The sequence below is a fragment of the Notamacropus eugenii genome, chromosome 1 (genome assembly GCF_028372415.1).
Source record: "Notamacropus eugenii isolate mMacEug1 chromosome 1, mMacEug1.pri_v2, whole genome shotgun sequence".
Lineage (NCBI taxonomy): Eukaryota > Metazoa > Chordata > Mammalia > Diprotodontia > Macropodidae > Notamacropus > Notamacropus eugenii.
Window position 1 is genome coordinate 255,305,430 of NC_092872.1, and position 72,089 is coordinate 255,377,518.

At 43.6% G+C, this 72,089-nt stretch overlaps 1 protein-coding gene across 1 annotated transcript; it reads left to right on the forward strand.

The window, feature by feature from the left end:
* The first annotated feature begins 17,243 nt into the window (after positions 1–17,243).
* Positions 17,244–26,045, forward strand: CRABP1 (cellular retinoic acid binding protein 1). The gene is made up of 5 exons (XM_072628612.1): positions 17,244–17,520; positions 18,542–18,653; positions 18,889–19,067; positions 21,707–21,820; positions 25,683–26,045. The coding sequence occupies exons 2-5, from the start codon at positions 18,584–18,586 to the stop codon at positions 25,731–25,733; spliced, it is 414 nt and encodes a 137-aa protein (XP_072484713.1). The 5' UTR covers positions 17,244–17,520; positions 18,542–18,583; the 3' UTR covers positions 25,734–26,045.
* Positions 26,046–72,089: the final 46,044 nt, after the last annotated feature.

The window sequence follows — 72,089 nt, forward strand, 5'->3', positions numbered from 1 at the left end:
ATTAGTGCTGGAGGGTGAATCTATCAGCTCTTTTCTAAAGAGGATAGCCGAATAAGAGCAGGTTTTGATGGGGACATTCCGGAAAGACAGTCAGCGCAAATGGAACAGAGAAAATGAGGGGACTTCAGCGCGGGTCTCTACTAGGGGACCCTGGAGATTCACAGAGTAGCTTGATAGGGAGTCAGGGTAGAGAGGAAGAGAAAAGTAGAAGAAAAATAAATCATCTCTGAGGGCTCTTTCAACTCAGAATTCCTGTAAACAATGTCTCATCATGGCATAGGAAATGACCCTAGGTTCCCCAAGGTTTTACTAACGTGGAACCCAAGATTTCACAGGTTCAACCAGGCTAGGAAGGCTTCAAGTCTGCCTGTCATCTTTGGACCAACCTAGCTAAGGGCAAAGAGCCAGGTCACCAGAATCTCTGCCACCTACTAATAATTGCTTTCATGGAAATTGCCCACTGAGGCAGGTATTGCAATCTACTTCAGTGAAGAGACAGTCCACTCTAGCCAAATCATAGGTCCCTAAGCAACATCATTGCTGTGATTACCACTTGACCAGACTGATGATTTCATGGATTTAGGGAACTCCAAGGTGAGAAAACTCCCTATACAAATGCAGGTTGACACCTCCTCTCTTATCTCAAAATCTTAGAGTCCCCCAGGGCACCAAAGGGTTAAATAACTCACCCAGGTTAAAAAGCCTAGCTTGTGATTCAGGATCCAAACTCAGGTCTACATGACTCCAAACCTACTACTCTATCCACTATACCCCCTTACTGTTGAAGATGTGTCATAGAGGAGACTCTTGCCTTAAGTAGTAGGGTTTCCTGGAATCCAGGTCTTCCTGACTTTGAGGTTGGCTTGCTATCATATCATCAAAGCATATCCATCAAAGCAGGATAATTCAACTCACACAAAGACTGAAATGGCAAAGCTCACTGCTGATCACCCTTCCATACCCTGCCATCCAAGTTCCTTCTTCTCCTTCCTGGTTTATCCCTTCCATTCCATCGCCAGGCACAAAGTGGGCCTGTGTTTCAATTCAGCAGGGCTTTTGATTGAGTTCAAGGTATTTTTGGAAAGATAGCAGCATGATGAAGTGGGAATGGAATCCTGGAGTGGGAGACTCAACCCGACTGAAGACCCAGCTTTGCCATTAACTCACTGTGTGACCTTGGGAAAGTCACATCCTCTGTCTGTTCTTGGGACAACAGAAAGAACACTGGGTTTTGTTCCATTCAACGGACCTGGGTTTCAAATCCCTGCTCTATCACTTACCACTTGTGTGCCTTAGACTAGGTAAGCCTCTTGGGTCTCAGCTTCTTGATCTGTTAAATGAAGGGGCTAGCTAGATAATCTTGAGGGTCTACAGCACATTCTGACAACTGAAAAAGCTCATAAGACTTGGAGTAGAACCTAAAGTTCAAGTTTCAAGCCAATTAGTTGTTCAGTGAGGCCCAGTAGGGGCTTTCTGGTGCCCCTGACGTCACAGAATGTAAGCCTCTATGCGTAGGGCTGACAAGACCCGCTACCTTGGGCATTACATGATTTTTATTCGTTCAAAACTTCCAGTTCCCACACACAATTCTATCCACATCCCCGCTTTTCTGGGAGCCAAAATGCTTTGTCTTTTGGAATGATACTCATACCCAGCTTCCCGAGGCCTACATTCAAATGTTCGGAGGGTTCCCTACTCTCCCTGCTCTCCAAAGTCCGGTTTAACTGGAGACTCATCAGAATTCACACAAAGACTACACTGCCTGCCTCTTACAAAGGCTAGCTCACTCCTGGGGGAGACAAAGGCCGACATCTAAGCTGCCTCTTCAGCTGTTTCTATCCCAAACAATCTCTAGGCAAGCCTCCTTCTGCTTCACTCCCCCTGCCCCCATTCCTACTGGCAGACTCTTTCCTCAAGCCCAATTGATCGGGACCATGCTGCCCCCTTCTGCCCCCCAGCCCCATGTCCACAGAGGCCCTTAGGCCCTCAGGTCTTTCCAATCCCTATTCTCTTCCCCAGTCACCTTCAACCCCTGCAGCTTGGGCAAGACCATAGGTCAGCCTGCTGTCCTCCCCTGCACAAAGCAGGCTTGGTGGACACAGGCAGGTAGGAGCATCAAGTCCTATTTCCAGCTCCATGCCTGGCTCCGCAGGGTCACCCTCCATCTCAGCCCCTCTCTGAACCCAAGCTTTTTCACCTGTAAAATGAGGTGGTTTATGTCCTCAAAAGTTTCTGATTAATTTAACAAATATTTGTTAATATCTACTGGGCAGTGGAGGCGGAGTTATAGAGACTAGAATCCCTGCATGAATGTAGTTTCCAGTCTAGTTAGGGGATGTGACTCACACAAGGTTAGCTCTATGCAATGAGTGACAATGGAAGAGTTCATACCAAAGTGCCATGGGTAGAACCAGGGGAAGTAGGGAAGGCTTCCTGCACAAGAGGACATTTGAGCTGGACTTTAAAGGATGGGTATGACTTTCATAAGAACTGGAATATGGGGAGTAGAAGGGCATTCTAGGAATAAGGAATGGATGAAGGAATAAATAAAGCATTTATTAAATACTACATACAAAGCACTGTGCATATAGGTATCCCTGCTCTTGAGGAGCCCACATTCCAATGGGGGAGACAACACATAGAAGCTTTCATCTTCAAGTCAGGTGGAAAGGCCCCCTGCTCGGTAGTAAAGCAGATAGCCAGTCCTCTTCATTAAGGTCATTTCTGCTAAAAAAATCATATCAGTTTTTGATGTTGAACCTCTGGACCATACCAAGGACTTTGGTGGCAATAACTTGCTTTTGTGGATGGTGGCTGGTCAACACTCTTTGCTGGTGGTGATGAGGAAGACAAATCCCTTCTCCACAATGATTTCTCCTAACAATGATGGTTATAGGGGCTAGGCTGAAATGGAAAAGGAGAGGGAGAAAGAAGAGAGAGTAGGAGAGGGGGGCATGGGGGCAGGGGAGTATTTGTTAAATGCTTACTATGTTCTGGAGTCAGGAAGACTACTCTTTATGAGTTCAAATCCAGCTTCAGACACTTACTAACTATGTGACCCTGGGCAAGTCACCTAACCCTACTGGCCTCAGTTTCCTCATCTGTAAAATGTGCTGGAGAAGGAAATGACAAACCATTCTGGTGTCTTTGCCAAGAAAACCCCAGATGGAGCCACAAAGGGCTGGACGCAACTGAGAAACAACACAACGACCAATGTGCTGAGATCCAGATACAAGCCAGGCCACAACCTCTGACCTCATTCTAATGTGAGAAGTGGGGGTAGAAAGAGACACACACATGGGCACAAATGCCTGAGAGGCCTGAATGCCAGTAAGATGAGGCAAAAGTTTACCTATCCAGCCTGGGAAATGGTGGGCTGGGAACATCCCCAGATTCCAGTGGAGAAGAGATGGAGAGGAAAGCCCAGATGTCTAGAGCCCAGAGGTGAAATAACATGAGGTAAAGCTACAGAGAGAAGGTAGAGGCAAATTGGGATGGTCCTTTGCTATTGTTGAGTAGTTTCAGACTCTTCGTGACCCCATTTGGGGCTTGCTTGGCAAAGATACTGGAGTGGTTTACCATTCATTTCCTTCTCCAGCTCATTTTACAGATGAGGAAACTGAGGCAAACAGGATGAAGTGATTTGCTCAGGGTCACACAGCTAGTAAGTGTCTATGGCTGGATTTGAACTTAGGTCCTCTTCACTCCAGGGCTAGTGCTCTATCCACTGTGCCATTTGGCTACCCAGCAGGGTCCCAGAAGGTCCTTAATATCAGAGTAAGTAGTCTGAAATGTTCTCATCAGGTCAGAAGAATCCAAGGTAGGATTTTAACCAGGGTGCATGACCAGATCTGTGCATGAAGAAGACAGAGCTGTGATGAATTAATTAAAGGGGGAAAGGAGAGAGGGAAACCCTGTCTGGAGGCTACTGTTATAGTCTTGGCAAGTGGGAACAGGTGCCTGTGCTGGATAGGTAACGCTGGGATGAGGAGAAGGGCCTCTGGAGCCATCAAACTGTCAAGACTCAGTAGCTGATTGTCTATAAGAGGTAAGGGAAATGGGAGAGTCAAAGATGGTGCTGATGTCTGGAATATGGAAGACTGAGAAAAGGGTAGTATCACTGCCAGAAACAGAGGGAACAGGAGGAGGAACAGCCCATGATGGGAAAGGTAATCCATTCCCCACAATGCTTGGAGCCAAGAGAACATGTGGAAACCAACAGCATGGTGACTAGGAAAGGCCTCTGATTAGCAAAGAGACTCTGTAATATGGTGGGCAGGAGGGTTAATAAACGGTGTTGCAAGAGCCAGTGGTATTCAGGAACAGGAGCAAAGCTGGGGCTGAAGTAGGGAGAAAGACAACCAAATAGAGTGGAAGTCATGGCGACCTAAGCCCTTGGCATCTCATGTATCCATGAAAATGATTGCAGAGCAGAGGTGAGAGCTTTCAGGCCTTCTACAGCCTGCCCCGAGTGACTACCAGGAAAGTCTCCAAGAGACAAATGGCACCATGTTCCCTACTCTTATGGCAGGCTGCAGAGTCACTATGCTATGCTATTAGACTGAAGGGGAATTGGATTGCTACCTCTTCTGGAGGTGAGAGAGATTTATGCCCCTTTGTGTATGGGTGCAAAAAAGGTTTGTTATTTGATTTCCTTCCTTGTTGTTTTATGGTTTAATCAAATGCTTTTAGATTAGATTTATGTGTCTCTGGTGAGCCTAGCAGGAGAGAAACACATCAGGTGGGGGCTCATATTATGAATTCATTTCTTTTTTTGGTGGGTATTTTTTTTTACTTATTGCTTTTTTGTTTGTTTTTAGTCTGGCCCTATAATTTCGTTGTTGAAGGAAACACTCATGAGGAACCTCCACCTCCCAATGAAGATCAGCAGCTGGTCTTCAACTTATAATAATCTTGGAGAGATGTGTGGGGACACTGAAAGATTAAATGACTTTCCCAGGGCTACACATTTGTTATGTGCCCAACATGGGACTTGAACCCAGGTCAGCCTAGCTCAGAAGTCAGTTCTCTCCCTGAATAATTATCATTCCTAAAATGGAATCTGAGAGTATGTTCCATTAAGAAAGACTATATTGTCCAAAGCTCTTTCATATCCATTCTTTTATTTTTTACCTCGGTAACATCCTGTACAATGTGGAAAACAAGCATTGCTATTTTCCAGATGAGGAGACTGATAGGAAGAGATAATGGATTTTCTTTTTATGGGGAACAGCTTGGGTAAAGAAGCTTTATCTGCTAAAGCAGTCATCATCTTCTCTGCCAATGTATAATCTTAAGGAGCCACTCAAGCACCCCAAGAAGTTCATGGTCAGATGGCCACGATGTGTCAGGGATTGGTGTTAAGCCTGGGTCTTCCTGGCTTCCAGGACAATTCTACCCACTAGGCCACAACGCCACTCACAGAAACTGAGGCAACAGAAATCTAGTTTCCCTCTAGCAATATCCCTTCCACAGTCAAATTGGGCTTGGAACCTACAGTCTTTGTGATTTTATCTTAAGTGTTAGCTTGTCGCAGTCAAGATGGTTGGGTAGGTACTGATCAGACATTGGCTATCTCCTGCAAGAGATAAAAGTAATCTACTAGACACCTGTCAAAAAAGGAGAAGGGGAATCTCCTTCCTAAAACATATCCCCAAAGTTTCAGGTCATGAAGTAGATCAGTGAAACACTAAGAAATTTGGTGCAGAAGTCTATACTCTCTGTCTTTATAGTCTGGCAACAGGCAATGTCAGAGCGGGGAAGACTGTGCCCTTGGGTGGGAGAAGCAGCAGCTGCTGACCACTTTCCCATCCTCTCTGCCCAGCTGCCCTCCTTTCACTCATTTGAAGGGGCAGGGAAAGCATGCTAACGGTAGTGACTGAATAATGGGAGGGGAAACCAGCTGTGCCCAGGGCTGGCCCCTCGCCTCTCTGAGGATCACCACAAATGGATGTCAATGGAGTGTCCTTGCTAAGTTCTGAATTGATACAGTGAACCCGTTAAAGCATAGGACAAAAGGATGCCCAAGGAGGAGGGAACTGGCCTAAGGCAGAGGACAAAGCCCCGGGCTGATGAACATTCCAACCACCCCATCAAAGTCAGACAACTCATGTTGCACAGGGCAGGTGTTGGGCTGGTCACTAAAGCAGGAGATGGAATAAAGAGCTTTGGACTTGGACACAGAAGCCCCAAGTTTGAGCCCCAGCACTGATCCTCAATCCTAATGAAAGTTTACATTTATATGGAACAAACACATTGACTCACTTGATCCTCACAATAGCCCTAAGGAGTATGTGCCTATATTATCATATAATATAAGAAATATATATATACATACATGCATATATATACATATATATAACATATAATATAGGAAATAGAGTCTCAGAGAGGTTAAGAGACTTGACCAGAACCAGCTGGCAAACATCTGAGGTAGGATTTGAACCCAGGTCTGGCTGGCTCCAAATCCAATGTGCCATCCCCTTTTCTCTTCCTTTCCAGGTGTGGGACCACAGGCAAGCAATTTTACTTTTTTAGTTTTAAAGATTTAGAACGGGAAGGGACAACAGAGGTCATTTAGTCTACCTATCATCTAGTACAATTTACCAGCCATGAAGAATACAGAGAAATACGGGCAAGTTTCTACAGATGAGATGCCTGAGCCTGAAGAAGTGATTTGATGTAGGTCATACAGGTAATAAGTGGTACTCCTCTGACCTCCATGATCCTGTCTTGCTCTCTGAATCTGCTTTTTCACCTGTAAAATGGGAATGGGAATGGGAATGTTCTCAGGGCCCACTCCAACAAGGTTGCTGTGAAAAATAAAATTCTCAGTAAAGTGCTAAAGGAGTGTGTGCTGTAAATCACTGTGGGCCCAGCCTGCAAACACCAGTTTGTACAGGAGTGTGAGACAGGGGTTTGGGTGGAGGAGGAAGGGGGGAAGCGCAGTGTTTTATGGGGCCAGTGGGGATGGGAGGCTGAGGACGAGGGCATCAGAACAACAGAAGCCATGAATCATGTTTATAAGCACATGTGCTTATGGCAAGAGAGAGGGCCCGTCCTAATTCATAGCCTGCCTCACCTCAGGGAGCAGTGAAGCCTGATAAATAATCGAGAAGCAAGCAGTAAAGAAGGCGGCGTGGGAATGCTGGGAGGCTGTCATTCTGATTCTCCCAGCGCCGATATTATTTTATGAAGGAGAATAACGACGCCATCATTCTCAACGATCTTACAAGAATTGTCCCTGTCAACCTGAAGAGCTCAGACCTGAGGGAGAGGAGTGCTTCATCATTTCTGAATGAGTGGGAGCAGCTTGTCTGGAAAAACACACATGGAACCCCACCACCACCACCACCACACACACACACACATGTGCACCCTATCCCAGCCTAGTTCAGGCCCATCCAGCTAGGCCCCCTTCTTTCCTCCGTTGTCCATTCCAATCCAATGTCACTCAGCTAAAAGAATCAACCAAGATGAAAAATGGATGCCACCCAGAAAACACTGGGCCTCCCTGAATTTCCAGGGCTTGGTTGACACCTTTTCTCTCATTTAATCGATATTTTGGAGCCCTCAGAAAAGAGAAAGACTGGGGGTAGGGGGGACACACTGAGAACTCCTGGGTGGTGGGGGATGGAACCCTTCTCTCTCATTTGTATATGAATGGAATTCCCTGGAAATTTGGGGGAAAGTGTCAGCTGTCCCACCAATCCCCCAAGGAGAAGACAGGCTCATTCATTCCTCCTTCAGGAGGAATACATTGGCTTCTATAGTAACCACACGTCCCTTATCGGTCAATCTTTATTAAGAAGGGATTTGGAGAGCGGGTGCTTCCATGTTCATCGGATCATTAATTAGAAAGAGGAGAGAGAGAGGCTGGGGTGGAAAAGGGAAAGAAAGAAGGAAAGAAAGAAAGAAAAAAGAAAGAAAAAGAAAGAAAGAAAAAAGAGAAAGAAAGAAATGAAGAAAGGAAGGAAGGAAGAAAGAAAGGGAGAGAGGAAGGATGAAAAGAGGGGGGAGCAAAAGAGAGAGGGAGGGATAGAAGGAGAAGGAAGGTACAGAGAAAAAGAAAAGAGAGGGAAAGAGAGAAAGAAGGAGGGAGAAAGAAGGAAGGGACAGAAAGGAAGGAAGGAAGGAAGAAAGGAAGGAAGAAAGAGAAAGAAGGATACATGTTCACATTTCACTTCAGAAGATTAATTCATTCATTTGATAAATTCAATCACATATGGAGCAACAACATGGAAACTACTGATATGCTCCAATGGATCAATGGATGTCTCCTCAATGTAATGGAATATTGTTTTACCGTGTGTGTGTGGTTACTTTTTAAATGCCAGTTTGGAGAATGCAGAGAAACACAGGACAACATATCCCAAGTGAGGCAGAGCAAAGGAAAGGAAATCAAAACAACAGAAAGGCCAGTTCCATCACCACAATTAATAAAGTCCATCTCTCCGATCTGATAAGAGCACAGAACACACCAAGCTCAGGAAGGGGAGACCACTGAAGCAAATGAGATGCTACGGCAACTAGTCCGTTACAGCTTACAGCAACGTTTTCTTTTAAGCAGTTTTCAATAGCTGAGAGCTTATAGTTTTGGGAATTGATTTATTCCTCGTTTTGCTGTTGTTTTGGTTGACAGTTATGAGTCTTATAATGAAAGCAATTTTAAAACTGTTTATGTGCAAGGCCATGCATGTCAGGTGCTGAAAATGCCACGAGGAAGGCATTAGGGCTGATTGATGAGGACAGGCAGGATGTACTCTGAAAGGTCTCTCATTTGAAGAACTTTCCAAGGCTGCTGTTCAGCATCCAGGGCTCACTGGGGAATCGATTAGGAATAAAGGCAGAGGGCCGACGGTGTCTTTGTGCTCAACCCTGCGCTTGACAGGTAGACAGCATGACATATCTGGCAGGAAGTGGGAAAGAAAAGACAAGGCTGCCGAGGCTGAAGCTTTCTCATTGTATTATCAGATAGACAAGTCCCTAACAGAGAAGAGATGTGTCCCAATGACCCATAAAATCCTTCACAGCTCAGACATTCTATGGTCTATATTCTAAGGGTCCTTCCAGCTTGGACTTTCCCTTTCCCCTCTTCTGAGATCTTTCCAGACTAACATTCTAGGTATTTTTATCTCTGATGTTCTCAGTTCCAAGATGCTTCCAACACTGACATTCTATCCTGTTTTCTACATGTTTTTCCAGTTTTGAGACTGTTTTGTTTTGCCTATCTGCCTGGGAACCAAGCCTCCACAGGCTCTCCCAGCAGTCTCCTTGAGGCACCCTCCTCAGGCTGTTTTCAGCACTCTTTTTTACCTTGTCTCCTCAAATGTAAGCTCCTTGAGGTCAGGGACTGTTTTGTTTGTATTTGTATCTCAGAACCTTAGTACAGAGCCTGGCAGGGAGTACTGCTTAATGATGCTCTAACCATCCCTCTTTATTCCTCTCCCCTCTCAATCTGTCCTTCTCTCTCCTCCTCCTTCTCTTCTCTTCTCTTCTCTTCTCTTCTCTTCTCTTCTCTTCTCTTCTCTTCTCTTCTCTTCTCTTCTCTTCTCTCTCTCTCTCTCTCTCTCTCTCTCTCTCTCTCTCTCTCTCTCTCTCTCTCTCTCTCTCTCCCTCTCTTTCCCTCACTCCTGTTTTAACATTCTATTTCCCCAGGCTCCTTCCAGGTCTAACATCTTCTATTCCATATACTAAGGTCTTTTTCAGCTCTAATATTCTGTCATTCTATCACTGGAAGTAATTCTGTGTATCTGAAGGATTTCTCTAATATCTAGTGACCTCATACAGAGAGACTGAGGAGTTTTACTCAATGATCAGGCTTAGAGGCTGCATTTTAACTAACAAAAATCCTCAGTGTTCCCCACTCCCAGGACTTGTTTTATCTATTAGTTTCTCTCTCTCGAAGAAAAGTCAGAAACAATTATATAAATATTTATGTACGCACACACACTCACACACACTTATGCAGAGATTATTCTAGTATCTGGCACTGTCTCTCAGCCCTGAGAATCCCAGGCCCTTTCTCCACTCCCTGAACAAAAGCGTGGTTTATCACTTGGCAAAGGGAAATAAACCCTAAGCTCTGGGGCCACAGCATCAAACCAGGTACACAAATGGCTGAAGGAGTAAAGCCGAGAAAGAGCAGCCCCAGTGGCCACACACACACACACACACACACACACACACGCACAGTAGAGATACCAAAGAGAAAGGCTGGGATGACTGACACCAGGAGCACTAGGGAAGACCGCATGAAGAATGTCATAGCTGAATGGGGATTTAAAGAATGGGAAGGAATTCAAGTAATAGACAAGGTTCCCATTTACAATTGCTATTTCATTTGATCCTCACAACAACCCTGGTATGGAGGTGATGTTATTATCCCCATTTTACAGCTGGGGAAATTGAGGCAGACAGAAGTCAAGGGATTTGACCAGGGTCACACAGGTAGTAAGTGAATGAGGTGGGATTTGAACTCAGGAGACTTCAGGCCCATAGCTGCCACCTAGGTGTCTCAGAAGGGACCTCAGAGACCATCTAGATCAGTTCTTTTATTTTAGGGATGAGCAAACTGAGGCTTCAGGAATGGAGGGGATAAGTGATTTCCTTAAAGTCACATAGGCACTAAACATTGGAGTCAGAATTCAAACCTAAGTCCTCAGGCTCCAGAGCTATAACTCTATCCACGAGAATACAGAGACTAGCAAAGGCATGGAGACAGAAAAGTATAGTGTGAGTTTGGAGGACACAAAAATAAGCTGTCCAGGCTGGAGCATAGAACAAGTGAGAGGGAAGAAAATGATGTCAGGCTAGAAAACCCAAGTGGTATCAGAGCATGAAGGGCCTTGAATACCCGGGGAAGAAGTCTACTGACTTTGTAGGCAACAGGAAGCCACTGAATGGTTTTGAACAGAAATATGACATGAGCAGGTCTGTGCATGAAATTCTACAGGAGAGAACTTGAAAGTGATTGACTTCTAGGATCTCCATCAGTCTTTATAGATACCACATCCCCACACAGCAAGTTCACTAAAAAATAATAGCTGCTTTCAGACTGGAGCCAGATTTGTCACGTAAAGAGGTGACAGAGAAGGGGACCATCCACTGGGTGAAGTCAGGCTGAACTGACAGAAAAAATCTCCTCAGGTCCCTCCTGGGGGAGTGAGTTCTCATGATGGCCTCTCCTATCAAATCATATCAGAGGCTTACAACACATATTGCTGTTAAGTCATTTCAGTTCTGTCCAACAGTCGTGACCCCATTTGGTGTTTTCTTGGCAAAGATACTAATGAACCTACTCAAAAGAACTAATTAGAGCAGATGAGATGGACCAGAAAGTGCACAGAGTAAGTAAAGATTTTTCTGTGTCCTGGACCCCAGGGGCAATGTGTGATGAAGTCCATGGCTCCCTTCTCAGAATAAGGCTTTTAAATGCATAAAACATCTAGGATTATAAAGGAAACCAGTTACACTCAATTAAAATTATCAAAATATTAAAAAAAACAATAACTACAAATCCAGGTTAAGAATCCCTTATATCAAGACTAAAGGAAAGGGAATGAGGCTGGAGGACAACCACGAAGTCAAAAATGGTAGTATGAGGGAAACGAAGCAAAAGGGGTCAGATATACCATAAGGGTCTGCAAGAGATGTTATAGGATTAAGTTGTTTATAAAGAACCATTCTGAGAGTATTAAAAGATCACTGGGTTTGGACTATGGTTTTGTATCCTGGCCTTGTCACTTACTGCACACCTGGGTAACTTTGGGACACCTTGTGGATGTCAGTTTCCTTAGGTGAAAAGGGAAGGACTTGGGCTGGGAGGATTTCTCTGGTCTCATGGCACTAAAGCTATGATTCTGTGAGGGCTTCTCCACTGTAAAGAAACTAGAGCTCAAATTTTCCAGATTTCTCTCTAAGAAGCAGGGTGGGGTGAGGTGGGGTGGGGTGGGGTGAGGTGAGGTGGACATCTCCATGTTTCAAAGTTTCTCCCAGGTCTGGTACAGGACCTCGATGTCTCAGAAGTTGTGTTCAGGGTGGCAAGTAGCTCCAGGCAAGCTTTGACTATAGATAATAATAATATCTGGCATTTACACAGAGCTTTGAGGTCTAACAAAACACTTTACACACATTAATAAGTGTTGACATTTACCCAGGGATTTTAAGTTGGCAAAAGCTTTACATACATTTTCTCATTTTAACATCACGCTAATCCTAGGAGATAAGCCCCATTTTACAGATGTAGGATATACATATATATATATATATACACACAAACATATACACATTTATATATGTATGTATACATATAAATATACACAGAGATTATATGCATGTGTGTACACACATGTGTGTGCTAACTATATATGTATGCGCACATGTGTATTATATATACCTATGTGTGTACATATACACATATATGTACATATATCCCTATGTGTACCTGCATGTGTTTATGTGTACCTACAGATGTATTTGTGCACATACATTTGTGTATACGTACAAATATACATACGTTATTGCATATATATTTATTTTCTAATTCACATAGACACTGTTATCATGAATAAAATGCAAATCTATTTCTAAATACCCCAGAACGCCGAGTTACTTTTTGTAATCTTGCATTTTCTCAATTAATGAATACTGAGAAAGATTTCTACCATGTGGAAAAATTCTCTGAGGTTACAAAAGGAGTCTTTGCCCTCCAAAGAAAGCATTGTGGCACAGAAACTCTGAAAGGGTGGGGGTCTCTGAATCCTGGCCAATGGTGGAGGCCTAACAGACCTCTGCTAGGTGGTTCCTTACAGTTCCCAAGCCTTGGGGGGGCCTGAACTCTGACCCCCTCATTATTCTCAGCATGAATGATGTTGCCAGAAGAAAACTCGTGGCTGGACAGTAGGCCTGAGGCTCTGATAGGCGTCTCTGGGCAAAGTTGCAGAGCACAGCAGAAATTCAACGGAATCCTCACAATGAGGGCGGGAGAGGGTCAGCACTCTGTGGGAGAATTAGGGGCCAGTGCCTAACAATGTCAAGAAGGTAGTGCCCAGCTGGACAGCCAGTGGACAAAGGGGTCCACAGAGATGGCGGGCATTTGTTTTCAGAAGCCCTGGACCACTAGCCTCATGTTCCTTTGTGGGCTGGGATCAGCAGGGGCCCCTGAGCACTTTGCCTAATGGACTGCTATCTGCCCAGCCTGGGGGTAGACCCAGCTGGCCACTCCAAGGATAGCAGCTTAAAACATCACCATATTTTTGAGCTGGATGAGACCTTAGAGCTCACCTAATCCAATACCTTCTTACAACCAAGAAAGACCAAGAAAGACCCAGAAAGGCATTTGGAGTGGGAAGGCTGGATGCCTTTAGTTTGCAGATGAGGAAACTGAGACTCAGAGAAGTAACTTGCCCAGAGTGACAGAGAACCAGGACTCAAACCTCTGATTTCAAATGTAGTATCTTTCTATGGATCTGTACCTCCCACCATCACATGGCAAATCCAGTTCACAGAGTACATAAAAACACAAGCCTCCTCTGGTCCAGGGCCCCTCATCCATGTCAAGATGTCTCTAAATAACTCATCCAGCCAATGCCCACTCAAAACTCTGCCCTGATAGCAACTGTAGGGTATGGGATTTCATCAATAGGGCCTTCCTTCCATCCTACAGATTCCTAAATCCCTTATGCTTTATTAGATGGTCTTCATGAGTCACTCCTACTAGGGAAATGTACTGCCCAGTGGACAAACTCTGGTGCTACAAATTTAACAAGACTTGTCCTTCTTGAAGCAAGTATCTCCAAATTAACGTTTGGTCTGTAGTTTCATCTCACTTTAATTTGTACTGCTTTCTTTTGTTTTTACATCATCTTCATTTTCCTAGAATGTCTTCCCCTGTCCCCTACCCAAAGAGCTGTTGCTTATAACAAAAAATAAAATGAGAAGACTTACATAAACTGATGAAAGGTGAAGGAAGCAGAGCTGGGCAAACATAATACACAATGACTACATCCCTATAAATATAAAAAGAGAAGAAAGGCAGGAAGGCAGGAAGAAGAAATGAAGGAAAAAAGAAAAAGAAGAGAAAGAGAGGGAGAGAGGAAAAAAGGGAGGAAGAAAAAAGTAAAAGAAAGAGAAAGGAAGGAAGGAAGGAAAGAATAACGCATACACTATTAGGCTCACTTGGCATGTTGCTTAATTTTGCTGAAACGTTCTTTTTTTCTCCTCTTTCTGTTATAAAATCCTAACTCACTGAAGTTCCTTCTTGGGGATCTACCATATAGTACAAGGCAAAGAATTTTTGTTCTAGAGTGAGAAGTCCTGGATTCAGATCTCTATGCTCTTAATCTCTCTGAGTCTCAGTTTCCCATCTGTAAAATGGGGAGGTTAGAGTAGCTGGTCCCCAAGGGCCCTCTTCCAACTTGGAGTCCAGAATTCTGATTCTGGGATTCTTTGTTCTGAAGGCATTCAAATTTTTTGGCACCATCAAATTTCCAAGTTTATTTTTCCCCAGGGCACTGACCCTCCTACCTCTTCACTGGTGAGGATTTGGCCCAATTTCTTCTTTTCTTTAATACTCAGAGAAACACATCAGAGAGTCAGTTCTGATTTCCCTGAACCAGACACAAAGTCAGCTCATTGCTGGGCCCACGGTCCAAGCTTTTGCTACTTGGTGGTGTCTGCACTGAGGATCACCAGGCTAGGAGGAGGCTTCAGTGAGAGAAGCAGCCAAATGGGTCTTTTTTATAAGGTGGTTTCACTCTCTCCTCTACAGATGCCAAGAACACACTTCAGTGTTTTTTGACTTTAAAAAATGTCATCAATTTGGAGATTTTCACTTTAAGACGGCTTCCCAGGGCAAACTTGACTGCTTAGCCAGACCATCTTCTAGTCAAATGGTGGAGAAGAGGCCACATGTGACCTTCTAGGTCCTTGGGTGTGGCTTTTTGACTGAGTCCAAGTTTTACAGAACAAATCCTTGTATTTAAGGGGATTAGTTCAGTGAAGTTTGGAGAGCTGCACTTGAGGACCTAGAGGGCCACATGTAGCCTCAAGGCTGCAGGTTCCCCACCCCTGTCTAGTCTCTCCTAACAATAAAAATTAAAATGCCACCCACTTATCCTCAGGTAACTCCAGTCCCCAAGCCCACTGGTATGGGAGACTTAGGACTGAAATTCTTTTAAGACAAAGCCTTACCATAATGTAATGATAACAGAGGGGAGGCTGCAAGATGCAGAGGACAGCCTAGGAGTCAGGAAGACCTGGGTCCACATCCGGCCACTGGGTGACCTTATTGGGTGACCTCGTTTCATCAGCTCAGAGGTCCTTAATCTCTTTTTGTGTCATGGATCTCTCTCTAGCGATCTGGAGTCCCCCTTCTCAGAAGAATGCTTCTAAATGCATATAATAAAAAGCATAAGATTAACAAAGAAAGCCAATTAGGCAAGCTCCCTTACATATTGGAAAACAATTAGTAAAATATTCCAATTTTTAAAAATCAATTTCACAGATACCCCTCTTAAAAATTCGGGCAAAAGCTAAACCTCTTCATCAGTGGGGCGAGGGTTCTCCCCACCTCTCATTTATATTGTTGTAAGTGTCTTCCTTTCTCCAATCTTTCCCTCTCGCTAATTCATCCTTCATTCTTTTGCTAAAATAACATCCCTATTCAAATGACCAATATTCAAATGTTTGTTCACCCAGTCTTTATAGGAAGAGTACTACAGAAGGCAAACCTTTCTATTCCACTTATGGATAACTGGTGCTTAGGAAGTCCTACCTAACATTGAACTAAAAACGGTTTCTCTGTTATTATCACTCAGAGTTCCTCCTTCTGGCCTCTGGGACAAAGTGCAGAAAGCCAATTCTTCTTCTACAGGACAGGGCATACTGGTCTGACAGGTATACTCTCCCCCTCAAAAATTAGTGCTTAAAAATGGTGGCTCCCTATTGCTTTTAGGATAGAACAAACATTCCTTAGTCTGGCATTTAGAGCCCCTAACAAACTGACTCCAGCCTTCTGTCATGGTCTCTCTCCACCAAGAACCAGATATTTCAGCCAAACAGACCTCAGAACTTGAGTTTCCATTTTCTGCTGCCCTCTCTGCCTTCACGCCTTGGACACTCCCCCCACCCCCTTCCCCATCAGGAAGCCCTCCGTCCTTATCAGTCAGACTCTTCGTGTTAGTTTTATTTTCCTGTAAAAATTTTCTTAGAACATTTCATCTGGATCTCTCCTTTCCCCCCCTTATTATCAACCTTGTAACCTACTTATATGCCACGTGTTGTACATTCCCCAATCCCCCTCCCACCCCACCCCCAGCTGTGTAGAAGCAGCTAGGTGGACAGACCAGCGGTCTTGAGTCACCAAGAACTGAGTTCAAAAGAGACCGCAAACCCTTACTAGTTGTGTGACCCTGGGCAAGTCACTTGACCTCAATTTCCCCAACTGTAAAAAGGGGCATAACAAACTCCGCGGGTTATTGTTAGTATCAAATGAGACTGTGCTTAGTTAGCACTTAGTAGGCGTTCTAGAAATGCTCATTCCCTTCCCTCCCCCACCTCCGTGAATTGTTAAACCAACGAAGTCTATTTCTTTTTTTTTATTCTTTGTATCCCTAGAACCTAGCACTCGGGCTGCACCTGCTGAGTGCTTGCTACATGTTTGCAGAAACTAATTCTAAACCTTAAATGCTTAACATCAAGGAGTCATTTTTTCAAGATTTAAAAAAATTTAATGCAAATACCCTTGGAGGAAGAAAGGAATGATTTGCATTCCCACAAAAGTGTAAGTGAATGAGGGAAGATCCTTTCCTCAAAGAGGGATTTGGGGAGTAAGCTTGGAGCAGGCCTGCACGGAGGGTAAATAAAGCGAATTGCATTTGCCCACCTTTCAAAAGCAATCAGTTTGGTGCCGCTCACCCGAAACGCTAAGACTTTTTGCGATGACATGAGAAAAAGAAAAATGCAAACATCGATGCATCCCGATCTAGTAATGGCCCTCCTCCCAGTGTTTCCCGTCCAGGCAGTTGCAATGGTATAGCTTTGCAATGGTGAGGTTTTGCTGCTCCGTGGCTACTTTGTGGCCAGTGAGATTGGCGGGCCCCCGGGTGAAACACAGTGCAATAGGTTCAGGGGAGAAGGAATGGATGCTATCCTAACCCATCCTGGGCAGGTCTTGGGTCAAATAGAATAGCAGGAGACATTGCCTCCACGTGCCCTGCAGAGTTTCGGGGGCATCCCTGGCCAGAGCTCCAGGGGCAGAACGAACCAGACAGGGCGGGTTCTGCTGGGCTATGGGTGGGTGCTGGCGCCACCCCTTCAAGGCCCGGGTGCAGGAGAGAGTGGCCGCCCCAGTGAGCCCGCCCTTGGGGGAGGGGGAATCCCAGGGGGCGAATCTGGGGCTGCGGAAGTGCCTGCGCGCCATCTCTCCCTCCCTGGACAGTAAGCAGCAGCGGCAGCAGCTGGGGCGCAAGGCGGCGCAGCGCAGGGCGCAATCTTCCCCGCTTCCTTGGAGACACCTCGGTGAGAACCCGCTCATAATCCTGCGAGCCAAGAGCTCTTTGCCCCGGGAGGGTTCAGGCCATGCGTGGGCACCCATGGGCCGGACGCCAAGGCCCGCTGGCAGGTCCCACCCATTGAATCGGGCTCCGGGTTGCTGAGGTGCCCCAAGCTCAGCTTCTTTGCAAGGACCCCACTACGCTTTGGTTATTTTTCGGGGATGGGGCGGGTTTGAGGGCGGGGGAGAATTCTTCCAAAGGGCCCCCGCATTATCTCTAAGATCCGCTCCTCCTATCCGGGACCCCTTTTCTGGCTCCTCTTCTTGCTGTCTTCCACTAGGGTACTCGGAGACTGGGGGCCTTGCAGTATTTCGAGAGCTGGTCAATTTTCCATGAAAGCCTCCCCACTCCCGCCGCGGACTCCCGGGGCCCGAGTGGGAGGGAGAGTCACGTACACACGTACACGCGGGGCTCTCCCCCCCCCCACACACAGTGGGTCTACTTCTTGGAGGGCAATCCCTTTCACCAGGGATGATTAAAGTGGTCCGTCCAGCGTTTTATGACGGGGGATGCTCTGGTGCCTGCTACTCCCTCCCCCTCCCCCCACGCCCAGTTAGAGCTTGAGGGAGAGGGCCCGCAGAGCTGCAGGGCACTAAGGTGCCCCCTCCTCTTATTTGTGAGCAAAGAGGGTAGGGGCGGCAAGCAGCGGAGCATCCTAGCTGAATGTGATCTTAGAGGGAGTCGAATCCAAGTCTTTCCTCTTGCAGACTAGGAAACTGAGGCACCGAGAGGTTAAGGGACTTGCCCAGGTTTACCCAGATAGCGAGTGTCCCAGCGCCATCTACATAGGACTTGCTCCACGCCCCGCGTGGAGGGCGCGGCCGATGGAGAGTGGGGGGCGGAGCGGGGCGGGCCGCAGCCTAGTCCCGGGGGAGCAGTGGGCGGGGGTGGGGGTGGGGGCTCTCTGCTAGTGACTCCCGCTCTGGGCAAGGCCGGGCGCAGTCCTGCAGTCGGCTCACAGCGAGCGCTTCGCTCTGATCGCGCAGCCAGCACCGCCAGTGCACCAGTCTCTCGCCCAGCCCCACGCCATGCCCAACTTCGCTGGCACCTGGAAAATGCGGAGCAGTGAGAATTTCGACGAGCTTCTCAAGGCTCTAGGTAAGACTGACCCAGCCGGGCTGCAGGGATTCGGGATGAGGCGAGTCCTCTATGCCCAACTTAGTGGCCACCCTCTGTAGCCTGGACGGCCTCTTTCCTCCAGGGCTGGGCGCTAAGCGATAACGGGGAAGTCTTCCACCTGGAGATCCCCGCTGCCGGCCCTAGTCCCCATTCTCCCTTTGCCTCCTCTTTTCTCTGATCCGATCTCTGCCCTCCTTCCCCTTCCCGGGGCCAGGTGTGAATGCCATGCTGAGGAAGGTGGCCGTGGCCGCAGCCTCCAAGCCGCACGTGGAGATCCGCCAGGACGGGGACCAGTTCTACATCAAGACCGCCACCACCGTGCGTACCACTGAGATCAACTTCAAGGTTGGCGAAGGCTTCGATGAAGAGACGGTGGATGGACGCAAGTGCAGGGTAAGGCGACCCTGGTGGGTGTGGGCCAAGGGCAACCGGACCCCAGGACCATCCACTGGCAGTGCGGGAAAGGCGCTTTGTGGATGGCCCAGCGCACTCTCATTTTACGAATTAGAATACCGAAACTCAGAAAGGGGTTCGCCTGAGACACACACAGGGTTAGTGGCACAGCCAGGGTCCGTACCCTAAAGTCCCTCAGCCCCCTAGTCTCTGGCCTCAGTTGGGAGTGACTGGTGCCCCGGGTCACACCCCTCCTTCCCCTTTAGCCAACCTTGGCAGCCCCGGACCAAGACATGTCGCCTCCAGTTTGAGCCAGCCCACCTTGCCCTCTCCTCTCCGTAATCTTCACAGTCTTTTGGTTTAGGGAACTACAGCTACAAAAAATCAACCCGTTGGACACGGCCTTCTGTCCTCCTTGGTCCAAGCTGGAGTTGCTCTCTGAGGTTTTTAAAGGGTTTGTGTATATCGATCATTTTTTGTCAGTCACCTGTAAGAGGGACAGACTGGCCGTGTCCTTAGCTTTCTTAGCCCAAAGCCTAGAATGGGGGAGGGGAGGAGAGAAATATCTTTAAAGCCGGAGGGAGGACTGCCCACTTTTACCTGTAATGAATTTTTGCCTTGAAATATAGGCTCTTGGGGTGGCATAAATTTTTTTCCACCGAAGTTCAACTTTGCAGCGTCTTTCTCTAGCAGACTCCCAGGTGATTAAGCTTAAACAGCTTTATTAGGTTGTTTCTGCTCACAGGTGTAAATGATGGCTCTGCCTAGCATCCTTTCCCTCCCCATCCCCCCCGTTTGGCTAGGAATGTGTTGGAGGAATGCTTTTGGATCTAGTTACAGTCATCGAGGGGTGGACCACTGAGTAAATTTCCCCTGTGCAAAAAAAAAAAAAAAAAACTGCTTTATGTTATGCATTCCAAATGCCAAGAAACTAGGAATCTGGCAAAAAAAAAAAAAAGCCTGGCTGCTCATCCTTGAGATAGAAAGAATGAAAGGGGCGGGGGGAAGAAACCTGTGTAAGTATTTCTTATTTTCTCCCCCTCTAAAGCATGTAATGCAGTTTTAGATTTAAACCACAAATACAGGAAATAAAAAACCCTCAGCCACCTTCATTTCTGTCTTTGTAAAGGTGAAATTGCATTTGGCTCTGCCTCCCTCTGAAAGAGTAAGGGAGCTCTGCTTCTGCTTAATAATGAAAGCCTTCTAGGGCAGATGGAAAAGCAATTGGACTAACTCCCCATTATTTGAAGATTGATAGAACAGACCCCCTACCTTTAAAAAAAAAAAGTATTTCATAGTGCAATTTTAAAAGAAAACAGAAACAAATTTCCAAAGAGTGTGAAATGATTTATTTTTCCTCCAACTGAGTTATGATCCTTGGCATCCAAAGCCCTGGGATGCCTCTAAACAGCCTTACTCAGTTTTAAGTATTTGCATCCCACCCCCAAAACGTGTTACAGGCGGTTAGTGACATCGGTTTTGAGTCTGAGTCCTAGTTAAATGATTGTTCACACGAAGAGCAGTCTGGGTTAGAACAAAAGCCATAAAATTGGATAGAGAATCTGCCTAATAAGAGAAAAAGACTTCATTTGGACACATGGATAGGGAGTCTGTAGGTGGGGAGGCCAGTTTTGATAGATAAAAGTTTCCCAGGGCACACAGTCTGGAGAGCGGGCCTTTATTTATTCCAACTCTGCTCCCTCCCCTGATGCTGCCTAATGAATGTTTCCCATGTGTTAGTTATAAAGAGATTATGTGTACATTCATTACTGCTCTCTCATATCCACCCCCCCCCCCACTCCATCCCCAAAGCCCAGCTGTTCCCCTGCTTTGTAGAATAATAATACAACACTGGGGGAGCAAAGCAGAGGGGGTCGTCCTTTGCACCTCGTCCTCCTGCAGCACAGGAGAAATCATCTCTCTCAGCCGTCCCTGCCAGTACTGTTCTCCCTTTCAATTGGTTTCATCCCATTCTTTAGCACACTCCTGGCAAGTAGCGATCTGTTTCTCCTCAGGGCATATCTGGTACCCAGGAAGCAATCCCTCAGCTTTTCCAGGGCTCTCAGATGGCCAGGTTCACTGGATAAGGCTTTGCTCAGCCCAGAATGAGTGCAGAGCAGCAAAAATAACTAAAACCAAGTTCCAGCAAAATAAAATACTTCAGGTGTCACAGAAGGAAACCACCAAACAGTTTAACTGATGGTTCGGGCAGGGTAAGACTAAGTGTGTCAGCTCTTGGATTATTAGCCCATAAAACACTCTTAAGTTTCTTCCAGTTTGGGCAGTCTTTGATTCTCGTATGCATTGACATTAATTAAGCCTCTAAGTGTCTTAAAGGAAAGCTGTGTCTTAATGTATTTACAAAAGAAAAACTGCGTTGTCTAATTTGGAATTCAAGACATAAACTGTGCCTGAGGACTCTTGACCCATCCATCTCCTGCTCTAAGTGGGTTTGTACTCAAACAAGCCACTTAACCAGCCGGGGAAGTTGGTTTTGTACCGTTCTGACAACGTATCTTTTCAGCCTCGTTATCGTTGATCCTGCGCTGTTGCTTCCCAGCAGCCATTACTCTCTCTTGCCTTGATCTGGTCTGCTCCGCCAAGTAGAATTCATGGTGCTAATGTTTTCTGGCCTGCAGAGTTTGCCCACTTGGGAGAATGAAAATAAAATCTACTGCACACAAACTCTGGTGGAGGGCGATGGCCCAAAGACATATTGGACCCGGGAGCTGGCCAATGATGAGCTGATTCTGGTGAGGCCCTTCTTACCCTGCTAAGTGAACGTTTCCCCAACCACTTTCATTGCTAACTGGTGTCTTTTTCTTAACTGCTTATACATTCCTCTTTTCTCTGTCTCTTGTCTTTCCCACTCTTCTTGCCCTCTCCACTTTCCTCTGACTTTGTCTCTGCCTGACCCTTGCCTCTCTTACTATCTGCCCTATTTGTCTCCCTCTTTTTCTTTTTCTCCTTTTCTGTCTCTCCCCAACTTCTGTATGCCTCCTTCTCCTTCCTCCTTTCTCTGTCTCTGTCTCTCCCTCCTTTTCTCTCTCCCTCTCTTTCTTCCTCTTTTAGTCTCCCTCCTCCTCCCCTCTTTTCTCTGTCTCTTTCTGTGTTCCACTTTTCTTTGTCACTTTCTTCATCTCACTCCCTCTGCTTTCTCCCTCCTTCTCAGCTTCTACATATCTTCCCCACCTCCCAAAAAGGATAAGATAGAGGTTTCAGAAACTGCCCCTTGAGAAGCAACTCCATTGGATCCTGTCTAATACATCTCATCATTTGCTTAGAGGATTCAGTAGACTTTTCAGCAGATGGGGAATGGGAGGAGAATTTCAGTTCAGGAGGTCATTCTGCAGATAATAATAACAACAAAAACCTTTAATTTGATAGCTCGTTAATATGATAGAAAGAACTTTGCTCCCATCATCCTCCGAGGGAGGTAGGGTAGTGCCGATGCTCCTTACATTTGAGAGAAGATGGGACTGAGACTGAGTGGGGGTGTGATCTGCCCAGGGTCTGTCCCCCAGCTCTAGAGAACCCAGGTCTCTGAACCCCAGGGCTATCATTCCTTCTATGACTCTGCCGGTACCTCCAGAGGACCTGAGACCAAGAGGTGAAACTGATCTGTTTGCACTCAGTCTATGAGACTGAGCCATGAAGAATATAATAGCCTGACCCAGGAGGGTGGGCTAGGTGATACCAAGGTCCCTGACAGCTCTTGACTTTGTGTTTATTTGGACTGGCCTGCTACCTAGAGGGAATATCTTTGTCCATTCATTAACCAGGGACTGTCATCACATTTTGCACACTGTTTCTTAGCAGGAACAGCTAGAGGTGACCTTGCCTGCAGGAGGGTAAATGATGCTTCAGGCAAACAGCTTTTCGCCTTGCTTTCATTTTTGCTGTACAGGATGAATACCAATTTGCCTTTAGCCTTGCCAGTGAGCACCCCAGAAGTCTCTTTTCCCATCTTGCAAAAGCAGATGGTGAGAAAATGACTTGCTCATGGCCCTACTGCTAATAAGGGAACTGGGATTTGAACAAAGTGCTCATAATTTCAAGGACTCTTGATAGGCATTTATTAAGTGACTACTGTTTACCACACAGTGTACTATCTTCTAAGAATATAGAGAAAAGAAAGCCCCTGCCTGTAGCTTACATTGCAGGGGTTAGCGCAGTACCTGCTGTTGAATGTTAAAGAGCTGTTCATTAGTGGAAGTTAATAAACATTCCATTTCTGGGTGTATTTAAGCATAGGCTAGATGGTCACTGGTTCAAGATGTTGGAGTAAAAGTTAGACTCTGTAGAGGTAGCAAAGTACTATGGCTACATGATTCTGAGTAAGTTACTCACTTCACCTTTCTGGATTTGAGCCTCCTTACCTTTAAAATGGGACTGCTGATCCCCACAACGTTGCAGGGTTGCCATGAGTCTTAAAAAATGAGACAACATACATGAAGTGCCTTGACGTGCTAGCTGTCTAAGCCCTGGGGTCCTTTTGGGCCCTAGGATGGTAGTGTGACTTTGTGTGGATGACACACTGGACTTAGAGTCATCTTCCTATCTCTTACATTATTTTGACAAAATGGAGTGGCCATTTTGAACAAGCATTTTTTATTAGAGTAAGGACAGTGGAGTGTGGTAGCCTGGACCATTTAACTGTGGCTAGCAGATAATGGCCTTAGGGGAGTACGGTTATTAATTTATGGATTGCCACTATATTTTTTTAAAATTGAGCCTGAGGACTCCAAGGACATTCCCTCCTTCCTATGTGTGTGTTCTTTACCGTGTATCAGTTGCAGGATGTGTGAGATCATATCGGGCTTAGAAGTTTTCTTGGGGAACAGATAAGGAATTTTAGAATCATAGGATTGTAAATTAAAATTGAGAAGGGACTGTAGGAGTCAGGTAGTACAACATCCCCCTTTTATGGATGGGGAAACTGAAGCTTAGAGGTTAGTCAGGTTATGAATGACAGATTCTTAAGTAGAGCCTGTCCAGAATGATTTCTGGGGCCTATAGTTCTCCTTTTGGAGCTCAAGGCCAGTGTGAGAAGAAGAGAAGTAGGTAGTAAATGGATACAAACAGAACACTGATTGAGGGTATCAGGCTCAGCCCTATGTGCTGGGGAAATAAAGACTAGGTACTAATGAAGGCAAATAATGAATCCCACATGTATTCAAATTCATACTATATAAAGTTAAAATTATTTGAAATATGGATTACATCAACAGAATTCATATTTGCACTAATTGGGGCTTAGTTATATGTGCAAACACAGCAGACCCTCCCTCAAGGAGTTTACATCCTGGTGGGAAAATAGAAGACTTGGGTGGGGGTGGGGGATGCTCGAGTTGGTAGAGGAGGAGTCTACAGAGTGCGTCTTCATGGAACATCTGGGTATTTTCCAGGTTCCCCTGCTTAGACTTATCTTCAGTTTTATATTGGGGACCCATTTACATCTTGCTTGGTTCTGCTCTTATAAAAACATTTTGTAGTGAGCACAAAGAGTGACTTCTAATTTATAATCCCTTAAATTGAACCAGGCTTTAAAGTCTTCAAAAGACTCACATGCCTTAGAGATAATTAGAAATGGAAGGGATGTTAGGAAGCAGCCCTGTTTTCTTACTATCCTTTGCAGAGAGCGGGGGCACTTAAACTCAGAGTGAGAGGCTAAGTGACTGACTGGTCCAGGATTATGCTGCTCATTAATGGCCAAGCTGGGACTCAGGCTTGGTGATCTGGCCCAACACAAGCCATTCCTGACTCTAGTCTGATGTTCTTTACATCACCTCATTCTGCCTTCTGTATTTGGGCCTTAAGACGTAGGGTCATAGGACCAGAGATCTGGAAGTGGTCATCATCTAGTTTAACCTTCTCATTTTATAGATAAGGAAACTGAGGGCAAGATAGGTTAAATGACTATCCCAAGGTCATACAGGAAGTAAGAGAAGGATTTGTGACCCCCCCTCCTCCAACTGTTGCTATGTCCCGAATGCAAAGATATGGTTAAGTTTGTTTACCTAATTAGTTTTCAGAAGTGAAAATCCCATCACTGTTATTCCAAAACCATGTCTGATGAACATGTCCAGGCTTAGCTATAGCCTTCAAGGGACCTTCTTTCATCCCTCTCTGTTTTCCTCCAGCTCTGATTCTGAGATCAGGAGATCTTGAGGGATGAATGAGCAAGGGTGGAGAGCAGAGAATGAGTGGGAGACCTCTCCAGGCTGCGGTGAGGCTCTCCTCTGCTCTGTCCACTACAACAGGAAACAGAGTAGGGCCCCCTTCACAAATGCCAGAGGCCAGGTCCTCCCTCTTGAAGTTCTTGCCAGGGAACTCCCGCTAGAATTCATGCCACCCAGGATGGAAAGTTGAACAGAAGAATCCTTTCTTATTTGCTGCCCTCATCCTTATCGCAATTACCGAGACCTCTGTCTCTCCTCTTTGCCCTTTGCATGAGAACTCAAGAACCTCTGTTTGTCCTCTTTACCCTTTGCATGAGAACCCAAAAAATGAGATGTCGGGCAGACAGGCTTCCAAATGGGAAAATGAGCAGTATCGTTCACCTAAAAACTATTTTATGCACTGATCCACGCTTTTTCTTCCTTTGTGCTGCAGACTTTTGGTGCCGATGACGTCGTGTGCACAAGAATCTATGTCAGGGAGTAAAAAGATGATGGTCTAGTCTGGTCCTGGGGATGGGGAGGGGGGCGTAGAATGAAGGCATGTGAATCCATACTTTGTGAGGGGCTAACTCCTTAGGGGACCCAGGACCAGCTCTCCCTGAAGCAGCTTAGAATGTGAACCTGAATTCAGATGAGAAGTCCTGTCAGCTGACATTAGGTGTTTTCCTTGTTGTTTTTTTTCCTGTACTAAAAACAGTCGTGTTCTGTCTTCTAAGACATCACTCTTCCAGTGTATTCGCCATTTTGAATCTTGGAATTGGAATGGTTTGATTACTCATTAAATTTGTTGGGCACATTTCAAGTTCCCTTTTTTCTTTCATTCACTGATTCCTTACTGTTCCGTTCATTCACTCATTCGTTCCACAAACATGGGCAAGGAGGGTCTGGGGGTACAGACGGAAACACAAAATACTTCCTGCTTATATCTCAGGGATGACTCTAAATCATTCAATGAACATTTATTAGAACACCTATTGTATGGTAGGTGCTGAGTATACAAAAAGGAATATCATTCCTGCTCTGGGGGGTTTACATTCTAGGAGAGATAAGTGGTCAGTCAACAAGCATTTGTTAAGTACTTACGATGTATCAGGAACTGTCCTGAGAATACAAAGATAAAACATGATCCCTGCCCTTGAGGATCTTACAATCTAACAGAGACAATAGTTACGTGAACGCAAGATACACGTAAACAGGGCAAATGTCTTGGGAACCTGCATGGTAGAGAGGGGAAAGAATTAAACTCTGGGTCTCAGTTTCTTCATCTGTACAATGGAGAGGGGAAATGAATTTAATGATCTCTAGAGCTCCTACTAGCCCTGAATCTATAAGTTAGTCCAAAGTAAGTGGAATGGGGCATCAGCAGCTAGGGGAATCAGAGAGGGCTTGCTGTAAAAAGTGGCTTTCCACTGTTTTGTGGACCACAATGTATCCCAAGTAAACAGAAAGGGGGACCACTGATCTTGTATAATAAGATCCCTGCAGGCACATACTGACTTGGTTTTAAAATGTAATGTTACCTGTGTTTTATCGTATCTTTACTGGTTTTGTTAAATATTTCCCAACTCTATTTTAATCTGGTCTTGGCTTCACTCTGGAGTACTGCTGGCCAAGTGCAGCCCTTGGTGTGTGCTTGACACCTGCTGTATCTGGTCTGGCCAAGGACATGTTCTCTATCTAGGCTTAGAAAGTGGATCTGGTTAGAATCGTGTGGAAATGGAGAGAAAGAATAAAGGCCTGCAGTCATGGAACTTTTTTTTTTAGTGCACGAGCTTTGAGATGCCTAAATGGGTATCTGAATGTCTTTTTTTTTGGTCTCCTCCGTGGCCCTTTATATGTTCCACTTGGGTCAGGTTCCCAAAAAAGCCATAAATAAAATAGTGCTTGGAAGTCTTCCACCACCACTCTGCTTCCCCAAATCCATCACTAGAAATTGTCCTTCAGTAGCTGTGTGACCTCAGACAAGTCAATGAACCTCACTGCCTCACTTTACTCATCTGTAAAATGGGAATAAGTAGCACCTACTTCTCAGGAGGATTATGAGATTTAATGAAATAACGTATTTGCAAACCTTAAAGATTTTCGCAAATGCTAGCTATTAATATTACCTCTGGTCTACCCTTCCTCCCCATCCCAAACATTTTCCCCAGAGATCCCTGAGATCAAATGACTCCTCCCAGCATACTCTTTTTGGAATTAGTATTATGTTCAGCATAAACTGCTGCAGCTGCTGCAGATCAAATATGTTTTCTAGGAAGGGGGAAAACATTGGTACATTGAGTCCTCTCACATGACTTTGTTTTGCGAAGACCATTAAAATGTTAATAAACATCAATGAACAGATTAGTTTGTGATGACAAAAACATTTCTTACGGCACTTTATGGCTTGCAAAGCTCTTCACTCACAACTCCTGTGAATCAGGGAAAGGGTAGCCCCCATTTGAGTGGCTAGGTCACTGGACCTGCAGCTAGGAAGTCCTGGGTGAGAATTCTTCAGATACTTACATCTCTGTGTTACATTCTAAATCCATGACCACATGCAAATAATTATACGTATAGGATTTATACAGTGTAGATGATCACAGGAAAAAGAAATGGGGTGGGGTGTGGAGGGACTGGGAAAGCGCCACTCTAAAAGGCGGGCCTTTGCTGGGACTTGAAGGAAGCCAGGAGAGCTAAGAAGTGGAGGGTGGGGGGAGAGGGGAGGGAGGGAGAAAGAGAGAGAGAGAGAGAGAGAGAGAGAGAGAGAGAGAGAGAGAGAGAGAGAGTGCAAGAGCATTCCAAGCAATTCCAAGCATGGAACAGCCAGGACAAAAATATGGAGTCTGAAGATTTCACATATTACATTTACAGCAAGGAGTCAGCCATAGGTGGATCACAGATTTTATGTAAAAATGTAAAAATGACTAGAAAAGTTCCAGGTTCTGAAGGGCTTATGGTCAGACCATTCTCTTTACATGCAATTTTTATTTTATTTTTTCCCAATGACATGTAAACAAAATTTTTTAACATTTTCTTCTTAAAATGTTAAGTTCCAAATTCTTTCCCTCCCTTCTCTCCCTGTTTATTGAGAAGACAAGCAATTTGATATAGATTATACACGTGCAATCATGCAAAACATTACCATATTAGCCACATTGCAAAAGAAAACACAGACCAAAAAAACCAAGAATAATAAAGTTTAAAAAAAAAGTATGCCTTAATCTGCATTCAGACTCCACCAGTTCCTTCTCCGGAGGTGGAAAGCATTTTTTCATTATAAGTCCTTTGGAATTGTCTTGGATCATTGCTTTGCTGAGAATGGCTAAGTCATTCACAGGTCATCATTGTTACAATGTTGCTGTTACTGTGGATTTTGTCCTGGTTCTGCTCACTTCACTTTGCATCAGTTCATATAAGTCCTCCCAGGTTTTCCAGACTCATATTTTTTACTAGACTTTTTGATCCTGGAGCAGAGATCTGGAATGCCATCCCTGCTCTGTCCCACCTGGCTGAAGCCTTTGGAAAGGTCACTGTCTCCAGGCCTGCACCAGCTCTGCCGCCTGACCCAGAATTCCTCTCTGCTGTATGGTAGAGGGCTCATTCTCCCACTGGAGTCCTCACTCACACAGGATAGCATATCTTTTAAGGTAGAGGATACTTCTCTGAAAGCAATTCACTTAGACTTCTGTGCCACTGACCCTCTGGACTGATTGCTTTCTTTATGACTGGGAGTGACTCTTGTAGGTTCACCTTTAATAATCTTCCAGTCATGAAGCTACACTTTATGCCTCTGTGCAGACATACTCAGTACTGTCTAGCACACCACAAGTGCTTAATAAATGCTTAGTGACTTGGCTGCCTACCAAGTTCTCCCTCTCCGTACTCCTCCCCCATCCCATGAAATATGCCTAGAGGAGATTTTCATAGGTGTTATATAATGTTTTTCAAGATTTACAAAGTGCTTATGACTCTATGGTTCAGGATGTTTTTGCACTGGCCCTTCTGGCTTAAAGCAAAGAATCTGAGAGCAGAATTTCTTTGGTTTCTCCTGGACACAGAATGTTCAAGCTGGGAAGGCCTTTTGAATACAGACTGGCAGAACTGGAAGGGATCTGAGGACATGGACAGTCAGAACTGGGAGGGTCCTAAGAACATAGGACACCAGAACACATGTCAGAGCTAGAAGGGACCTTGGAACTTGGCCTTTGAAAGATGGAGAAAGCCTTCAAAATACAAGCCTTTGTCATTTTATAGAGAAGAGACTGAGGCTGAGAGGGAAGTGTACTGCCATATTTTCATCTTCTCCTGTTTCTGGCTATATTCTGACTTAATCAGCTCCTTAAGGAGCTCACCCCCAGGGTATATCCATTTTTAGATCAGTCTCCTCAGATACAGTCACCCCAATAAACTAAGCTAGCTTGAAGCAAAATTGTGAACCCAGACTCAGATCCCAGCTCTCTTGTTACTACATGCGTGACCTTGGGCCAGTCACTTAACTTTTCAATTGCCTCATCTATAAAAGAAAGCTCACAATACTCAATAACAACTTCCTCCCAAGATCCTGGTGAGGAAAACCATTTAGCAAGCCTTAAAGCACTGTATGCCCTTGTGGATGGTTGCTGCTATTTTTACCTTGAACTTTACTGATGTTCTGCACAAGGCTCAGGTGTGTTGCTGGGCCACTGCACCCCTGGAACCTGAGGCAATTCCTCCAAGTCCCTGTGGGAGATGAAAACTCTCCTGCTAGTGAGATATATGTATGTGTATGTGTGTACATACAGCACATACATGTGTATATTGTATGTATGTGTACATATGTTCATGCATGTATGTATGGGAGCATGTGTAGGTATGTGTATGACTATCTATAATTATATACATGTGAGCAGTGTGTGTGTGTGTGTGTGCGTGTGTGTGTGTATGGCAAAGTAATCATCCTCCTGGTGACCCAAGGGAATTGGGCTGAGGATGAACTGAGTCCCACTGGCCCAGGCTTAGCTTTGCCAACTTGGTGATGGCAGGTGCCGGAGAAAAATGGTCCCCACCAGTGAAACAGACACTTTCCCTGTCTAGAGCATAGCACACTGCCTGGCACATAGTAGGTATTTAATGATTGATTAATGTCACAGATTCATAAAATAAGTCTCTCAACCATGGTGGACTGGGGAATCTCTGTAGCTTGGATTCAGACCATGATGGCTCTTTGAAAAGTAACTAATGACAGTCTGATGCTTTATTTGGTAGGTGTGTTTAGCCCCTGGAAGAAGCATAGATAAATAATCTTAAAAGTACTCCATGTAGAGTCAGAGGAATTGGTTTCAAATGCTGATCACATGACTGAGCAGGTCATTGAACCTCTTTGGGCCTTGTTTCTTCATCTGTAAAACGGTTGTTGTGAGGATTATCTCAAGAGATCATCTGTATAAAACCCTTTGCAAATCTTAAAGCTCCACATAAACATATGCTATTATGAACATCATCATTATCAATCATCATCATCATCTCAGGTCCCTTCCTAACTCGATGTGACTGTGCCTGTGATTGACTGACATGCAGGCTGACTTCTTCAAATAAGGCAGGTCAACACCTTTCCTGGCTTTGTAGAGAGCTGCCCAGAGTTCTGATCAGTGACTTACCTAGGGTCGTACAGCTGGTGTTGGTCGGAGAAGGGACTGGAACTCAGGTCTCCCAGGATGCCGAGTGCTCCACTGTGCTATTCTGCCTCTCTTTGGCAGACCCTTGTGTGACTCGAACCAAACCACCAATGCATCTAAGCAGAGGGCCTCATTCGGAGCAGACAATCCAAAGGTTTTTTTTCCCTCAGTTGCACAATTTTGTAATTCTCATACATGTACAGATTTAGAGCTAGAGAGGACCTTGAAGGCCATCCAGACTAACTCTTTAATTTACAAATGAGGGAACTAATTGGAGTGTTACACTACGGCTGCTGTGGAGGTGTAAGACCAAAAACAGCAGCGCACGGGAGGCTGCTAACACAGGTCCTTGATCTACTTTTCTAAAGGAAAGATAGCTTCAAAGGGGTTAATAATATTGCTTTAATTAAACAAAGAGAAAGATATACAAGTATATATGTAAAGACATACATGTATATATGTAAAGACATACACGTATGTATGTAAAGACATACACGTATGTATGTAAAGACATACAAGTATGTATGTAAAGACATACAAGTATATATGTAAAGACATACAAGTATATATGTAAAGAGAGAAGTGAGTATCCAAGAAAGAATCCAATGGACAGGTCTCCAGCTGTCTAAACAGAATAATAGATACATGATCACCACACCAGGGAGTGCCCACATCTGGGTTCACAAAGCCGGGGGACCCCTTAACAGCGACTGCCCAAAGTCTCATCTGGCCAAATCGCAAAGACCTTAGGCCAACATTCTTCCCATAAGTGAGCCCCAAAGCAAAACACTAACCTCCCAGTAGATATATAGTTTTCCACTAATAGGCTCAGAGCCAGAGGGCATCACAACACATGTGACTCAGTGCCCAGTTAGCTCAGTGCCAAAAGGGGTAAAATCCTATGTGATTCAGCATGAAATATATCACAGCTGTGAACTGGGCCAGAGTTCAAAGCAGCAAGACATTTGTGATTGAAATACCTGTGTACCTTTAGACCTGGGAACATAGCCCCTGTTCCAAGGGAAAAAAGGAACACATGTGGTCACTTAAGCCTATAAATGGACGGGGAAGATGTTATATTCTCTTAACCCTTCACTGATCCCCACAGAAGTGACGTGATTTCCCCCAACATCTCACATGCAAAAAAGTGGCAGAGGCAGGATTTTAACCCAGATCTGACTCCACATACAACCCTCTTTTCCACTGTTACATGGCTTCTGCTCCAGAGAACTAATGGCTGCAGAAGGAAACTGAGTTCATTTCAACAATCTATGCCTAGAGCGCTCTTTCTACGGAGTGTCCCAAGTGCTTTCCCACCAGTCTTTCTCACTGACCCCCAATTTTGAAGTCGAAAAATCTGAGTTTGACATGACCAGTTTTGCAACCCATAAGTGTGTGACCCTGAGGCAAGTTACCATCTCTAAATCTCAGTTTCATCATCTGTGAAATGGGTGTCATAAAACTTAGACTGATTCCCCAACAGGGTTGTTATAAGGAAAGTGCTTTGTAAAACCTGAAATGCTCTGAAAATATGAATTAACATTGAAGAGAGCACTGACCTGGGATGTAGGAAGACTTGGAGTTGAGGCATGTCTCTGACACAGTGAGATCAGGGACAAATACCTTAGCCTCAATAAACCTCAGTTTCTTTTTCTGTAAAATGAGAGGATTGGACTACATGGCTTCTAAGATCCTTTTTAGCCTAAATCTGAGATAGATAGCTAGATAGATTGCTAGATACATAGATAGGTAGATAGATAAATAGATAGATAGATAGATAGATAGATAGATAGATAGATAGATAGATAGATGATAGATGGAGAGAGAGATAGAGAGATGAATAAAGGGGTAGAAAGATAGATGAATAGAAGAACTGAGATATGGATTCCTATCTATTTGATCTTGGACAATCCTTCATTGTCTCTTTGTTCACTTGTAAATAGAAGGGGTCATTCTGGACAGAGCTATACCTTTGTAGCTCTCAATCTGGTGACCCTGTTGAATCTAAAGCATTGCTTCACAATCTTTTTGAGTTTGAGAACCCTTTTTTGATGTTAAATTTTTTTCACAGAACCCCTCCACCCATAATAGTAATTCTACTTTGAATATCTATTGTCTGGAAATAAATATAGACATAAATAAATTGACAGTCTGACCCATCTGTGATACACAGATTGAGATCTGCTAGTTGAAGTTATGCTTTCAAGGCACTAAATTTTCCTACCCTTTGGCCCAGAGATCCCACTACTGGGTTTATACCTCACAATGGTTAATGACAGCCAGGAAAGGCCCATATGTTCCCAAATACCCATAGAAGCTTTATTTGTAATAACAAAAAGCTTGTAACAAAATACATGCTCACTGACTTGGGACTGGCTGAGTAAATATGGTGCATTTTATGGTGATGGGCTCCACATGGATTGATGAGTATCAAGAATTCAGAGAAACATGTACTGAATGACGCAGGAAGAAAACAGGGTCAAAAAGACAACTCGAACAGCAACTGCAACGATTTAAATGAAGACCATACTGAAAGAGGACACAAGTCAGGTCAAAGTCAGTTAAAAATATAGGTAACATTTTTTCAAAGTCAGGACACCCAACCCTCCTTTCTGTTAATAACTGAATTATAAAAAGGGGAATTTCAGAAATTACAGAAGGAGAAACTAACACCAGGAGTCTTTTTATAAGGACATCTTGCTAGACTTTTCAGAAAATGTAATTTGAGGGAGTTGGGAAGTTCTTGGTGTATTTGTTGGGAAGTGTCTGTTGTGTTTAAATAAAATACACCCATGGAAGCACATTTTGAAGCAAAGTATGTTTTCAAAACAGAGTTGGGGGTGGTCTAGTCAGGATCACAGGGTCATAATTTCAAGGGGAGCAGGAGACAGTCATCTTGGATGTAATGTACTAGCTGGATCTGGAAAAACGAGCCTCCTCCCCTCACTCCCCGAATCAGCTCCCTTGACCCTTTTCCGCCCATTGTAAAGAGAATGATACAATGGGAAAAGTACTAGAATTGGGTGCAAAGGATCTGCGTTCAAATCTAGCTTTGTCATTTCCTTCCTGTGTGACCTTGTGCAAATAACTTTCCTTCTCTGGGCCTCCATTTCCTTATATGTAAAATGAGGGTAAGGATTGCCCAGTCCTACGATCCCCTGACCACCCCAGGCCACACTGGTCCCGTTTTTTCCCCAAGCTTCAAGCCTTGACTGTTGGTACCTGACTTGTGGAATTTAGCCCTCTCTGCCTCTGCAACATCTCTTAATTGTTGTACTGCAATGATATTTAAAATCCCCATGTGTTTATTTCTTCTCTCAATGACACTATATGTATAAGGTACGAGAGGAGCAACTAAGTTTTATATATTGCCATGTTTGTGAAATTCAGTTCAATCCAAATCAATTTAACAAGCACTTATTATTATTGTTCAGTTGTGTCCAACTCTTCATGACCCTGTCTGGGGTTTTCTTGGCAAAGATACAGAAGCGGCTGGCCGTTTCCCTCTCCAGCTCATTTTACAGATCAGGAAATTGAAGCAAAAAGCATTAAGTGAGTCACCCAGCTAGTAGGTGCCTGAGGCCAGATTTGAACTCAGGGCATCCTGACTCCAGACTTGGTACCCTATTCACTACACCATCTAGCTACATTTATTTAGTCCTTGCTAACTGCCAGGCACTAGGATGGGTGCCAGGGGCACAAAAATAGTCCCAGCTTCAAGTCACATTCTGCTGAGGGCAAAAACATTTAAATAAATAAATACATTTATTTAATAATTTATTTAATAAAATTAATACATGCATACATTTATATAAATAAGTACATTTAAAGAAATAAATGAAACCTACACAAAAATATACACAGAATAAATACCAAGTAATTTTGAGTGCCGGAGGCAGGGGCATTAGGGGAATCAGGAAAAGTCTCTTGTAAGAGGTAGAACTTGTGTTGAGTCTTGAAGGGAATTAAGTGACCCAAGGAGCAGAGATGAGAAAGAAGGGCATTCCAGGCATTCCTGGGAGACAACCTGTGCAAATGAATGGTGATGGGAAATGGACTGTTGTACTCAGGAATTGTGAGCAGGCAAGATTAGCAGAATGTAAAATGTGTAAAGAGAAGCAATGCATAATCACCCTATCTTATTGGGAGTCATCTTGTGAATCCCAACTGGAGGAGCTTTATTTCATCCTAGAGGTGATAAGGAGCCCCTAGGGCTTCTTGAGCAGGGGAGAGCTAGGTCAGATCTGAGATTCAGGATGAGCAGTTTAGTACCTGTGTGGAAGCTGGATTGTTCAGGGTAGAGGCTGACTGTGAGGAGGTCAGTAGGGGCTATGGCAGTTGCCCAAGTGAGAGGTGGCAAAGGCCTGAATTAGGTTGGCAGCTCTGTGAGTAGCCACCAGGGAATAAATAAGAGAAATAAAAGGAAGGTAGAATCAGCAAGATTTGGCAACTGATGAGATACTGGAAATGAAGGAGAGTAGAGAATGGAACCTGGGTGCCTGGAAGACAGAGATAGGGGTAGGTTTAGAGTTCTGCTTTAGACACATTGAATTAGAGCCGCCTATGAGAGGTCCCACCTCTGACACATACTGGCTGTGTGACCTAGGTAAATTGCTTAAATTCTCAGTGCTCTAGGCAGTTCTCTAAAATAGAAAGTGCTGTCCTACACTGGTAGAAGGAATCCTTCACTGACAGTTCCCTATACCAATGAAACCACATGTCCAACCCCTATCCTTATGAGAAATCCAGAGAGGCAGTAGATAAAAAGCTGGCCTGGGAGTCAGGTAGACCTGGGTTCTAGCCCTGCCTCTGACATATTCTGGCACCACCAATACTATAAATTGTAGGAACTGCCATTTGTTGGTAGAAGAACATTGGAGATGTCTAGCAGGCAACCTAGATGAATTTCCTGGGCAAGTCCGGGTCTTTGAGTTTAGAAGTTTGGAAAAGAGAAGCAATAAAATTATAACCTATTTTTCTTCTCCTCCTCCTTAATATTGTTCAAATACCTCATTTGATTTTCACAACAATCCTGAGAGGCAGGTGCTGTAGGTATGACTATTTCCATTTTACAGATTAGGACATGGAGCTTCTAAGAGGCGAAGTGCTTGGCCGTGGTCACACAGCTTGGGCAGGATTCAAAGCTAAGTCTTTCTTGTGCTCAGTCTAGTGGTGTGGAACTCTACCACACTGCCTCTTGGACCAACTGGGCAACCATGATTAGGAGCACTAAGAGAGAACACTGTCAAAAGCAGGAAAGGCACAGGCACCAGGGGTGTCCTGCAGCCACACTTACCATAACCCCAGAGGCAGCCCACACAAGGTTCTCCACCATCTGGAAACAATCAAGAAGAGCGTTCTCTGAGTTAACTAGGGATGCAAATGAGCAAAAGCCCTCAGAGTAAACCTTGAGGGATCCTATTTCAGGCCCTGTCTCTCTCCTGCCCACACCCAATTTGTCTTTGTATCAGGCCTCGTCAACCCAACTGCAGGCAGACCTTTCCCTGGTCAGAGATAGCTGAGCTGATGGGGCCTTCTTGATCATGTCATCCAACTCCCTCTTTTTACAGAGGGTAGCCTAGAAGGGAAGTGATGTTCCCAAGGTCACAAAGCAAAACAGTCACAAAGCCCAGACGTGAATCCAGCTCTTTGGCCTCTCTGTCTCTGTTCTCCTTACTACCCTCAAGATGTGTCTTTAGGTTCCCTTTGAGTAGGACACACTGGAGATCCCATTGTCTCAATGTACACATTCACTCCTTTATGTTAGGCATAGGACGATCATGAACCAAAAGAATTTGGAAAGAAAAAAAGGCACAAGGAATGTTTGCTGACCCAGAGCACATGAGATCTGAGAACATTAGGAATACTCTTGGCTACCTGTGTGTCTTTGGGCAAGTTACTTGCCCAATCTGAGAGGTTGGACTAGATCACTAAGGTCTCTTACAGCTCTAAATCTAAGTCATTCAGCCTTTCTGAGTCATAATTTCTCCGTCTGTGACATGGGAATAATTATGACAGCTACCACATAGTAATGTCAAGAAAAGTAGATTTAGAATCAAAGAATATGCATTAGAATACCAAGCTCTGCTACTTCCTGGAACCTCTAGGATCTTGGACAAGCCCCTTCAACAACCTGGTCCTACTTTTGTTCATCTGTAAAATGAGGGGATTAGAAGGGATGAGCTCTCCGTTCCTTTAAAACTTGAAATACTATGACCTAGTAGGTAGAGCAGATAGAGAGATGGCTTCAGAGTTGGGAAGACCTGACACATTCTGGCTGGATGATCCTGGGACAAGTCAGTGTCCCAGACAACTCTGAGATTTCACATTGGAGTCCTCAAAACTATGCCTACTGCTAACTCACCTGGGGGACTTGGTGAGCCTGCTACTGGAAAAATGGAATGATATGTAATGGAGGGATCCAACCCCCAATCCAAGACCTCTGCCCTTTGAGGTCAATCACTGGTGATTATTATGGGGGGGGAGAATAGTACTGAAAAGGCCCCAGGTTCTCAATAGTAGCCTTAGAAACCTGAGTAGGGGTACACTCTGGGGAGTCAACCTGCTAGTGTGCATGTAGGTTGGGAGATTAAGTCCAGAGTCTATATACATACATGCATATACATGTACAAATAAAAATATACATACATATACAAGCATATATGTATGCCTATACACTCATCTTATATATCCATATGTATTTCATATATTTCTTCCTCTGAGTCACTGATAAAAATGAACATTATCAAGAACAGAGCTCCCTTCTAGCTCTAAACCTATGATTCTAAGACCCTAAGATCATCTCTGCCGCCATTTTAGTCCAGTTTCACATCACCATTCAACTTGGATAGACAACAGCTTCCTAACAGGTCTTCCCACCTTGACTCTCTGCCTGCTCCAATTCATCCTGAACATCAATGACAGACCATGTTTCTTTATGCCTTTATGCCATTCTCCTCCTTAAAAATCTGAAATGGTTCCCTAATTCCAAGGAGTAATTCAAATGTCTTAACTTGGCATTCAAGCTTCCCTCCTCTCTCTCTCCTTATTTCTCATTGCTCTCCTCCACTTGTGGGATCATTTACTATCTGCCATATTCACCTCATGCTTTCTTCATTTCATATTTTTATTTGTGCTAATCTCCTGTGCTAGAATCTCCTTCCCACATCTCTACTTTGTGAACTCCTCACAATCCTTTAAAGGCCCTTTTAAATGCTACCTTTTCCTGGAAGCCTTTCCTGATGACCCTCAGATGGTAATGGCCTTTCCCCTCCTGGGACCTCACACAGCACTTTGTTTGCAAGTGTCTTATTTGATGATGTATTCCATGGCGGTAGGGACTGTGCCTCCCTCCCACCCCCACCAGAATTCTTCTAGTAAAAAGAATTTCTTAACCTGGGATATATGAACTTATTTATAAAAATATTTTTATATTTCCATATAATCTGCTTTCTTTGTAATCCTATGGGATTTTATTTTATGCATTTTCAAACATGATTCTGAGTGGGGGTCCATAGGCCTTACTAGACTGCCCAAAGTGGCCAGGACACAAAAAAAGGTGAAGAACCCTTGCTCTAACAGAATATAAGATCAATTTCTGTATTTATGTGCCTAATATCTGGCACAATGCTTGGCACATAGAAGGTACTTAATCAATGCTTGTAGTAGGTTGAGATCACATTTTTTGTAGGACTTAAAGCTCTATCAAGTGCCTTCCTCACAACAGGAGGAGCGATTATTCTTCTACCCATTTTATAGATGAGGAAGCAGAGATTTTGAGAGATTAAGGGGCTTGCCTACAGTTGTATTACCAGGAAGTACCAGGTCAAGAAGGACTTGTACTGAGTTCTCGTAGTTTTGAGCCCCTGGCCCTTTCCTCCATGCCCTATTTCTGTGCTAAAAACCTTGAATCATCCCTAGAACTTGGCACAAAGCTCTGTCCACACTAGATCCTCAAAGAATACCTACTAACTCTCCAACTGTAGTTGAATACCATTGTGCAACTGGTCCCCAATCCCTAGCTATGCCTCCCACATATGTCTGGGTCATCTAGTTAACAGATGGGATCCTATAGGGTCATACATCACCTAACCAAAGACCTAGAACATCAACCATCAACTCTTTTTTTCTCTCAGAAATAGACAATGGCAAACAGAAGATCCTCAGTCCTCTCTTCAGTGGTTCCAGATCTCATTGTGCCAAAGGCCAAGAGATTGAAAGAGCCAGGCACTGTGCACAAAGCACTATAGCTATCCATGATAAATCCTACCTGCCTGCTTTGATCTACAGTAAAGGGTGGATTGAATAGTTAGTAACTGGTCTGGTGACCATTTACTGAGTCATTGGTTCTAAGGACTCTTTTCTCCTTTACTGGCATGCAATGGACTCAGGCCTTTGCACCCACAGCCAAGCCATGGAAGACTCAGAGAATGTGGTCAGCATGTGGCCACAATAAAAGGCAATCATCACTGCCAGAGAAGCTGTATATTACTGCCTTTGTAGTGTGTCCTCCCTGATTCTGCACTGTGACCTCCCCAGCTTTGGACCATTGCTGCTTCCTGCCTAGCCCTTAGGTTACCTTATATCATGCATGAACCCTGGCTTGACTGGTCCAGCTTCCTGTTTACTCCCATGGATCACAAGCTTGGACTATCCTTTCCTTTGGAGGATTCTTTCCCTTGAACCCTGATAATTGCACTCCCTTTCCCCAATACCCACTGAGTCTCCCTTATGGCTCTGCCACTGAGACCTCCCACTAGGAGACAATCAAGGCAGACGAGGCAAGGGATCCATTGGCTTGCCTTCCCTTTGGATGTTTGGTGTGTCATGGGAGAATGACAGTTCGGGAGTGCTGATCAGCTTTGTATTGAGCACTTTGCTTCAGGGCCAGCCCTTCCCAAGGGCATTCTGAGTCCTGGATCATTGGAAAGTGGGGCCTTTGGAATTCCAGTGAAAGAATGTTCTGGTTTCAAAACAATTTCCCTGAAAAATTTATTGAGTTATGGAATCTTATATATAACATAATGAAAAATGAAATGGGGTGGAAGAAATCCAACTCTCACAAGGATAGGAAATAAAAATAAGGTTCATTTTTTCTCCTTCATCCAAACATGAAGAGAATCAAGAAAATCCCATTTAAAATGTAATTTAGAAACATATCCACCAGATCAGAGGGAAAGGTAGTTCAGAATGGAAAGAGCTCTAGCCAAGAGGCTGGAGACTTATATTCCTATCCCAGCTCTACCAGTAACCAGTGGTGGGAGCCTGGGCTGGTCACTTCAGCATTCTGTGCCTCAGTTTCCTGATTTGTAAAACAGGGAGGTTGGGCCAGATGATCTCTAATGTCCCTTTTAGCTCCAATGTCGATACCCTATGAATTGTACTTTACATGTAAATTAAATGATCATCTCATAGGCTTGTAAATTTTGATCTGGAAAGGAACTTGAAGGTCAAATCTAACTCTCTCATTTTACAGATGAGGAAACTGAGGCAAGAAGTTGAACTCAGAGTAACACATCTAGGAAGAATCTGAGGCAGGATCTGAATCAAGGTCTTCCTAACTCAACAGAAAAAAGGGAAAGAAGTCAGCAGAAAGATGCTAACATATTAGGAAGAGAAAGGAAAGGACATCGTGTACGGAAAAGAATAGAAGCACATTGAAAACGTGTTATTTAAAGGTAGCAAAGTCTGTAATATTTAGAGTTTTAAAAAGAAAAAATATGGCAAGAAAGGAAGGATGGAAGAGGAAGAAAGCAAGAGAAAGGGAAAAGAGGGGGGAAAAGAAAGAAAAAATAGAGCAGAAGAGAGAGAAAGAAAGGAGAAAAGAAAGAAAGAGAGAGAGAGACAGAAAAAGAAAGGAAAGGAAAGGAAATGAAGGAAAGAAGAAAGAGAAAGGAGGTTGTGCTCTGCTTGCTTGTCACAGTAATCATCACCCCTATGATTGGGGGATCCCAGGGGTCCCTTTCATAGAGCAGTGGCCAAAGAGCAAGGCCCAGCCTTTATAACAGGCCTCCTCAGCAAGGCAGGCCTGCAGACCAGATTTTAACCGATGGAATTAGTTTCCTTGGCTTAAGTAGCCTGGTTTCCGATTTCACCAAAGGCTCCAAGTTTCAGGAATCTGTTTTTAATAAGAACCCTAAGCTCAGCTGGAGAGCAATTGAGTTCCTGCCTCATTGTGGCCCCGCTGGAGTGCAGTTCGGCTGCTGTTTCAACCAGAGACCCAGCAGTGAGCCCTCAAGCAACAATGAATGCTTTCTGAGCCCCCCTGGAGAAGCCAGACCACAGGGGGCACCTACAGAAGGCATTTTCCCCCTAAAGGGGAAGCCCTCAGTGGTGTGATCGTGGGGGTTAGAAAATTGCTTCACATCATCCACCCTCCATACTCCATGGGCGGGGTTCACATGTGCATGTCATTGTCATTTGGAGCCCTGGCAGAACCAGTAATCACCCTCATGGCTACAGTGCTTTGAAGTCTACAAAGCATTTTTCTGCACAAGAGCCTGCGAGGTAGGTAGGGTACACTTTATAGATGAGGGAATTGAAGAGGAAGAGGGCCTTATCAAAGGTCACATGGCTGGACATTGGATGCACTGGTCTTAGAACCCAAGCTTCCAACCAACCCAATCAGTCTAGATGGATACCAGACACTCCCCTCCTGCCTCCTAGGGAGGACTTTCTAACAAGTCATGCATCCTTACGCCTGGGTCAAGTCACTGACCCTCTTAGAATTCCATCTTACTTATCTTCAAATGGTTAGAACCATCCCTACCCTTCCCACCTTAAAGGATCGCCACACAGTTCAATGTAGAAATTCACAGTGTTCTGGAAATGTGGAGGCTTCAGACAAACTTAAGGAATCATCATTTCATCAGCATCATCGTTGTCATCATCGTCATCATCATCATCACTGTAAGCTCTTGTTGACAAGTGAAAAAAGTGAGATCCAAGAAACGTGTCCAAGGATGTCACCGTCTTGACTCCCAGCCCAAGACTCTTTCTATTAGATTAGCATTGCTTTTCTAAAATCTAAACAATATTCACGAATAATAATAGCAGCTGACATTTATTTTGTACTTTATACAAATATGAATCTAAATACTGCCCTGATTTCATTTAATCCTCACAAATGCATGATGAGAGTAGTTCAAGTACTATCATTCCCATTTTAAAGAGGAGGAAACTGAGGCTTAGGTTGAAATGACTTCCCCAGCTTTAAGGAGTAGGTCTTATCCAGGATGTGAAACCTGGTCCTGTGAATTCAAATCCAGGGATCTTCCCGCTACACTAAACTTGATTTGTTAAAGGCCACCCTCTTAGTAAGAGGCAGAGGGTTTGAACCCTGACTCATCATTTTCCCACCACAACACATTGCCACTTGCTGGGTGTATTTCTCAACTTTCCCACTGAAATCATTGGAATAAAAAAAAAAATCAATGTCTCCCCACCCCTCCAAAGGAGGCAATCTTGGGATCTGGCTGGTTAGAATAGCTTAGACACTGGTCCCTTCACCCCTTAGTCAGAGCTCCCAGGGTGACCAATTGTGGCTCCTTCTGCCTGGTCCTTAGATAACTCACCTTCATAGAAGTGAGCTGTCAGCTGTGACCATTTTCATATGTGAAATTCTCACATGGGGAGATAGAATCTTTTTCTTGCTCATGCTGGAAAATTGGTGAGAATGGATCAAACCAGTAGGGGAAGTCATCATGGAAATTTTAATAGCAACAGAAAGTTAACCCAAGCCAACCTCACTGCTGTTGAGTTAGGAGGCAGAGACTCTTTGAACACTGATAAGAAGGTCATTTAAAAGGCCAGTCTGAAGCTACTCATTTCCAGAAGGAACCTAGGCTACCCTGTGTCTGAGCAAGGATTCACTTCTACAGTGTCTCTCCCAAGTCCTCCTGCTGCCTTTGCTGGAGGAGCTGGAGGTCAAGGGGTGGGCACTACCTTTGCAAGATAGCCCATTCCGCTGGGAGTCAGGTTAGGTTGCAGGAAAATTTGTCCTTCCATCCAGTCTCACTCTGCCCTTCTGCACTGCTATCCAACATTTCTAGCCCTGTTCTCTTGGCCCAATTTAACCCTTCAAATATTCAAAGATTCCTGTAATGCTTCTTCAAGTCATCTTTCCTATGGCTAAACGTTGGACTTTTGGAGTGGCTGGTGGGAGACTTGGCTGCAACTGCAGACATGTCTAGACCCCTTGATCCCCAGCACTTGCCATCCCAGAGATTGCTAAGAGTGGATTCCTTTTAGTGAAATCACTTCCCTTCTCCTTGATTGAGCTGAGATTTTATCTCTCTTAGGGCTGAAAATCACCTTTATTCTTATGCATTTGGGTCTATCCTAATCTGTTCTTTATTACTTTTATATTTTTTAAAATTCTAATCTTTCTTGATTTCTATTTACTGTTTCCTTTGATAAAGAGGTGTTTGTGATAGTCTTTTGTATAACTAGTGTTTTCTGGAAGGGAACTACACTGGCCTAGTAACATAGTAAAACTCTCCACTAAGAAAGCTCAGGGAAAGTGGAATTTATCCTAGGCCCCAAAGTATTATACCCCTAAATTACCAACATTTGAAGTGCGGTAGACAGATGTAATGCAGCCCAATGCAGGGACATGCTGGAGCAGCTTATATCAACTCCAGAGAGCCAACTGTTAAATTTTCAACGTGAGCAAGTGCATCCTGAAAATCAACAAATGCAACAAATCATGGCTTGGTTTGTTGTTTTGTGGATTGTTTACACTTAAGAAAGTGATGGAGAAAATGTGAATAATTCAGACTCACTTCCAGAGAGCTGGTTGTAAAAGTTATCTGTCCATCACTGCCAATATCCTTCTTTGAGATCAACAAAGGAAGGAGCGAGTCCTGAACCACAGCTTTCCTCCTGCTTCCCAAGGTGGGAATTACAGTCTCCCCTTGAAGAGAGGCAGGTTAGATTAAATCAAATATCCATCTGTGCTATAGAGAAGCAAAGCGTGTTGCTATTGCAAGGCCCAACCACACATATATCTTACAAAAAAGTTCTGAATTTTTGCTAGGGATAAAAGTTGTGCTCTATAGTTTGTATATGATGTAGTATTTTCTTTTTTTTAAAAATCAGGATATTTTATTTTTCCCATGTATATAACCTGTAGGACAAGCCAAAGATTTATCCATTTTTTTCTTTTAAAAGAGAAAGAAAATCAGTAGAAATCTGGATGAATGAGGTTCTCCATCACTACCATAGCATACCTCCTTGCCAAGTCAGTGACCTATTTTCCAAACATCTTCTCTATTTCATCCTACTGTCCAGGTGGTCTGACATATACTCCTATTAACAATATCATGTCTTTTTATCCCTCCATCAGTCTTCAACCAAATGAACTCCACCATGTTTCTGCTCTCTGCTTTCTGCATTTCCTTCTTAGTATACAATATAGTCTGCTTCACTCCCCCATATCGCTTCTGTTCCTTTTGGAAAGTAGCATGGCAAAGTAGAAAGAATACTGGAAGAGGAATCCTAGGTCCTGAGTTTGAATTGTGACTTGGTTATTTATTCCTTATGTAACTTCAAACAATCTTTTCACTTCACTGGCCCTTAGTTTCTACATCTGTACAATCAAAGGTTGGACTCAGTGATGTCTGGGGTCCCTTCCAGCTTGAAATCTATAATCCTATGAATCCAATATGAGACACCACTAGAAAACAATTTGAATGGAAAAGATCCAGAGATAAAAATGATTGGCAAAGCTCAACTGCTGTCTACACTCTTGTGTATGTCAGCCAAGAAAGCTAATGTGATCTTGGGTAGGAGGAAAAGAAGCCCAGTGTCCCCAGCACTAGAGAAGGGACAGTCTGCCCTGCAGACTACAGCTGGAATATTGAAAGCCACATTTTAGGAAGGACTTTGTTTAACTGGAGAATATCCAGGGAAGGGTGACCATGAAGGTGAAGGGTCTTGCATCAGATGTGGAAAAAGAAGACTGTAGGCAGGACAAGATAACTGTCTTCAATTATATCAAGAGCCTTAACTTGAAGATTATTTCTGCTTGGCAACTGGTAGTAATGGGTGTAAATTTCAGAGGCTTGGGCTTTAGGCCTCTGTAATGATCAGAGCATTTGAAAAATAGGAATGCTGCTCGGGAAAGATGACGAGTTCAGTGGATAGACTCTTGTTTAGCATGTTAGAGAGAAGATGTTTTCTATCCCTGTCAGCTCTTAAACTCTATAATTCTATGAATAAGATGCCCAAGGGAAAGAGAAGATGCTCAACTAGGTCAATACCCTTAGCTGACTATCTGGAAAATAGTGAGTTACCAGACACAAAAAGTCATCAGACAGGGAGCAACAGACTCGAGACCAAGGGGAGCAAAAGAATCCAGGGGGAAGAGGTAGTGAGTAGTGTCAAAAAGTGTGACGAAGGAAAAGAGGCTGTTGTTTTGTGAAAAAAGGAGCTCACTCTGAGAGCAGATTCTACAGTAGGGTGAGGACAGAAGCTGGGGTGCACAGTGGTGGAGGGGAGAGAGGGCAATGAGGATGGAAAAGCATCAGAGAGAGACAACCTCAAGAAGCTTAGTATTGGGGAAAAAAGGAGAGAAAGAGAGTCAAGAGAAGGGTCTTTTATGACTAGGAAGGCTGGAGTGCTAAAGCTGAGAATCTGGAAAGGAGGCAAAACATGCTGGGAAAATATAGGATTAGAGACCCTAGAAAACAGGGTGAGAGTTGGTGACCTTGAAAACTTAGTTTAAGCAATGTTTTAAATAGGAAGCTTTTTCTGGACCTCTCAGCAACTAGTGTCTCCCCTCCATCCTCAAAATTACCTAGGTTTTATTTTATATAAATATACATATATGAATATATGTATATATGCATGTATATATATGCATGCAGATATTTGTGTGGATAGGATAAATAGATAGATAGATAGATAGATAGATAGATAGATAGATAGATACATAGATACATAGATACATAGATACATAGACACAGGTAGATAGGTAGATAGATGATAGGATAAAAAGAGAGAGAGGATAGATGGATGGATGGATAGACAGACAGGTAGAAAGAGATAGATAGATAGATAGATAGATAGATAGATAGATAGATAGATAGATAGATAGATAGATAGAGATAGGATAGATAAGATAGATGGATAGATGGATGAATAGATAGATAAACCCTCTGTCAGCTGGATTATAAACTCTTCAATAGTGAGGTTTGTTTCACTTTTGTCTGAATCCTCAGCTCCAAGCACTGTGTTCAACACATAATAAATGCTTATTAAAAGTTCATTAATGGATCATTAGGGCAGTTTCTGAAATTGATGTTTAGCACCCTCAGGCTATTTTATGAGCATCAAGATGTGTCTTTGATGCTGGTGACTGGCTAATTTTAGTATAGAGAGGAGAGACAGCCACAGAAGGAGTAAATAAAAAGCTGTATGTATTCTTGATGGTGGTAAATGGATAGAACAGAGCTGATTTGTTCATGAAACTGTCTGGAATTGGAGAGAATCTTTGCTGTGAGTCAATGCTTATGTGTGAAGATGAAAGACTGGATGTGTATGTCAGGGGTTATAACCAGTGTGGAACTGGTGTTTTAGGAGGTCCTGGACTGAGTAAGTATAGGGGGTTTGTGCCTGATTTGGGGAAGCAGAGGAAGAATGGGTTCTGGGGTCAGAATAAAAGCTTGAACACCATGATCAGGGCATTGCTCCCCAAGAAACTGAAATTCAGAGGATGCCACACTGCTTCAGCAGATAAAAATAACTATGCTTAGCACAGTGGTACCATAGAAAGGGCATGGATTATAAGTTATAGGACTTGGGTTCAAATCCCAGTTCCGTCACTTATGTGATCTTGGGAAATTCACTTAACCCCTGTGAGCCTCAGGGGTTTATATGCAAAAGTAGGGGTTTGGGTTAGATGGCACCTAGGGTCCCTTTCAGTTTTAAATCTATAACCCTATAACCCAATAGCCTCCTTGCCAAGAATTGGAATGGGGATTAGACCTGAGATTTCATCAGTATAGGGAACTCCCAGGTGAAGAATGTCCCTTTCCCAGTGAAGGTAAGTACCTCCTCTGCAACTTTTAGAGATTAAATAGTTTGCCATCACACAGTTAGTATGTGTAAAAGGGATGGCATGAATCTAGATCTTTCTAGTTTTAAAGTCAGCTTTCTATTCAATAAACCACCAATGCCTCTTGTAAGCAACTTGTTAAGTTAGGGAGATACCAGATGGTACACTTACTTACTACACACATATATACACACAACATACACCACACATGTGCCTACACACACACACACACACACACACACACACACACACACACACACACACCATGTCTACTCCCTAGGTCAACTCCTTCTCACTCAGTCTCTCCTTCTTCCCTCCTTGGGGAGTGACCTCCCAATAGAGGCTGATGTGTGTCTTGCAGTCTCTATTTCTCCCCTACAATAGTGTTCCAGGGTCTTCTCCCCCAACAAACCTAATATCCCAAGGACAGACATCTTATCCCAAATTTCCTCAACCCTTTGCTCCTTGCATATTTTATGGTGCTTGTGTTGGGTACCAAAATTGCTAGTTATAATTCTGATTGTCAACTAATAAAGCCTGAAAAGCTGCTCTGGTGCTCCAAGTCCTAAGCTTAGATGCAACTCATGGCTCCTGTGCCCTCCTTCAACTCCCCTGGGACATTGGAAGTTGAGAGACTTGCCATGGTAAATTTGTAATGGGTGGAGTCAGAACAATTGGCTTTTGGGGCATCTGAGTTCAAATCCCACCTTTGTCCCTCATTCCCTAGTGTAAACATGAACAAAGTGTCTCCTCCTCTCTGAGTCTCTATTTCCTCGTTTGTAAAAAGAGGAGGTTGGGTCAGAAAGCCTTTAAGGTTCCTTCCAGCCCCCCATAGATGATCCCAGGTATGATTATCTCTTCTGTCACTCAGGAGACTTTGGAGCAAGAAGAGAGTTAATTAAGAATGAAGTCTGCAGGTTAGCAAGAGCCTGAAGTCAGTGAGAGAGGAAATTCTGGGCATTTGCTAGTGGTGTACCAAAGCAGCAAACCCCAAGGGTAAAGGCTAGGTAAGGAGATCAAAGATGACAGAGAAAGGGGCATGGACTGGATGACCAGGGATGGGGCAAGAGCTTGGGCATCATAAACAAGGAGAAGTCTAGACTTAACATGAGTGAAAAAGTAGGCAGCCTAGAAGGATCATGGTGGATCATGGCTCAACGATCAGATCCATTCTGAAACCATCTGATGTTAAGGTTCTTTCATAATCCCATGTGTGACCACAATTAGCAAGCAGGAGCAACTGAACTGTGGGAAAAGGAAGCAAGCAGCTACTGTACACTGCCCCAGTGAAGGCACCAGCCTCTCTTCTACCCCAGGTAATACATAAAAGCAAGGAGATGCCAGGCCTCTGGTCTGGTGTTGCTAAAATGACCCCCATACTATGTTGGCAGAACCGATTGTTCTGGCAGGAGGGGGAACAAAAGAACCATGTGTGACCTCCTTTTGGTGCCTCAGTGTGGCGTTGGGGGCTGGGGGAGGGTGTATCTTCCCTGTGTATCTGTTCTTCTGTTTCTCTGTGATTTGTCTCTGGAGCAAGTCCTAGATCCCAGACCATGCTGGGAGCTAGCTGCTAATGATTCTAGGGGCAAAGATTCTAGATGGCTCAGGGTCCCAAGATGAGCAACAGCGGGTTCCTTGATGACACCTTCTGAGTCCTTCCCAGTATGAGGCAGATCTGGGTCACAGAATATAGCAGGATAGCAGGAAGCCATTTAGAACCCTTTCTAAAACACATCAGCCCTTGGTTGGAGACAAGGAACCCACCACCTCCTGAGTCAGCCCAACCTGCTGATGAATGACTCCAAAGATTAGGAAGTGTTTCCTTAGGCGGAGCTGAAAGCCTCCTCTGCAATTTCTACTCATTGTTGCTGGTTCTTCCATAAGAGGCAAAGTCTAACTTCTCTTCCATGAGACAGACCTTCAAATACTTGAAGGCAGCTCCCCAAAATCTCTAATCCTATGAACTCTTCCTTCAGACTAACTCTTCCCAAAGCTGTGAATCTTCACATGCCATGGTCCCTAGTACCTTTGCTGCATGAATCACCCACTTGTGGACACACGATTGCTTGTCAGTGCCCTTCACAAGACTATACGGTGCCTAGAACTGAACATACAGTACTGAAGATAGGGTCTGACCAAGCCCGAGCCCAGTGGGACCTTCACCTCGACATCAGACCTGGACATCACATCTCTGATATGTGTCATTCGTGTGACCTTTAACCTCCTAGTGTTTAGGCAGCTTGCACTGATAGAGGGTGCTTCCTTCTCTGGGGATTCCCTCTGTCAGTGAAGACTAGGGTCTGTCTGGATCACACTGTTCACTCACAATGAGCTTTCAGGTCTATCTCACACAAATCATTATCCAGCCTTGCCTCCCCTATCTTTCACTTGTAAAACTGAACCCAAGTATAGAACTTTATATTTATCCCCTTTAAAATTAATCTTATTCAGTTCAGCCCCAAATTCTAGTCTGTAGCATCACCAGGGCTTTTTACTCTGGACCATTCTGGGAGCTGCCTAAGGTTTTATTTCTATTGAGAGTACCATCATCCTCCCAGTCAGCCAGACTCACTGCCCAGGGGTCATCCTCAACTCCTCACTACCATTTAATCTGTGGTCCAGGCCTGTCAATTTCCCCTTCAGTAACATCTCTCAGGTATTCCTCCTTCCCTCCTCTGGCATGGCCACCACCCTGGGGCAGACTCTCATCACCTCATGCCTGACAGCCAGCCAAGGGGGTCTCCTTGCCTCCAGTCTCTTCTCACTCCAATCCAACCTTCACTCAAATGCCAAAATACTCTTCTTACAGCACAGATCTCACTATGTCCCCCCTCCTATCCAATAACTGCCTGAGGCTCTTTGTTTCTTCTTGGCTCAGATACAAAACCTCTTGTTTGTCTTTCAAAGCCCTCCATAACCATGCCTCTTCCTACCTTCTACCTTCCCCCATCTCTGTTCCCTGAGATTCAGTGCCACTGACCTTCTGGGTGTTCCTCACACCACCCCTCCACCTCCTGACTGTGGGCATTCCTATTGGCTGTCCACCAGGTCTGAAAGTTTCTCCCTCTCTCTGCCTCCTGGCTTTCTTACCTTCCTTCCAGGCCCAGCTAAAATTCCACTTTCTTCCACAAGAAGTCTCAATGCCTTTCCCCTGTGATTATCTTCAGTTTATCCAAGATGCAGCTTGTTTGTACATAATTCTAATAAAGCTTGAGTGTCTATTCCAGTGTAATTTTCTATTCACATATCATATAGTGGTCACAAATCAATACTGAAGCATTTAATTAAGACAGAAGAGGGAAAGCTAGGTGGTAAAGTGGAAAGAGTACCAACTCTGGAGTTAGAAGGACCTGAATTCAAATCTGACCATTGGCTAGTGATACTTATTAAGTGATCCTGGGCAAGTCACTTAACTCCCATCAGCAGGCCCCCTCCCCAAAAAGAGAAAGAATAGCAAAGAAAATATAGGCAGTATAATCATTTTTGCTTCCCTCTTTTTCCATACATGTGTCCAACCCACTAATTTTACAGATAAGGAAACTAAGGCCCAGATAGGATAAATGACTTACCTAGAGTTACACAGCTAGTAAATATCTGGGCAAGATTCTAACCCAGACTGGAATTGGGCTCCAGAAAGATGAGCAACTCATTGAAGATCCAATGGTAATAAGTGACAGGGGCGGGATTTGAACCCAGGATCTCTGCCTTCAAAGCCAATGCCTTTTCTACTGTGTCATGCTGTGAACTTGAGAAGAATTGAGGACCAGAATCAGGGTGGTCTCAGGGAGGGTGGATGAGAGGGGCCAGATGGGAGAGATAGTTCCAAGGTGAACTCAACCCAACTTGGCAACGGATGGGATGGATGGGCTGAGCAAGAGGGAAACGTCAAAGTTGACTCCAAATTTCAAGTTGGAAAAAGTGGGAGGGATGATATAAATGCCATTGTTATGGGAAGGAGGGTGGGAATAGGAGTTTTAGAGGGAAGGATGGTGGTGAGCTCAGCCTTTGATATGTTGAGCTCAAAGTATCAGCAGAGAGTGCAGGTGGTGATATCCAGGAGGCTGTTAGGAATCTGGGTCTGGAGTCGTTGGGGGAGATGGGCATTGGAGTTGTCACTTTGAAAGGCATCCGAATGGAGGTGATAATTGAAACCATGGGGTGGATGAGATCACCCATTGAGAAAGCACAGACTGAAGAGGGAAGAGGGATGAGGACAGAACCTCAGGGAGTAGCCTGGATTGGGGGGATAGAGCTCTGTGCTTTGTTTTGCTCGGGGTTCAGGTTTTTTATTTTAATTTAACAAAGGAAGGTTCAGGTGTGTTGCAACAGGCTTCTAAATCTCTTCCATTCAGTCAGATTTTCCTGCTTTTGGGACAGGCAGAGCAGGCTGAGCTCTTGCCCACAAACCAGCCCCCAAGAACAAAGGCCAGACAATTAGACGAGGTGGTTTCCAGTTACAGCAAAACAAGTCTCTGAGTTGTTTTCTCAATTCCCCCAAAGGGGCTGATGTTTCCTGCTGTCAGTGTGAAACACGCTTCATCTACTTTTGACCCTGATATTTTCTGAAAGGCCAAACTGCCAGCAGTCCCAGGGAGACAATCTCTGGAACTAGGTGCCTGCAATCAGGGCACTGGCCCGATTAATCAAGGGAAAAAGGGATGGGGAAGAGGAAGGAGATTCATTCAAGACCTCTTCATTTCCCAACTCTTGAATATGTACTTATGATCTCTTTGACCTGATCTTGTAAAAATATGATGTCAGGGAACTGGTTTTGTTAGAAGAACCCAGAATCTTGAATAAGTAATAGGAACAATAATTCACACATTCATGGTATTTTAAGATTGACAAATGCTTTTTCTTTTGAATGATCCTGTAAGATAGGTCACATCTATATTATTGATACCTTTCATAGTTGAGGAGACTGAGGCACAAAAAAGGAAAATAATTTACCCATGGAGTCATTAAAATTAAATTAAATTTTAAACCTGTATCTCCCAGGCATCTTGAAGAACATAAAAGATGAGAGGATGTGTATTCAGGGCAATAGGAAGGAGCTTTAGTGCTGGAAGGAACCTTAAAGATCATCCAAGCCAGAGTGTCTTAACCTGGGGCTAAGATTTCAGGGGCTCTGTGAACTTTGATGGGGGAAAATTACATCTTGAATTTTTACTTACTTCCAACTGAAATTTGGCATTGCTTTGAATTATGAGTGGAGACAACAAATGTTATTTTGAGAAAGGGTTCATAGATTTCTCCAGACACCAAAGAGAATCACTTTGCACCCACAAAAAAAGGTTAAAGCCCCCTGATTTAAACCAATCCTTTCATTTGACTAATGGAGAAACAACACCGAAGCTTTCCCAAGAAGTTCATATAGCTGGAACTCAAATTCAGATCATGGAATTCCAAATCTAGTCATCTATAGGCAGAGAGATATTGACATTTCTGTAAACAGGCACTCTCCAGAATTCCAAGTCTCCCATAAGCAGCCAATGGATGACCCTAGAGAACATACACAAACACACATGTGCATACATGATACATGCCATGTTATATGACATATTACATACATGTGTGTGTGTTATGTGACAGGGGCACTGGACTTGAACTCTGGAGACCTGGGCTAAAATCCTCCCTCTGTGTGACCTGAATAAACCACTTCTCTCTGAATCTGTTTATTCATCTGTTAAAAGAGGAAAGTAAAAATATTGACGCTTCCTACCTCACAGGCAGAGCTGTGACCAGACAGAGAAAACAGGGCGTTGCTCCAGGGCAGGGACATCTGGGGGGTGGAGATGCACTTCCTCTCTATAGCAACCAGCATCCCGATCATTTTCTGAGACCTTTCATTATGACATGGGAGGAACCCCGGGTTCTCTAAGGCCGAGTCAGTGGCAGATGATCTCTTGGAGGTCCTGGAAGCCCAAAGGACTTTAAATATGGGCCCAGTGACAAACTTTATGTCTGCCATCCAAGAGCTGTGTGACCTTGGGCAAGTCATTTCATTTCTCTGGGCCTCAGTGTCCTTGTCTGTAAAAGGAAGCAATAATGAGAGCAGGTCAGTTATTGTTTAAGAATGGAAAAATAGCAGGTTTGGAAAAAGAGGACTCAATTCAAGTCCATGCTCTATTATTAGTATTATTTTTGCAAAAAAACAGTCAGTGAGCATTTATTAACCACCTACTGTGTGCCAGACCCTATGCTAAGTTCTGGGGATACAAAGGAAGGCAAAAACACAATGTATGCTGCCCCTAAGGAGCCCCCATTCCAACAGCAAAGATCACCTGCAAACAACTATGGACCAACCAGATATAGGAAGAGTAGATGGAAGGTCATGTCAGAGGGAAGGTCCCAGCAGTGTGTGTAGGGGTAGGGAGAAGGAAGAAGAAGGAAGAACTTGGAAATGGCTTCTTGTGGAACATGGGGAATGAGTTGAGTCTTGATGGAATTCAGAGGAACCAGAAGATGTAGATGAAGACAGAGAGCACCAGAGGCATGAAGGAGCTGGTGAAAAGGCACCAAGTCTGAGCAAGTGTGAGAAATAGCAAGAAAGCCAGAGACTGTGAGGATCTTCAAGTACATGGAGGGAAGTAAATTGTAAGAAGACTGGGAAAAAGTAAGAAGGAAATGGGTCTTGGAAACTTTGAAAGCCAAATGGAGGATTTGGGTTTTGATCCTGGAGGTAATGGGGAGTGATGCTTAGGAAGATCATTTAGTGGGAGATGTACCGAAGTGGGGAGAGACTTGAGTCAGGCAGACCCACCAGCAGCTACTGCAATAGTCCAGGTATGAGGGGATGAGGACTTGCACCTGTGTGGTTTCAGCATTGGAGGAGAGAGGGGCAAATGTAGGAAACGTATAAAATAAAAACAACAAACCTTGGCAATAGGCTGCGTTTGGGAGGTGACTATGAGTGAAGAGTTGAGGTTGCACTCTGCAGTAAAGAGGGAAGGGTTGGGAGGAGGGCAGAGGACAAGGAAAGAATGAACCTATTTCTGACATGTTAAGTTTGAAATCATTGCAGGGTATCCAGTACAAAATGTCTAAGAGCCAGTCAGCTGGTGATACAAGTCTAGATTTGAGTGGAGTGGTTAGACCCAGCGATCATCCCCATGGAGACAATAATTAAACCTGTACAAGCTGGTGAGATCTGTATAAATATCAAGTTATTTCACTTTTCTAGGACTCAACTTCCTCATCTATAAAATGATGACCTCTCAGTGGATAGAGCAACCAGTCCTGGAGTCAGGAGGACCTGAGTTCAAATCTGGCCTCAGACACTTATTAGCTGTGTGAACCTGAGAAAGTCACTTAACCCCATTACCTCCCCCTCAAAACAAAACAAAACAAAAATGAATATATAAAATGATGGTCTCAGGTCCACCCCTTCCAGTTTTAAGTCTGTGATGAAAGAAAGAAAGGAAGGAAGGAAGGAAGGAAGGAAGGAAGAAAGAAAGAAAGAAAGAAAGAAAGAAAGAAAGAAAGAAAGAAAGAAAGAAAGAAAGAAAGAAAGAAAGAAAGAAGAGAGAGAGAAAGAAAGAAAAAAAGAAAGAAAGAAAGAAAGAAAAGAAAGAAAGGAAGGAAGAAAAGAAAGGAAGGAAGGAAAGAAGAAAGGGAAAGAGGGAAGAAAAGAAAGGAAGGAAGACAAGAAAGGAAGAAAGGAAGAAAATTGTCCTGTTTATGTCCCTTTCTGAACTTCTTTTCCTTTCTTCTGTATCTTTAAATGTTTTATAAATAGTTCTATAATGAAAGAACAATGATGAAAACATGCAAAAAGAAAGCAAGAAATTCAGGACACACTACCAATAGGGTTATTTTTTATCATCTTGTTTGATTTTTAAAATACAATAGTAAATAATTTTATTGACTAAGTGTTGCAGTTTCATCTATAACCTTTCTTTCTGTTCTTTGTTTATGGAAATCCTTGTGTTTGTTGACGATTATTAAATTCATAAAATTTCTTGATATATAAAACAATGGGACTGGATGACCTTTTTGCTTCCTTCTAGCTCTGAATCTATGATCTTATGAATGAACCTAGTATCTAGAGGCTCATCCCCCATGGGCTAAAAAAGGGAATGAATGATTCACCTGCTACAAAGCACAAATTCTGCCTGTTAAAGTAGAGAGGGACTCAGCCAAATCAGTGCAAGGGGTGCCCGCCCTGTTGAAATCACAGATCCTTGAACTCTTGAATTATCATTCTAGGTATTAGATTATTAGGCATCTGGAAACAGTTCAAAACTGGTGCTCCCAGGCAAACTGTGGCATGGGTGTCTGACAGATGGGTTCTGGAGGCTCCCCTCAGCTCCTCTGCCCCAAGGCACATGGGTCTGAGAAAACGAAAACCAGTCATCTGATAGGCCTTGTGAGGAGTTGGTAACAAATTGGATTAGACGGCAGCAACTGGTAGAACCCAGGAGCTCTCTGGCTTGCACCAACTGTGAATTTTAAATGAAGAGGCCCGTTGGAATAGTGTCCTCAATAATAGATTTGGAAGCCATGAGCCTACCTTCCAACACATGTGTCTCCCAAAACCTGGCCAACTTTAGGTGCCTATGCTGTTTAAAGTGAGGGGAACCCCACTCAGCTGTAGCGATGTACTTAACAGTTGGGACACCTGAGATAAATTCAATCAGGAGCGGCTGGGAGATACCTCGAGGAGAGACATTAGAATATCAAGCTCTATAGGAAGAGAGATGATGGATAATGCTACCCCCACATAGGAACTGGTGGTGATGATGGAAAAACAAAGAACCTAGGAAGGGAACATTTTGTCTCATAGACAAAGACCATAGGGAGGGAATTAGGTGAGATCAAGCTGAGAAGAACCACCTGGGCATAGCAGGGGTTGAGTGAATGGGTCATCTAGTAGTTTGTGATTTTAATTAGTTACTCATGCTAACTTTGTGCTAAGCTCAGTTGTTCCTGCCTGCTGAAGGAGTACAAGTATTTGTAGCATCCCAGTTCAAAGTCCCAGTTGTCCCACCTTAGTTATGGCTCTGCAATGTAAACCTCTAATGTATGGATATCTGAAAGAGGAAGCAGTTGCTTAACTAAGAAAAGCAACAACATTGTTCTCCTTGATGTGTCCATGCTAACAGAAGGGAACGCTGGTATGGAAAAATCCCTAAACAGAATTTTCTTTTTAATCTAATGAAAGGTGAAATACAATATAGTGGAGAGTGTCACAGAACCATAAATATAGGGCTAGCATGGATCTCAGAGGGCATCTAAAGTGGTAGGTAGCTAGCTGGCATGGTAGATAGTGAGGGCATTGGACTTGGAGTCAGGAAAAACTGAATTCAAATTCCTCCACGTGGCATAGTGGACAGAGCACTGGGCCTAGAGTCTAGAAGACCTGACTTCAAATCTAGCCTCAAACACTTCCTAACTTTCTGACCCTAAGCAAGTCCCTTAACCTCTCTGCCTGCCTTGGTTTCCTCAATTATAAAAGAAGGATAATAATAGCATCTTCCTATCAGGGTTGTTGTGAGCATCAAATGAGATATTTGTTAAAAGTGGTTAGCATAGTGCCCAGTACATAGTAGGCACTATATAAATGCTTTCCCCTCTGAGATTCAAATGACAGAAATTTTCTCAGGCCATGATAACAACACAGGAGTGCTCTGTGCCCTACAGAGATCTACTAGAACAGTTGGAAAGAGTCAAGACACATATGTGGGGCTGTGTGGCACTCCACTAAACCTGAGGAAAAGGGTTCAGGATCTATCTGTGGCCACTTCTGTCCCTCCATTCCCCCAGAAGTCACTTGGCGGAAGAAACCAAGACTGATGAACCTTGAATTGCCCAGTATGGGAGGAGGCTGAGATTGTCTGAGATCCAGCCCTCAGGGAAACAGCCATCAAAGGGGAAGGAGTCATAAAGAGAAGAATAGGGATAAATAAAGAGAAAAGACCATAGTTACCAAAAATCTCAGAAAAAGAATACTCAGTTAAAGACCCTGAGCAGGGTTAAATGAACCAATAGGGAACTAGTAGCAGAAGGCAATGTGACCTCTATATCAGATAACAGAGTTAATACAGCTATGAATAAACATTGTAAGGCAAAAAAAATCAACTAACGTCCGAAGAGGCTGAGGATCCTGTGGATTTCCAAGAGAGAATGGAACCACAGCAGGATGTTTCTGAATGGTTTAAAAGAGAAATAAGCATTGTGAAATCAGAATTTATGGCCTACATAGCAGAAATTATTGGCAGAATAGAAAAATTTAATCCATGATGGCAAGTCTCACCAAAGACACAAAGGAGAGGATAACTAATTAATTGGGAATGAAAATATACAGAAGCGAAGGATAATCTGGAAGAAAAGAAGCAAAAAAATTCCTCTCCTTTTTAAAATCTCTAGGGATGGGGTTAGTTTGTTTAGCCAATCTTGCTGGCCTTTTCTTGATTCAATTAAGAGGAATTCACACTTCATAAAGAGATCACAGAGTGTAAGCCATCCTGTTTACACCTCTGAAAGTCATGGTTACCCTTACATTTTGCACCTTGTAATTACATTAATTAGAGTTGGGGTAGAATTTTGCTGTTCTACAAGGATGAAGCAGGGAGGCCTGTGCTCCCTCCCTGCTTGCTATCCCATGGGATTCTTAGGCCTTTTAGCATTGTCCATCACCCTTTACCTATCTTAGCTTTTAGGGACCTCTCACAGATTGCCTCCCAGACCTTCTTGTGCAAGAGAGGGAGTAAAGATCAACAAACTCATTTATCCTGTGGTAGCAAGTAAGCCAATTTGAACCTTAATCCAGTCTTCTTTCCATGATACCAATATAGCAACTGGATCATTGAAGGGAATGGATGGGAGGGTAGGACAAAAGTATATGCATAAATATATTTATACTTCAATCCCTTTTCCTCATCAGAATTGCTTATACTCAGGGGTGCCATGCTCTCCAGCTCCTCACCTGGTTCTGGGAGTTCTAGTCTCTCCTTTCTCCTTTTCTTCCTCTTCCTCCTCCTTCTTCTTCCTTTGTACCTCTCCCTCCCTCTTTCCCTTCTCTCTCTCCCTTTAACCTGTTGTTGTTCACTCACAGACACAGCATGGCAGCCTTAAGTGTTGATGGTTTTCCACTAAGTCCAAATACAGTTGGAACTGAATCACTTAGTCATTCACGTACAAGGACCCTAGGTCTGACTCCCTGAAGACCAGACTACCCTGTGTTTGCCTCTTTCCCACTCTCTCTCCCTGGTTCCCAGATCTTTCCATTTCTGGATTACTTAACAAGTCCTTGAGTACTACAGCTAATCTCTCTTCCCAACCAACATCAACATCATCTTCATCATGGTTGCTATTGTTATATCCACAGGCTGAAATTTTATAGTTGTGCTGAACTGCTTTTTACCCTCTTTTTCATTCTTTGTTACAAGAGATGGTTTGTGGGTAGGGTGGGAGAGGGACAATAATTTTTTTAAGTAAGCATACAGGACCAAAAGTCACATAATCTCAAAAGAGATCTCTCTCCTTAATCTGTTCAACAGAGTCATAACTAGGAACTTTTCTTTGTACAGTGACTTTCCCAAGTTAATCCAACTAGTGATAGCAGAACTTGGATTCAAAGTGAAGTACAAAGGATTATTGTGGGGGGAGGGGATCAAAGGAAGTAATTCTCCAGAGAGTTGGCAGGGAGGACCAAGTGACTGGGGGTGCAGTCATATTAAGGGAAAGAGCAGCCTGCTCCTAAAGTCCAGCCAGCCTCTCTGCCAGGGTTGGAAGGGAGGTGAACACAGGGAGAGGGCAACCTCAGAGACAGGACCCAGGAACAGTAGCTCTGGACCAAGTGAGGAAGCACAGAATAACAGGGGACTTAAAGGCACATGAAAAAGAGTTTGCAGATCACTCTAAGGAGGAATCTCTCCCCTTCACCACTCTGAGAAGGTGTAATCTCTCCCTTTGTTGGCACCATGGAGAAGACCTCTGGTCAACCCTTCTGTCCATACCTAAATCCTCTCTACGTTGACCCCAATAAGTGATTGCTCAGTCTTTGTTTTAAGACCTTAAGTGGTAAGCAATCAGGTACCCCCAGAGGAAACCTATTCCATTTTTGGACAGCTCAAATTGTTAGGATATTTTCCTCTACATCTAAGTTTGAATCTCTCCCCTCTGCATCTGGGGCAAGCAGAATACATCCAATCCCTCTTCCCCATCATAGCCCTTCAAACATTTGAAGAGACCTAGGTTTGAAACTGGGCTGTGACACTTGCTAACTGTATGACCTTGTGTACATTTCACTTCTCTGGGTCTCAGGTTTCTTCATTTGTAAGATGGAAATCATACTTAAGCTTCCTATCACTTGGGGTTTGTGAGCAAAGTCTGGTTATAGAAGAGGGAGACATTGCCCTACTGTGTTTTTAAGAAGGTAGGGAAGGATGTCACACACCTCCCCAAAATGTACTCAATCAACACAGTTAAAATTTTAAAAGTTTTGGTGCTTCCAGGGGTAAACCAGATTATGCAGACTGATTCAATCCAGAGGGTTCCGGTTATTATAATAGTAACTCACATTTCTAAAGCACTTTGATCTATTAAATACATTTCTTATAGGAACCTTGGAAGTAGGTGGTAAAAGGATAATTAATCTCCTTTTACTGATGCGGAAATTGAGGCCCAGAGACATTAAATATTGTGCTTAAGATCAATAAGTAACAGAAGTCAAATTCAAACTCAAATCTCTTGACTCCAAGTCCAGCAGTCTTTATTTTTTAGAAACAGTGAGGTAGAAAAGGGAAATGTTGGCCCTGTGTTTTTTATCAATATCAGGAACTCCCAATACGAAAGCTCCCTCCACTGCTAGAGGTTGTAACTCCTTTGTAACTGAAATCTTAGAGTCATCTAGAGGCACTTTGAGGTTAGGTGACTTATCCAATGTCAGAGGTCAGATCTGTGGTCACACAACTGAGGTCCTCCTGACTCCAAGCCTAGCCTTCTCTATTTTCTAGACCACACTGCCTTTCATTCTTTTCACACTCCATCACTAAAAAACTGTAAGAAACTGTAAAAATGGTCCCTTGCTCCCTTTTTCTTGGAATGAAGGATGGAATGCTGGTGCAGGATTAACAGAGAAGGCCCATGGAGTCCAGGCTTCCTCCCAGCTCCTTCTCTAGGTCCAGCATTAGGCTCCTCAGAGACTCTTAATGCCACACATAATTGGGGGGAAATGTGAATTACCCAAGTATTTGAGTTAATCCAACTCACATTGGAGTAATAAAATAATGAGAAACGGCCTGAGTTCCCCTGCTCTAATATCCCGGGGCCAGCGATTCCTGCAACTTTTCAGCAAAAGCTGTTTGAAAAAAACAATCTCAGTGGGATCCATTTTCCAGGAATGTCTTTCATGTGGACCCAGAGTCATCATTTCGCCTGCAATTCTATGGATGGATGTGGACCTGGAGCTATTTCTCAACATGTAATTTGCATGCCTGGGTCTCTGGAAATCCACTGGAGTTGGACATAATGGAGGTGCCTTGGAAATGCTCGCCTCACTGCCTACCCAAATTGGGTGATGCGCCTGAAAAACTGGAGCTTACGGTCACATCTGCAAAAGGCAGACCTGACTCCTTACAGATATTCAAAGCTTGGAAAGGTAAGGGAGAAAAGAATCAGGTTCCCAAAAGATCTCACTGTGATAGAGCAGAAAAAACACGGAACCTGGAGTCAAGAGACTTGAGTTCAAATCCCCATCCTGACACCTGCTACCTTTATGACCTCGGATAGTTATTCTACCTCCACAGCCACCCAGGTCCAAACCTCAGTTTCCATATAGTACAATGCAGATTGTACTAATTAAGTAACATGGAAGGTAAGGAGCCAGTCTTGATGTCATATAGACCTTCTCTGGCTCCTACTGGTTGTATGACCCTAGGTCAGTCACTTAACCTCAGTGCCCTCGGGCAACTCTAAGATCATCAATTTTCAAATGATTGTTGATCCCTATTGGTCATGGGGGTTGGGGGAAGAAATCTATACCAATGAGATCATAGGTTCCAGTCCAAAAATAATCACAAAAAACACAAGGCCAATCTCACAGGGTTATTGGTAGGAAAGTTCTTTGTAGATCTCATGCTAGCTTATAAATATAAATATCATTGTGTTATATTATCTCAACAGTCTTTAAAAATAGGCCAAATCTAATCAATTGAAGTTTAATAAGATGAATGTAAATTCCTACATTTGTATTCAAACCATGACTGCACAAGTATAGGATGATATGGGAGTATGGCTAGACAACTGATCTTCTGGGGAAAATACATTCTATGTTTATAAACATAGGAATTCCCCTTCCTATGGGGGACTTTGAAGTTTACTGACTGTTCTTCCTCAAAAGCAAACCCTGGAAGGCATGTATTATAAGATTCAGCCCATGCTTTCTTTCCACGCATCAAAGACAAAGATTATTATCTCAACTTTTAGATGAGGAAATGAATGCTCAGAGAGGTTAAGGGATTTCACAGTGGTCACACAGCAAATATTCCAGAGCTGAGATGGTTTCCCTAGACTCTAGGAATAGTGTACATTCTGAGATGATCTTCCATTTACATCGCCCATTTCTTGTATGCACCTCATCTCTCTCATTAGAAGGTGAGTTCCTTAAAGGCAGAGACTTGGGTTTTTTGGGAAGCGTCTTTGACCTTTCTTTGTATCTACTGCACTACAGTGTCTGGTATTTAGCAAGCTCTTATACAAATGCATGTTGACTGACTGATGGACATTCTAATATATCATGCTTTTTTAGTACAAGTGTAATATAAATCAACAGTGTGAGATAGCACACCAAAAAAACTAATGTGATTTAAGGCTGCATTGACAGAGCCTCCAGGATCAGGAAGATGACAGTTTGGCCATCCTCTCTCCCAAATAACAGACCATAACTTGAAATATTATATTCAGTTCAAGGCACCATGGCCAGGAAGAGAACTGACAAACTTGAGAGTGGACCACACATGAGTGGCAATGAGGGAACTAGAGACCCTACCAGGCAACTATTGTTTGAAAGAACTGGGATTGTTTGGCTTGAAGAAGAAAGTTCTTGTTCAGATTCCTGACAATAGTCTTTAAGTGTTTGGGGACTTGAATGAAAATGCCAGGCAAGAGAGGGATTGGATTTATTCTGGGTAGTCTAAGAGGGGAGGGCTAGAAGCAAGTGGGGGAGGAGGGTTGGAAGTTTCAGAGATGCAGATTCAGGCTTGATTTAAGAAGAAAAACCTATTAATAATCAGAACACTTGAAAAAGGAATCATAGATCCAGAGCTAGAAAAGACCTCAGCAGTCATTTTACAGTAGAGGAAACTGAGACTTGGGCAGTGACTTGTCCAAGGTCATACATCACAGGTGGGTATAAAACCAGGCTCTTTGACTCTAGAGTTCATGGCTTCCACTGTTTCATGTGGCTTTCATAGGTAATAAGTTCCCCATCACATCAAGTCTACCAGATCTATTAGTAGATCTTCTGGACAGCATGGCAGAGGGGATTTCCATTTGGTCATTGGTTGGATGTATACAGCTGTCCTTTGCAGTTCTGAGATGCTATGTTCTTATGATTCTGCAGTTTATTAAATGAAGTGTTGTCTGTGTGCTTAGTTGCATAATAAGGGCTGTTGTGGACACAAATTACAAAAAGGTCCCATACCTTCAGAGTGATGAAGGTTTTCTTGAAACATGCTGGTTATGGCTCTTCTGTGGTTTCCGTATGGAAGTAAACAATATACCCCTTCAAGCTCACCAGAGCACCCTTTCTAGGTCATTCAGAAGGTGACAAAATCCATGCTCCTCTCCTTTGCCCCTCAATAATTTCTAGAAAGATCAGCTCCACACTCAGGCACAAAACACATCTGCAGGGATGTCAGCTGCAAAAGGAGGGACCAACAGAGCCCAAGTTAGCCCTTGTTTCCCTCTGAGATTGGAAGCATGCTATGGAGAGCAATTCTAGCTGAGCCTGGAATGTCACTTTTTAGGGAATGCAGCAACTCCATCCTACAAAGTATCTCACTCACTCAGCACTAACCACTGGCCCTTTGAAAGTAGGTCTGGAATGTCAATAACCATCATATCCCATTCTCCCACCGATTACATGAGTGGTTTGCATTAGTGGATCCTGAGTATTAGGCTGGGTTCATTCTTTCCAGATGAAGTTAAAATTGCAAGCCCAAATGATCTGATGAATGGGATGATTGATTCCTTGGAACAAACTGAGTGATGTTTAGTGCTTGGAGGCAGGAAGAAATGTCCCCAACATACCATGCAAAAGTAAAAGCCTCACCAGAGACTGGGAAGACCAGGGAACACAAAGACTGTGTATTCAGGTATTCTAACAAGGGCTTTGATCAATTGCTTTCATGACCCATATTTCAGGGGCCCCTTTCTTTGTGCGTTCCATTTGGGAGAGCTAGATGCACTCTCCTTGTCCCTGATGTGGCCCAACGGAGTCAGTGTTGCCCTAGACCTTCAGGCAGCCACCCCCAACAGGATCTGCAAACTTAACAGTGCTAGTTCAAACCTGTCTGCACCACCTCAACCTCCCCTAAATCATACTTCTGAAAAAAGGAAAGCAGGCACCAAGCCCAAAGCTAGAGCACAGATGACATTGGAATCAGATGCAAACAATGTTACTGAGTTGAAACCCAGGAAATCACAGCATGGTCAAGAATTCCATTCAATTCCACAAATATTTATTGTTTCTTTGTGCTAGGTGCTAGATATACAGGAGAGAAGGAAAGAAAGAAAGAAAGAAAGAAAGAAAGAAAGAAAGAAAGAAAGAAAGAAAGAAAGAAAGAAAGAAAGAAAGAAAGAAAGAAAGAAAGAAAGGAAGGAAGGAAGGAAGGAAGGAAGGAAGGAAGGAAGGAAGGAAGGAAGGAAGGAAGGAAGGAAGGAAGAAAGAAGAAAGGAAGGAAGGAAGGAAGAAAGAGAGAGAGAAAAAGAAAGAAAGAAAGAGAAAGAGAGAAAGAGAGAGAGAGAAGGAAGGAAGGAAGGAAAGAAAGAAAAAAAGAAAGAAAGAAAGAGTCATCAAGGATCTTCCATTCTCCTGAGAGATTCAGCATATTCACAGAGAAGTAAACACAAAGTCATTTCAGGTGAGGAACACTGACAAGGGCACACAAGGCATGGAAGTCAGATGGGCTGTTGTACACAAGGAAGAAGTAAGTTTGAAATGTGGAATTTGGGGGATGAGGAGAGTGTATTGTGAAATAAATCTGGAAAGGTCGTCTGGAGTCTAGCTGTTAAAGGCCTTAAATGTCAAACAGAGGAATGGGTAGTTTTCATACCCATTAAGGGAGCCACTTAAATTTCTTGAGCAGGGGAGTGACGTGTCCTGTGCTCTGGAAAGTTTATTTTGGCAGCTATGTGAAGGGTAGATGGTAGAGAGAGAACTGAAGGGAGATTAATTAGGATGCTATTACTGTAATCTAGACCAGCGGCCTCCAAAACTTTTTTGACCACACATCCATCGGTCAAAACAAAAACAAACCAGACCACAAAAAATTTTGAGTACATATTCCCAGTATGTTTATATTTGCTTATTTATCAACTATATTCATGTACCATTGTACTAATTATTATGTATATCATAAAACTTATACAAATATAAAAATTAAAGATCGATTGCAGAGAGGAGAGAATTGAGGCAGAGAAACCAGTCAGGAAGCTATCATAGGTGTGGGTGAGAGCTGACAAAGATTGGTAAGTGGTTAGTTATGTGGGATGAGAGAGAATGAGGAATGAAGATGACACTGGGAGCTGAGAGGATGGCAGGGTTTGTAGCAATAGGTAAGTTTGTAGGTTTAGGGGAAAATCAAATGTAATGAGATCTATAATACAAATCATAATCCATCTGTGCCTCTGAATCCCTGCCTCACACAAAATACAAAGAGGAGGGATGAGTCTGTTACTCATGGTTACTTCCCTGGATTGAAGAGGCACCTGCCATAGCCAAGAGAAGGTGGGTGCCACCAATGGTACCTACAGCTGCTGCTCTGGGTACAGGGGAACCCTTTAGGTTACAACTGCCCTGAGAGGCCTTCCCTGGTGTAGGAGGTTTGAAGTTGGGAGCTTGTACAGCAGGGAGAGGCACAGAGCAGGGTATCAGGGTTGTAGAGCTAGAAAGGAACCTCACAAGCCATGTAGTCAAGATGTCTTCATTTTACAGGTAAAGAAACTGAAGCCCAATGAGGCATGATGACTGTCTCAAGATTACACAAGGAAACTTGTCACAGGTGGGATGTGAACCCTGGCCTCTCACTGCACCAGCCTATAGTACTTGGGGACTGTAGTATTTGCATCATGAGATCACAGTATCATTCCTACTGTCCTAGGACTAGTCCTTTGTTGGTACTATAGTGCTGGTGGGACAGCCTCATGATCATGCATCCTAAGGTCAGAGCTGGAGGGGCCCTGAAGGGTCACCTAATCTAATTCCTTCATCTTACAGATGAGGAATATATGGCCCTGAGAAATTAAGTGACTTGCCACCAGGCACACAAAAGGCAGAGCTGGGTTTTGAACCTAGGTCTTCTCACTCCATAATCCAACATTCTTTCCACTACACTAATCCCTCTCTCTTATAGGGGGGCATAGACAAGAATAACACCAGACTGGGACATGCGGGGGGCGGGGGCCATTGGGGTGGGTTGAAGGAGTTTTGATCTGCATCCTTGGGAGGAGAGCTCCCAGATGCATCAGAGCATTGAAGGAAGATGTATGGTACTAGGCATAGGCTACTTCAGTTCTAGGGAGGTGATGCTCTAGGCTGAGTTTTAGGGCACTCTAGGACCAAGGCTTTGCTGCTGGGTCCAGTCTTCCTAACCAGATGATGGTCCCTAAGTTCAGCAGTGGTTCTCAGTCTGGGGCCTGGAGACCCCCTGGAAAACACAAGACCCTTTCAAGAGGAGTCTGTGAGGTCAAAATTATTTTCATTAATAGTACTGATGTTTTAATTCTAATATGGTAAATACTGATAGAGATAATTCATATTAACCAAAAATTCTTTGGGGTTTTCTATCAAGAAGTCTTGAGAACAAAAAAAAAATTGAGAACTATTGTTATAATGTAGGAAAGGAGAGAAAGGCTGGAAGGTTCAAGCAAAGGCTAGACAATCACTTGTCAAGGATATTTCATGTTCCGAGTCAAAGCTGGACTACATGGAGACAGCTAGGTGGCACAATGGATGCAGCATGAGACTTGGAGTCAGGAAGATCTGCGTTCAAATGTTATCTCAGACACAGATTAGCTATGTGACCCTAGGTAAGTCATTTAACCTCTGTTTGCCTCAGTTGTCTTATCTGTAAAATGAGGATAATCATAGCACCTACCTTCCAGGGTTGTTGTGAGCATCAAATGTGATAACATGTAAAACTCTCAACAAGCCTTAAGGTATGACACAAATGCTAGTTAGTTATTGTTATTATTGAGAGCCCTGGATTTATAACCAAACCATGAACTGTATGGCCTTGGGCAAGTCCTTTCCCGGCCCAAGGTTTTGGTTTCCTCCTTTGTAGGACAAGTCCTTTGGCTTCGGTGATTGGTGATCTCTAAGTGATCTTCTAGATCTAAACTCTGGGGTCCTGTCTGAAATGCATTATCCCTGCCACCAATTCACACATGCTAACAACTGTCATCAAGTGTCCCTAAGCCTGATCAGGAATGACTCCGAAGGCCATGAACCCCCTGCCCAGCTGCCTTGGTCGGCAACAGTCAATGAACAGGCTTCCTGTTAATTGACCCACAGGTGTATGCACCTTCTCCTCAGGCTTCCTATTACACTGAGGGGACTTTGCCCTCCAAGGAAGTTCGGGCCTGAGTTTTCCCTTCCCTCCATGCTTCCTTCCATCCCTTCTAATTTTGGGATTTCCTCTGAGACTACATAGTTCACACCTGGAAGGGACTTTAAGAGATACTAATAACCTGATCTTTGTAGCCAGTCAGACTTTACAAAGCCTCCTCATCACAGCAAACCCATGAAATAGGGGTGGTACAAGAAACAGCACCCTCATTTTACAGATAGGGAAACGGAGGCACAGAGAAGTAAATTGGTTGCCCAGGGTCACACAACTAGTAGGTATCTGAGGCAGAGTTCAAACTCAAGCTGATTCTAAGTCCAGTGAGTGATTTTTTTTTTCTCCTGTACCATGTCAGCTAACCCAGTTCGACTCTCAAATATTCTTATTTCCGTGAGTCTCAATTTCCTCATCTGTAAAATGGAGATTAATAGTACTCTCACTCCCTATCTTACAGAACTCTTGCAAGGATGGTGCTTCAGTTTTTTTTAAAAAGATACTTGTATTTTTTTTCATTGACAAAGTACTGATTTTCTCTCCCCATTACACAGCCAAGTAAAAAAAAATACCTTTGAGTAGTCAAGCCAAATGAGTGTGTCAAATATTTGTTTCAATCTGCACTCTGAATGTATCGCCTCTGTCTCAGGAGGTAGGTAAGTGTGTTTCATTATGGAATTGTGTTTGGTCATTGTGTTGATTAGAGTTCCTAAGGTTTTCAAAGTTATTTGCTTTTATAATGTTGCTGTTATTAGATAAATTGTTTATTCCTCATCTGTTCATGTAAATCTTCCAAGTCTTCTCTGAAATCATGACAGTCATCATTTCTTACAGCACAATAGTATCCCATTACATTCACACACCACGATTCCCCAATTTATGGGTACCTCCACCATAAACAGAACTAATCTCTGTACATACAGGTCCATTTCCTCTTTCTTTAGTCTCCTTGTGATATTGACCTTGTATTGATTATTATTATTATTGGTCTTTCATTTTTGAAAAGGACCAATGACCCAGGGTGATGTTTTGATTCATGCAAAAAGTGGATTTAAGCGAGGCAGAGTTCTATAAAGTCATCAGCCTCCCTCTGCCTTCCAGAGTCATGGAAGTCTGGTGGCAAGACCAGGGTGAAGTGGATGACTTTGGCACCTCCGTGCCTGTTGAGGCTCTAAGCGCTCCACAGTACCTGCTTTGGCCACCTTCATGGCCACTGGAACACGCTGTTCCTAGGACTGGCATCCATGGGCCAAAGAGTGTGCACAGTTTAGTAACGCTGAGGGCATAGTTTCAAAATACTTTCCAAAATGGCTCAGTTTGCAACTCTACCAACAGTGCATTAATGTACCTGTTTTCCTACTGCTCCTCCAGTATTTGTCATTTTCCTTTTCTGTCAACTTTGTCAATCTGATCGATGAAAGGACTTGGTAAACCTTAAAGCACTATGGAAATGTGAGGTGTTTTTTTTAAGTACCAAAAAATTATTTACCCAAGGTCACATCCCTGGTAAATAGTGTAGCAGGTACTAAAACTTGAATTTCTTGCCTGCAAGTTAACTTGTAATGTAGTTCTAAGGATGGAAAGAATATACATATATGTATGTATGTATGTGTGTGTGTATGTATGTATGTGCACACATATACATATATACACATATATGTACATATAGATATATAATAATATGTGTACATATAGATTTATAATAAAGGGGAAAAGGAGCCCCCTGGCTCTAACCAATTTTTTTTATCAGCTCATTCCTTAGATGAAACAATTTAAGGAATTTTCCGTTAACTAAAAGATGGGAGGCAGTATTTTTTTTATCCAAACCTCTAATTTCTTTCATATCAGTAACTCTCCCCATTCAAGCCCACCAGCAACTGTAGTCCTTTGGTTGCTGTTGTCAGTCATTTCAGTTGTATCTGACTCTGTGATCCCGTTTGGGATTTTCTTGACAAAGATACTGGAGAGTTTTGCCATTTCCTTCTCCATCTCATTTTACAGATGAGGAAACAGTGACTTGTCCAGGGTCACACAGCTAGTAAGTGTCTGAGGCTGGATTTGAACTGAGGAAGATGAGTGTTCCTGACTCTAGGCCTGACACTTAAAGATTCAAAAACTAAAATAAAACTCTCTGCCCTCAAGGAGTTTGTATTCTAAGGGAAAACAACAGGAATGTAAAAAGTAAATGCACAATATATATGAAGTCACTGAGAAGGGTGGGATGAATCAGAACAGGCTCCCTGGAGGAGGTGACCCCTGAACTAAGCTGTGAAGGGGCAGAGGGGAGGAGGGGATACATTGCAGGGTTGGGGAACAGATATGCTATGTATACCATAATCTTTATCCAAAGGTTGTCCCATCTCCTCTGGGATATCTTCTCTAATTACTCCCAGTCCACAGTTCTCTCTGTCTCCTCTGAGTTTCTTCTGCCTGATATGGTTACTGCATGCTCCCTTTTCTTCTTTCCCCATGGAATGAGAGTCCTTCATAGTCATTTCATGAGACTGTAGGTTGTAGAGCAGAAGGGGACATTGGCGATCACTTCGTCTAGCCCTCTCATTTTACAGATGAAATTAATAGCCTTCATCTTCATTACCCAAAGAACAGGGTAGTAGTACAGAATTTCTATCTAGTCATTTTACAGATAAGGAAACTGAGATACAGAATAGTGAAGCAGCTTGCTCTAGGTCAAACAGAGGGCTGAGGTTCAAACTCATGTCTTACCCTAAATTGTTACTGCAACAACCTGGAGGTCTCCCCTGTCATCCATTATTTTTGTCCCTATTTTACTGATGAAAAAACTAAGGTCAGTCATATGCAAGGTCTTAGGATTTAGAGTTGAACAGGACCATAAAGATTACCTAAGCCAAGGGTTCTTAATTGTTTTTTATGTCATGGACCCCTTGGGCAGTCTGGAGAACCCTTGGGATGTCATCTCAGAACAATGTCTTTTTTAAAAATTGAAGGAAATGCTAAATTTCAACTAGAGATTAGTGAAAATAAATATGTATTTTTCCCCACTCAAGTTCACAGACCCCATGAAATTTATCTGCAGACCCCTTGGAGTCCATTGACCTTCAGCTTAAGAACACTCAATCTAGAGAGATCACCTCATTTTACAGGTAAGGGAAATGGGCCCCAAGGGAGTCAATGTTTTGTCAATGGTTACACAGCAGAGACAGTTATTATCTGAACCCAGGTCATCTGACTTGCCATTCTTGGCCTCTATAAAGCAAGGGCATTGGTCCCTTGGCATCTAGACTGGCACACGGTGAGTGATTGATAGGTGCTCTTTGTGTTGAATAACTGATTTGAATTAGAAGTGAGGAACAGCTCAGTCCAATCTAAAGACTCAGGTTCAAATTCCTCCTCTGTTCCTGTGGGGACCTAGACAGGTCCCTTGGCCACTCTTGGCCTCAGTTTTCTTATTTGTAAAATAAAGGCTGTACTGGATGTCCTCCAGGGTCCCTCAGTGACCTTGAAGGCCTCCTCCTGCTCTAGAATTTTGTGATTCTCTGATAATCCCTGCTTTGGCAGCCTGAGAGTGTTACAGTGTATTTTCAGCATTACAGTAAGAGTTGACTAAAATAATGACCAAGAAAGGGCTTTGAAATGTTAGAGGCCCTTCACAAAAACCAGGGTGCCCGAGGAACACAGGTACTGAGCTTATGAGGGAAAGATGTCACTAAATAGAACCTTATGGACCTCCATTTTCAAGCCCTTCAAAAGAGGCAGGGGATAGAGGGGAGCATAAATCCTTTGATCATAGGAAACTGAGCTCTGGTGGGAGAAAGGAGCTGCCTAAATTCAAGGGACTATAATCTCATTTTTCATATTGTGCACAATTCAACAGAAAAAAAGAATGTTCCTTAGGTTAGAGGACCTCCCCACCTTCCCCTCAACTCCCCAAATCCTTTGGATTAGTCCCTTCTATGGTAAATGCAAATGTCAGACAACCATCTCCCTCCTCCCGCATCTTTGTAGAGGCTGTTCCCACCACCACTCCCTCCTCCCATGCCTGCAATGTACTCTTCATTTCTGCTTTTGAACTCCCTACCTCCCTTTAATGCTCAGCTTCAGGACTACCTCCTACATAAAGGTTTCCAACTCCTATCCACCCCACCCCACCCATCCCAGTGACCTCCCACCTTCCTGGAAATTTACATATGTGGGTATGTGTGTAAAGATATATAACCTTTATATATACTTATATTTCCCACCCTCTTGGAAATATATATCTATATGTGTGCATATGCACACACACACATATATGTATATGTGTGTGTGCATACATGTATGTGTATTTTGTATATATAACTTTTATATACATATATTTCCCACTCTCCTAGAAATTTATATAGTATGTGTATGCTTATGGACGTGTGTATGTGGTGTATATATATGTATACATTTAACATATATTTATATTTCTACACTCCTGGAAATTTATTTATATATGTGTGTATATATGTATGCATATATATGGATGTGTGTATATGTATGTATGTATATATATAACGTGTATATATTTACATTTCCCACCTTCCTAGAAATTACTATATATGTATATATGATGTTCATATATATTTATATTTCATATATTTTTAATTTGGGGGTACATGTGGTTTTAAGGGCAAGGACTGAGATGTATGTATGTATAGACACACACATATACATATACATACATATATACACATGTGCATATATGTATATGTGTGTGTATTTTGTCTTTGCATCCCCAGTGTTTAGCAGAGTGCCAGGAACGTAGTAGGTGCTTAATAAATGCTCCACGAGCAGAACTGAATTAAGTCAAATTGCACAGCTTTGGTCCACAAGAGTCCGTCAGTACAATCCATATCCAGCTAAAATCAACATGTGCTAGATAATACAAATATTTGGCTGAACCGCCTTCAGAGATGAAACAAGGGGGCCAAAAATAACAACAGCTTGGGCGGAGGTCCCAAGCCCTCCATCCCCTTCCTCCCTCCCTCCTCCAACCCAACCCAAAGGGAATCACTGCAGTGTAACCCAGAGGTTAAGTATGAGAGTCAGGCCAGAGCTCAAGTTCCCTGGACGAGCAGCTCTCAGGCAGCTAAGTGCTGTTTGGCTAGTAACTCTAATGAGGGTTCTGAATCCCCAGGAAGATTACAGACCTGCTAGGAAGGGACCACCTACTCAGTCTGGGAAACACTGAGTCCACTGACTGGACTAAAGGCATGGTGTTCATGATCATCAGTGGGCTACAGGGCAGTGCTGGGTTTTAACTCTATGAGAGCAGATCTTGAAAGCTAGAGGTGGGTGGGAGTCTGTGGGAGGGAGAGTTTGGGACTGGCACTAGCTGAGAACAAATGACTGAGAACTGA

Excerpts from the sequence above, each read along its gene's own strand:
- CRABP1 (XM_072628612.1), top strand. The coding sequence starts at position 18,584 with ATGCCCAACTTCGCTGGCACCTGGAAAATGCGGAGCAGTGAGAATTTC. Across the intron at positions 18,654-18,888 it reads CGAGCTTCTCAAGGCTCTAG|GTGTGAATGCCATGCTGAGG; the intron begins GTAAGACTGACC and ends TCCCGGGGCCAG. Across the intron at positions 19,068-21,706 it reads TGGATGGACGCAAGTGCAGG|AGTTTGCCCACTTGGGAGAA; the intron begins GTAAGGCGACCC and ends TCTGGCCTGCAG.